Source organism: Emys orbicularis, chromosome 2 (genome assembly GCF_028017835.1).
Source record: "Emys orbicularis isolate rEmyOrb1 chromosome 2, rEmyOrb1.hap1, whole genome shotgun sequence".
NCBI lineage: Eukaryota > Metazoa > Chordata > Testudines > Emydidae > Emys > Emys orbicularis.
Genome location: NC_088684.1, coordinates 203,398,333 through 203,470,421, shown reverse-complemented (window position 1 = coordinate 203,470,421; position 72,089 = coordinate 203,398,333). Strand labels below are relative to the sequence as shown.

General features: G+C 40.4%; 1 gene segment (V, D, J or C); it reads right to left on the bottom strand.

The window, feature by feature from the left end:
* Positions 1-23,537: 23,537 nt before the first annotated feature.
* LOC135873776 (immunoglobulin heavy constant gamma 3-like) lies at positions 23,538-65,336 on the bottom strand. The segment is given in 8 exon segments: positions 23,538-24,247; positions 25,701-25,772; positions 26,872-27,180; positions 47,418-47,515; positions 50,858-50,969; positions 51,643-51,694; positions 64,853-65,166; positions 65,285-65,336. Coding segments are annotated over 8 exon segments (1,143 nt in total).
* Positions 65,337-72,089: the final 6,753 nt, after the last annotated feature.

Genomic DNA, 72,089 nt, shown 5'->3' with positions numbered 1-72,089 from the left:
ATCTTTAGAAATATTCATTAACTTGAAAAAAATCTACTTTACATCTACCAGTAAAAATTGCAGGTTTGCTTTTCGATTGAAAAGTTGATGTATTTGGGATCAGATCCTACGAGGTGCTAACAACCCTGACTTGCACTGAAGCCTACAGGAATTGATGGTTTTCAGCACCTCACATTAAGTGCTCAGTACTTCACAAGATCGAGCTTACAATTGTTCACCTAACCTGTGATAAAAAGCTTTTCAATGATCACAATAAGTATCTTTTTCTTTGCATTACTGTAATTACCACATAACTTACCTGTAACAATGAGCTTGGTACCAGAGCCAAATACTTTGATGTAATAGCCCCTAGAAGTATCACAGTGAGTAAATCCTTTACAAAATACTGTACAGATCTAGTATCATTATATTGATGAACCAGTAGTTGTTGCTTTAAAAAAAAATCTGATTTGCTATTTAAATTGCTTTCTGGCTTTGCAATAAAATAGTAAATAAGGAGAGTGCATGTAAAATAATGTGAAAATGGTGGGGAAGATTTTCAAAGGGGCAAAAGACACTTAGACATCTAACTATCATTCCTGGGCACCTACGTGCCATTGAAATTCTGTCCCTGAAATTAATCTGATTCAATATGGTTTACATAAGATGTTTCTAATAATTTGTGGAAAGAAACAAATTACTTTTTAAATTAGGGTCCACAGGCTGAGGTTATAAAATTAAGCCTGCATGCTGCCATCATTCCATGATGGTTCTCCTAATGATAACGATAGGTTGAGGGTAGAATATAGCTCTTAAATTGGGTATATTCATGAGAATTAGTTTAGCTAACTTTTGCCATTTGGTGTAATCAGAAATATTCCCCAACAGAAAACATTTGTTCTTCAGAAATATGTCTTTGTGTCAGGGACTAGGGAGCCAGCAAGGACCATTTAGAGGTGTCTAGAGAGAAGAATAAACTTAATTAAAGACACAGAATTCTCTCAATCCCCTTAAATCCAAACATGGCTAAACCATTTTAATAATTTGAAATCATCTTTAAAAATAAATTTGAGAGTCATATTATTGGATCAATTATCATAATTTTTTAAAAGTATTACATCTATTATATATACCTTATCTTTATGTAAAAAGGAAGCAAACCTTTCTTTCTCATTACTGTATGGAAACAAGAAGATTTATTGCATTTTGGCCTTGTTTTGGCCTCAAAGTTAAGCACATGCTTAAATACCTTGCTGAATAGGAATGGACACATACTTAAGTGCCTTCCTGAAGTGGAGCCTTTTTTAGAAAAGACAAGCCATTTGAATTATTGTTACTATAAATATACCCTTTAATGCTACCTAAGGGCCAGATCCTCCAAGTGCTGATCATCCTCAATTCTTATTTAAATTAATGAACATTGAAGAAGCTCAACAACTCATATGATGGGCTGCTAAATATATGGTATTGTATAAAAAACCATAAATTCTACATTTCACATTTACTGCTAACAATAAGTGGTTCCACTTCTGAATATTTTTGCATAATCATCTCAGTGTTACACTGCTAAACAAGATGTCCAAACAATTTACATCATTCTCATTGATTGCACAAGTGTAACTGGTTTGTTCTCAATTAGAGAGACTATCATGGGTGAAATCCTGACCCCATTGAAATCAATTGGAGTTTTGCCTTTTACTTCAGTGGAATCAGGATTTTACCTTATATATTTATGATTAGCTTGATTTTGTCCTGGATAACAAACATAGTAAATGCCCGAAGTAAATGTATGCTTTGAAAACATTTGAGAAACTTACTTGAAATCACCAGTTTGGTGCCCGAGCCAAAGTACTTTACTACTCCATACTCACATCATTGAAATCCTCTACAAAAACTAATGAATTATCAAGTTATGAATTTCATCAGACTAAAATTCTGAAGTTCATATTTTAAATACAAAGTCCACAATCTGAACAAGACTTGCTATCGGCCACTTAATGGTGTGAGTACTAAACCATGTTTATGCACTTTGTGAATTCCTGTGCCTTTTTGCTACCAAAAATGTTTTTTGCTCCTTCACATATGTCCGTGCATGGCAAATAGAGTGGAGTGAATTGCTGGTAAGCAAGCAGTTCCATTAATTTTAGTGGATGAGCAGGAATTAATCCTACGATCTCCAATGTGCCTAGATAGGAAGGATGGTCTTGTGGTTAAAGCACCAGAGTGGGACTGAGGAGATTTGTCTTTGTTTCTGGCTCTCCCTATGTGACCTTGGGCAAATCACAACCTCTGTGCTTCACTTTACGTTTTAACGTGTTCTTAATGTATAGTTTAGAAAATGACATTTCGTAGACAATGTATTATAAACACTGTTATGTACTCAACATTAACTAGCACTTATATTATTGATTCAACCATTTCTGTAGCTTTAATCCGATAAAGAACATTACACACAAAAGGGAAAAGGTACTTCCAGTAAAAACACTTACTGAGAACCTAAAGACTGTTGCACCTCAGGCAATGTTCCTTCATTAATCAACGTACACTGATATAGCACTGACAATAACAAACTCACACTTGCTAAATTGAAACCCGTGCTGTGAATTTTACACTTGCTGACATTTGGACTCTTTCAATGGAGTTGCACGAGAGATGAATTTGGCCCAATATTTTAAATGTAAAACTCTCAATTTCCCTCCTTACTGATTCTTAACAGCTATTCAGTAAATATTCCAGACTTTTACACTTGTACTCACTTTACTCATTAGGACCATATACTCCCCTCAGTCAATCCATTGGTGTCCTTGGCAGTTCCACATTCAGATCAAGAGCAATACACGATTCATGTGCAAATTCCGTTTTTTATATTCAATTATTCGGTCCAATTTTTTTGTCCTTTGTTTTTCTTTTGGTAAATAGAATCAATCAAGAATAAAAATACTTACCAGAAACAACTAGTTTGGTTCCTGTGCCAAAGTACTTGATCCAACTTGAAGTATCACATTAACTTTTCGTTTTAATAAGCTGCGGTACTTTACTTATGCTGCTGTGTCCTTGCTCATATAACTAGCCACTCTAACCAGTAGCTGGGAAAATACTTCTAATGGAGTATTTCTGGTTTCTTGACTGTTTGGAGAAATTAACAAATTCACATTTTTGTGCCCTCATAAACTGATACATAAATTCTCTTCCCAGTGATTCTATTTGCATGTCCTTGCAACTTTTCTGTTAGCGAATCCTCATTCCTTAAAATGGAAACTTGGTGACGGCTTCTATTGATTTTAATGTTCTGAATAGACTGTTGGATCAGACGGTTCTCAAACATTTTTATCTTGTGGTCCACATATTAAAAGAGAGATTGTCTCATGGACTACAACCCCTCTCCCATTCCCAATAGCATTGACCAACTCCTCCTTCTCCAATCTGCAATCACATCACATCTCTGTAGCAATTGCTTACATGGAAAAATAATACCTGGAAAGAATTTCATTTTTAGCTGTATTACTGAAATTTAATAGATGGTAATGAGGAGGATCCAGCATTATGTGATCAGCCAGCTCTCTAGCGACAAGCACAAAGAGCTCCATTGGCTGCAGCTGGGAGCCTGTACCCTAGATGTATATTTTGCTGTATGTTGGGATTGTTGTAGTTTGTGTGTTACCAATTTACTGGTATCTTTTTACATGGCTGCTGGGGAGGAGAAAAATATTTTCCTCTGCATACACAGACGTTTTAAAACAGAACAGAGATAACATCTGAGAAAGCCCACCTCATTTCAGACTAGGTGTGGATGAGAATCTAGCAGTTGGAAGGGAACTAAGCAGAGTATTTGATCTCTCTCACAGCCACAGCCACCCCCACCTCACTCATCTGCAGAATAATTCTGGGAAATAACTGACAATGGGTAAGAAAATTTGAAAAGGAACATAGAGAGAGAGGTTCCTCCAAAATGTACAGGTGGTTGTGTCAAAGGGCTTGTCTACTACCCAAGAGTTTATTAGGAATATCTCCCAGCATTGCAATAGTGCTGGTTAATCTTCATTGGTGAGCACTAGGAGAACCTGTGTAGTGAGGGCAATAGCATTCACTGGCATGTTACCACCATGTCTTCTAGACCTGATCTGAGCAGGATTAAGTGACTGTAGTGAATGACGACTCACTGGCACGGCACCTCCTGCTGGTCATCTTGGGAATTAGCTGTTCACCAGCTCCGGAGCACCCTCTGCTGGCCGATGTCTCGCTTGTCTCAGGCCCCGTGTCCCTCCCAGACCCCGGTGCCCTTTACCCTTAGGTTCTGCTCCCAGCAGTAACCCACAGTCTGGGTGTCCCCTCCCAGGGAACCCCCAACCCTCTATCCCCACCTTGCCTCAGAGGCTACTGACAGTCATCCGGTACCCCCCCTCACTGGGGCAAATTGCAGTCTGTAAAGGCCACTCATCATTGGCAAGGGGTTAGGACCTGCTGCCTTTGCCTATTCCCAGGCTGCACCTCTGTAGCCCCGGTACCTGTGTAGCCCTTCACCAGGGCCTGCAGCCTGGGGATTTTCTAAGCTGGAGCTCCCCAGCTCCTCTGGCCTTCCCCCAGCTCCTCTGGCCTTCCCCCAGCCCTGCTCCACTCTAGGTACCCTGCTCAGCTTCCAGGCAGCCTGGTCCTTCTCTCTCTACAGCTAGAGAGAGACTCTCTCAGCACTTGCCGCACAGCCCTTTTATAGGGCCAGCTATGGCCTGATTGGGATGTGGCCCCAGCTGTGGCTGCTTCCCCAATCAGCCTAGCCTTTCAGAGCTGCAGCCCTCTCCAGGGCTGCTTTTAACCCCTGTTCTTCAGGAGTGAGGCAGCTGCCCCACTACAGTGACACCATCATAAAAACACCAGCACTAGCACTGCTGCACTTGGTGTCCTCGGTGGGGCTGTACTGATGTTAGTGCAACAGCAGGAGGTTTCACAAAATAAACCCATTGTCGCCCCTCTACCTAGCAAATATACCAAGTCATCGTCATACATTATATAACACGGTAGTTGTAATATGATTTGGTCCTGCCAGTATGGAGAGAGCAAAACTGAATTTTAGCCATCATGCATAATAACTTGCACTGGTGTTGCACTTTCCATCCAAGAATGTCAATGTACTTTAATGCATTAAGCTTCAAAGTCTATGTGAGGCAGGTATTATTCACAGCAGGAGAAACTGAAACCCAGAGAGGATAAGTGACTTGGTCATGCAAGAAAGGGTGCGGAGATGCAGGGGGAGAGACTTGGGAGAAAGAGGAGGAGCAGGGGGCGGGGTCACAGTCCTGGTGCTGGTCGCCCCCCACTTCTACACAGGTTCCAGCACCCCTGGGAGGGCCCCAAATCGGCCAGGGCTCTGTGCCCGGGTCCCATGGGGCCCATGTGTTAATCCACTACTGAGTAGAGCGGAAGAATGACATCTCATGTTTTGCTTACCACACTACTACTAATACACCCAAGAATGACGTTCACTTTTCTTGCAACAGTGTTCCATTGTTGACTCGTTTTTAACTTGAGATTCACTATGACCCCCAGATCCCTTTCCTTCTTAGGCAGTTATTTCCCATTTTGTACGTGTTCAGTTGATTGTTCCTTCCTAAGTGAAGTACTTTGCATTTGTCTGTATTGAATTTCATCCTATTTACTTCAGACCATTTCTCCAGTTTGTCCAGATCATTTTGAATTTTAATCCTATCCTCCAAAGCACTTGCAACAGCAGGAAGGGAAGCTGTTTAACCCCATCTCGTTTGTAGCAGCTTAGATAACCCTGGCTCATGCCAACTGGGATCACCCTAACGCATCACCACTCAGACACTTCAGTGATGAGCGCTAAATAACAATATAAAATAGGACATGGAAGGCTATAGACTACCAATGGTTTCTGTGATAGGTTGTAAGAACTGGTCAAAATCTCCCCACTTCTAGAATCCAGGAGAGTGAATAAAAGAGAAATAGAATAATCATCCTCTCGCCTCCTCCTGTTGCTGACGTTTTCTATCTTAAATGTGCAACCATAATTATACATTGACATAGGTGTTCACATTTAATAAAATGGGTTTGTTGTAGGTGGATGAAGGGGTAAGAGACAGATACTGGCAGGGCCTGGATTTTAAGGTGCGTGATTGTCACGGAGTCACCGGGCAATGCTCTGGAACTCCTTCATACAAAGCCAGTCAGGACTCTGGGGGAGCATACCTCCTCTCTGTGAGCATACTGTCTCCAGGGCAAGATGCTTATACAGCTTCGACCTTCCTGGGTCTGACCTTGGAGTATTCAGTATCCCCTTCTCACACCGTGTGCTTCCCACAGTGAGTCCGCACCAGCGGGGCTCCTGGGAAAGTCAGAGGGCCCTGCACCCCACCTCCGCAGTCAGACATGACTCTCAGCCAGCCAATAAAACAGAAGGTTTATTAGATGACAGGAACACAGTCCAAAACAGAGTTTGTAGGTACAGAAACCGGACACCTAAGTCAGGTCCATCTTGGGGCTGGGAAGACCAGACCCGGGACTGGAGGTAACGGGTGGTGGATAGGACTAGAGGGAGCGGCATGGGAGGCATATCGGTGTGTATAGGCATGGGGGAGGATATAGCATGTGGGGGAGGATAGGAGCAGAAAGGGATGGGGCAGAAGATGGATGTGGGAGATGATAGGAGCAGAAGGGGAGGGGTGGATATGAGAAGGGGGGAGAGAGACAGGGCTGGGGAGGAGGGAGGAGGCATGGTCTAGTGCTTAGTGCTAGCCTGGGACTTGGGAGACCAGACTTTAATTCTCTCTTCTGCCACAGATTTTCAATGTGGCTTTGGGCAAATTACTTAGTCTCTACAAACCTCAGTACCCCATCTGTAATATGGGCATAATAGTACTTCCTTATCTCACAGTGGTGTTGTGTGGATAAATGCACTAGAGATTGTGAGGCATTCAGACACTACCATGGTAAAAGCCATATAAATATGTTACACGGTTGGTGCAGGGGATGAAACAAATGGGTCTCTGACCACTAGAGAACCCTCCCTTGCAGTTCCTAGAATTGATTTCCTTTAAATAAATAAACTGGACAGAAATCTGCAATGCTGAATTTTACTTAAAATACATTAATCTTTCAATTAAAAAGCCTGTTTTTGTTTTATAAAACAAATAAATGTATTTAGTAGAAATGAAATGACAAATCATTGTAAGTTACAGATTAGGACTCCAACCCTGCAAATATTTATGGGACGAGTTTTCCCATTGACTTCACTGAATGCAGTTGGCCTATCCGCATCCAAAAAGTGTTTTTGCAGGATAAGAGCCTGAGAGACTGATTCTGCACTACTTTGTGATGCAAAATTCCCATTGAAATCAAGGCGTGTAGCCTCAGCCCTTGAAGTTCCACAGTTACAAAATTAAAATAATAAAATAGGAAAAATGGTCACATATAAAACTGTTCGCTCTCAAGCAGAAGAAACCATCTGTGCTAATTAGAGAAATAACCAACAAAATCAAATTGAAATGCATGTCTTAATATTTAGAGCAAGGTGTTTCAAAGAGGGTGACCGGATGTCCCGATTTTATAGGGACAGTCCCGATATTTGGGGATTTTTTCCTTATATAGACGCCTGTTAACCCCCATCCCTGTCTCGATTTTTCACACTTGCTATCTGGTCACCCTAGTTTCATATGAACAGGCTTACAGCAAAGCAAAGTAAATTTCAGACAGAAATGCTGATGTTGGAAGGTGTACGGAGAAGTTTAAGGTTTCTTTCCCTGGCGCTTGATTGAACTTTGCATTCTGTACATGAAGAAAAGAGTACGATGACGTAGTACATGGTGCTTTTCAGGAGAAGGACAATGTATATTAAAGAGGCCGTCCTGTGCATGAAACTGTCTGTAATATCTACACAAAATTCAACAATAACAACAAGTGGTTAATTCTATAGCCGCAAAGAAAAATAAATATAAAACCATGTATGATAGCGTAAGGTATACATGGTATTTGATTGCAGTAATTATACCACCTAATCAGACTATGCATAAATCAATATCTGATTGTGTCCTCTGAACAGGTCTACATTCTGACCATATCTTCCCATCCAGCCGAGCTGAGAGAAACAAAGAGGCACTCTCAGTGCTGGTATCGCTGGGGTCTGCTAAGGAGTAAGCAGAATGATAGTGCTTCTTATAATAGGCTGTTGGCATGATTTTAGGCCAACATTTTCAGACCTGGGTGCCTAAGTTTGTTATCCAAGCAGCTGATCAATCAAATGGTCTGATTTTCAGAAGTACTGAAATTACACTGAAATCAGTTGGATCTTCAAGCTGTCAGCACCTTTACGCACCATTTGAAAATTTTGGCTTTGAATACTTTTTATAATTTAACATGTTAAATGTTAGATTAAGGAACAGTGGCACGTGCAGGTTAAAGAACAATGACCCATGTGGTATGTTAACAAAGCACAACAAATACCACCGAAACATGTATTTCAGCAGGACTTCTACAATGTTTAATCTGAGCTGCCCATGGGCATTAGGTTTTGGACTCTTTTGGTAACCCACAGCAGATGTTAACGTACAGAGACAGGTGCCGACTTTCTTCTTTCTGGGTGGGTGCCCCACCCCACTCCACTCCTTCCTCTAAGGTCCCAACCTCGCTCCGCCTCTTCTCCTCCCCACTCTGCCCCATTCCCTGTGCCGCTGCACCCGCCCCACCTCTTTCCACCTATGCTCTGCCCCCTTCCCCGAGTGCACCCTGCCCTCACTCCACCTCTTCCCCCTGCTCCGGCCCCACCCCCAATGCCTCCCACCTGCCCCCGAGCAGCTGATTGGCTGGGTCCACCAAACAGCTGATCGGCAGGTGGCTGGGGGGGTACTCAGCACCCACTATTTTTTTTCCATGGGTGCTCCAGCCCCGGAGCACCAACAGAGTCGGGGTCTATCCTTACAGCAGTATTCCACATCTAGAAAGAGAAAATATTTTCACTTTTATCTTAACCATATCGAATAGTGCTTAATCCTTAACTGTATTGTATAGAAAATGAGAATTGAGACACAATTACCTGTGGAAAGCGTGGTGCCATTCTCAGCATTCTTGATACAACCTCCTGTGGTTTGAGGCATTACAGTTGTGTCTCAAAAGGTGTCTGATAAAAGCATAACATGTAAAAAGGCTTTAATTGTCAAATGGGATTCTTGTTGAAAATTAAGGCATACTTTTCTTGATAGAATTCAAAGAGAAAGATGGTAAAAGTATTATAACTACACTGACTGAAATATGGAAAGTTAATATTTTAAAAAATATACACCTAGATTCCATTCACAGAATAAATGCTCTGTAGCACATAATTGATGTGCAAAACCAAGTAGAGATAAAACTGGGAAAAATGCATACGCTCAGGCAGTGCAGAGCCCTGTGCCTGTAACACGCTCACTTGAAGTCTTTGGCATTTGCATGGGTGCCGGTGTCTGGACTAGCAGATCTGATTGCAGGGTCTGGGCATTGGCCCTTCTGTGTATGCAAGTTTCTGTTCATGTAAAGCCAGATACATTTTGTCCCACCAAATTACTCAGTTGAATTTGCCCCTTTGCCATATGTATGTATACTCAGCAGATGAAAACCTGGCCGCCTTATTTTGTCTCTAGCCTCAGGGAGCCCGAGACTGTTGGCATTCATGGTAGTGGTAATGTTGTTTAATAGCTGTAGAAGACACAGAAGAAAATAGTCCTGATGAGGAGACAGTCTAAGGCCCATCTCTTAGGTATTTTTGATGTGCATGAGGGGGATGGTCAATAAACCCCTTTTTTCCATTGCATTTGAAAGAGATAAATTTGTATCTCCTGTTATTAATTTATTGTATCTCAGATAAGAACCAAACAGAAATTACTTCTCTGAATCTCTTTTCTCTTTCATTATATTTTTTATTTTGTTTTGTGTAATTCTTCTGGTCTGTTTTAATAAGCTAGATGCTGTGTGTGTTATTACTTTTGTTGTAATATATAGCACTTGTTCAAAACCAAACACTGTAGGCCAGGTCTCTGGCGGGTGTAAATCTACAGAGCTCCATTGACTTCAGTGGAGTTATGCTGATTTACACTAGTTGAGGATCTCAGCCAACATTTTCTTTCATTATAGAAAGATTTTAAACTGGGGGGAGAAGCCAAAACTGAGCTTTTGATGGAGAAGCAAGCTTCAGTGATAGCCCACTTATGGAGAGATGGAAAGTAATATTGGCCTGGAGAGCGCAAACCCTTTTAGGAACAGTAATACATTTTATTGTTTTATTGTAAAGAAACAGTGAACTCTCTAAATATATATAGAACTAGTTTTAATAATATAGTATATACCTGGAGATTCGGTGGAGACAAAACCTTCTTTGCTTTCATGTTGATATTTGCAGCGATAATTTTTGTTGCTATTTTTATCTACGGTCAGCCAGCTGCTCATTGAGTATGATTGTTCATTGTCATTGGGGGCCAAATTTCCTTGTGCACAGCATTTTTTTCTGTATTCTTCTTGTGGTCTTCCCAAGTCACCTTAATAATGTTTGGGTAAAAATACACAATGAGGCACATGTATGATACTTTCCCATCGTGTTCAATAGAAGGAGGCAGGACCTGAATCTTGGTGGAATCAAATTTTGCTTGTATATCTGGATTCATTTTGGAGAGAGAAGTGAATTTGTTAGGAATTAAGTACATTCAGAATTGCATCATACGTATCATGCTTTGCTTTTGAAACAATAAAGAATTCAAAGATTTGAAAGTAGAAGAGAGAGGCAATTTCATTTCTTGCATCCAATTCCTCCAAATTGCACTCAAGTACTCAATCTTAACTTTGAGTTCAGCATGAGAACGATATCTCATTGCCAAATGTATTTTAACTACTTCAAGTCTATAATATATTGTTACTGCCTATTAAACTCTGAAGATGGGAGTAAATTATCCACTTATGAATTACAGCTTTAGGGAGTTGGAATTGCAGAAGTTTACGTGCTTAAATTGAATGCAGGTTTTTGTGGAACAGAAGAATCTGTGAGAGTGCCCACTAACTTAGCTTCCAGACTCCAAACATATTAAACACTTTTTGAATGAATGATGAGTACAGCTTTATGTTCTGGTTCATTTCCAAATATTTGTGACTTTGAATATCTTCCCTTTATTTACCCAAAATTTGTGTATAAAACACACCGTGATAGTGAGGGGAAGGGTACATCTACACTACAATAGAAGACCCACAGCATGACCACGACTGGCCCAAGTCTCCTTATTCTGACTTGCAGGGCTGGGGATGCGCAGCTAAAATTTGCAGTGTAGATGTTTAGGCTTGAGCTGGAGCGCAAGCTCTGAAACCCAATGATGGAGGTGGTCTAAGAGCCCACCAGTCAGAGCCTGAATGTCTACACTGCAGTTTTTAGCTCCACAGCCCGAGTCCCACGAGTCAAGTCAGTTGACTCAGGCTCTGAGACTTGGTGCCACAGGATTTTTATTACAGTGTAGATGTACCTGAAGGGAAGGGTATTAAAGAATCCACAAACCTTTTAATGAGACCTCTCTTTAAATATCACTAGAATATTTTATCAGGAGATAAATTTGCCCTGAACTAACTGCATATACTATTTAAGAACCTTGTTTAGCACTTTTAAAAAGAGAGTTAGAAACGTAATCTTTAAGCCTTTAAAACACTAAGAAATTGAACCATTTTGAAAATATTTTTTTATCAATTATTCACCTTAAAATGATATAAGAAATGTTCTATAGCAGACCCAGACTATACAACTTTGGGGGAACTGTTGCTGAACGTCATTTTGGGATATTACAGTAAATACATTAACATGTATCCCTTAATGACAAATATCAATTACGAAATTAGCAAGGATGATGCATTCTGAAATGACTTTGTCCATGTTTTTGGCAAATGTAATGCAGTGTTATACATAATGCTCAACGCTTCTGAAAATCAAGTCACTTAAATGCCCCAATAAGTATTAAGGAGCCTAACATTAATCAATCATTTCTGAAAATTTTGATTTTGCAGTATTACTAATAATGGAGCTCTCAACAGAACTCAGCTATCAAATCTTTGCTGAGGAATAGAGGGAATGTTGCTGCTTGTGTCCAAATCCAATCTTTTGTCACTTCATCAAATCTTTAAAAATTGCTGCCTGCTATAAATTGGATAAAACACAACCAAAAATATTTTTATTAAAAGTCTGAACTAGAAAGGATAGAAATATTATTTGATCCTTGAGTTTGTGTAAGTGCATGAAATAATAAATACTGAACCAGACCAAAAAAGACTTCCCTACTAAAATCATTATCCGTCTGCTCATTTCATATGGCTGACAGTAAATGATACATTTTTGTAAACAGCATATTGAATTTATAAGTTATCACAAGAAGTGAGCAGGTTCTCATCACTTTTACTGCCACTAATTTCTGTCTCCTGTTGTCATTGAGGGATACAACCAAGAGAATAAAGTTCCCAACCCAGCTAACTGCCAAAAAAGTATTCTCTACAGAACGAGGCAAAATTCTCTTGTTATAAATATGCATCACAAAGAAGAAACGGAAGGTTGTTGATATTCAGTAGTTTTGAAGGTCCCCAAATGGGCACCATGTATCTTGTGCATTCTCTATTTGTTCCAACACTTATATAGAGGTGAAAAATTAGAGACCATTTAACAAAATAGTTGGCCTATACTCCACAAAACATATTGGTTGGAATTTTGAAAGGCAGCAAGAAGGGATTTAGGTGCCCAAATGTCTTTGAAATTCAGGCTCTTTTGAAAATGTCAGTCATTGTCTTTAGTCAACTGAGACACAAACAGATTAATAAATACTGAGACCTTGATTCCACAAAGTATGCTTAATTAAGTGTGCTTAATTTTATGCATTGTGAGTAGTCCCACTGATGTCAAAGCTTGTGAAGGTTACTTTTCTAAAATGATTTCAGCTTATTTTTGTGCTGTCCGGCTATTCTAGAGTTTTCTGGAACTATTTGGAACTGAACCAAACTATAACGCTATAATTAGGGCTCTGTCAAAAAGTGTTTTAAATATCTTGAATTTAGGAGCAAATAAACACAGCTGAGACATAAGACCACCTAACCAAGAAAAATTCATTCATTAAAGAACTTTCCCTCATTTTGGAAATTGTCACCAAAAAGGGAATTGATTTTTCTGTTCTTTCCAATTTAGATCCTCATGCTCCAGCACTAATTAGTTCAACATTTGGGGCTCAATCTTACATTCCATATGCACCATAAGCACCCAGGAATACAGGATTGGGCTTGAACAGTAGGTTTACCAAATGATTTACTCACTCAAGTCTTGCATGTATTCAAAAAATCTTTACATAGCTTCCTGCCCAGTGATGTTGTGCTTTGCAAAAACTAATGATTATTTCAGGCATTTCTCATTAGATGTTTTTAGAAATTGGAGTCACATTTATATGTTGACACTTCTGCAAGCACATGTAGTATTTTGTATTTGCACATGGTTAGATGGGTGTCTAATATAAAATCTGAATTTTGTACATATATATGCAGCATGTGTGTTTGCATAAGTGGATGTGCAGCTGCATGAGCAAAATCAGTTTTAAATTTGTCACCTCATTTTAGGTCTGATCTAAAACCCCTTAAGACCAATTGGATTTTTTCATTTGGCTTCAATGGGCTTTGCCGAAGACACTTTAAGAAGATAAGACCCTTAATTTCCAAGTCAATTATAGTTTCCAGTGTGGAGCTACTTGTTGTTTTGGTCCAACTTAACTTTTCAAAACACCTCGCTTGTCTAATTTATTTAAGTGGAATTTTTAACAAGGAAGGTATGTTGTAAAAGAATATACGTGATATATTCTTATTACTTTAAGTATCACTTCTCTTTTTTAAGACAGCAGTTGACTTTGGGCCCTTTGGCTTCACTCCTTGCTCAAAAGAAATTCCTATTAGTTTCAATGGGAGGTTTTCTAAAGGGAGGATTGCAGGGTTAAGTTATGATTGACTCACTGCTAACTATTTTTGTGTGTGTTTGCAATCTGCATACCACTTATAGGTAAACTATCATACGGAAATAATGCTGATGTTCTATTTGATAACAAAGTCCGTCATGCCGTCAGAATTTATTTAAAAATAAGTAAATGGTATGCTTGTAATTTTAATTTTGCATTATGTACTTGATCCAGCAAAGTGCCGAATGCTCCTGCGAAGTTCTGATTTCCCATTGAAACAACTGACATTGAGGGTGCTCAGCACCTGGTATTATTTACATCCAAATGAGAAAAGGATTGTAATGACATTTCTCTGTTGCTAGTAACTGACTTTTGATTTCATTAACATTAGTGTTGTTAATAAATTATTACACTCAAAATTTTAGCCTGTGTACATTCTTGCACTGAGATAAATTATTGAGCTTAATTTGATAGATTTTGCCATTACGAAACATTTAAAATAGTTTGTCTAAAAACTTACTAGTTACGACAAGTTTTATGCCAGTTCCAAAGATTTTCACAGCTCCCACAGTGTTGAAACTACCCAAGACATTTCTATTCAGAGAGACCAGATCTGAACAAACATAGCATAAATAGGCACAACTGCGAGCCAGTTATTTCAACCAAAGAAATGGTGGAAATTTCAATGTATTTTTCAGGGTGAGCTTACATTGGTATTGTTATTGGTATTTTCACATACTGTAGTTTGGTAGCTTTTCAATTCTGTTTAAAAGAAAATCATTCATCTCAGTGACAGAGAGGATCTGGTTGACGTTTGAGACCTAATGTTGGACTCGTTCTATTTTCTCTTTCCTAGTGGATTGATGGAAATGGCTATTTCAGTTAAATTCTGCTGGATGCTCAGTGGTTTTGTCCCTGTACTGTCAGAGTGGTCGAATGGGTGCATTTTTAAAATACCAACATAAATAAACATATAATTAGAAAAAATACTCATTTTACAGTACACTGTGACCTATCCCCTTTTCTGAAGATGTTTCATGACAGCTTTCCACCCACCAAACACTATTTTTAATGGTTTCCTGAATGGTTTCAAATGTAAAACTGTCTAATACAATTTTGCTTTCCTGTGCAGTATAATCATAAAAGCCCAGTAGGCTTGGGGATTGGTTATATTCCGATTGAAGTCTCAGTGACAAAGGAGAGAGGTATTTTGAGATGCATATTTTAGCAACGTAAATCTAGCTGGCTCTGTTGAACATTATGAAAGAAGGCCCAAATCCTAGTTCGACTTTCTATAGCACATGTTGCATAGAGTCTCTGGCTGATATAGACAGGCTACAAAACATGTTGGGCCAAATTCTCAACACAGCAGAGATAGAGTTGTACTGATGTAACAAGAGAAGAATTTCATTCAGATAGAATATCTTCCTTCATATTGCTTGTGTTTGAGAAAAATCACTCATTTAATTATTGCATAATTTGGAAAATTCCTTGTCTTATGAAAACAGTATTTCAATATGTCAGAGAAGAAACCCGACTCTGATCCTGAGGTACTGAGGAGCTTCAACTCCCATCAAAGTCAATGGCAGATCATAAGCTTTCAGGACTGGGCTCACAATACATGTTACAGGCTCAATCCTATGCTTATTAAAAATATGGGGAATTTTGATGCTGAATCAGGCCCTTTTATTCCTGCACCCGTCCACTCTTATGTGATGGCATTTATGTTTTAGTATGAATTTGAACTGATTTTGTGCAATAGAAAATTACAATACTAATCTAAAATGCTCATGTCAGTAATGACATATACAATATTCAGAAATATTGGCTCTCTTGGTTCCAGTGCACATCCTTCCTCCCAGACTTTTCACCTGCTCCTATGCCCTTAACAAGAGAGAAAAAAGTAGGATGAAATCCGGGCTCCATCCAAGTCAATGTGAAAACTCCCATTGACATCAACAGGACCGGGATTTCACCCCTAACGTCTTACATCCCCTGACTAATACATACTTGTGATATGAGAGGCTAAATCCTGGTCACCGCACCAAGCAGAGTAAAGGGGGTTTCTCTAGGAAGCTATATGATGGACCGGAAGATGAAATCTTTCCCCCAACCTAGCTAGAGCATCATAGCCCAGGAGCTTTTGTAATGTCCATGCAGTTGCCCACTCACTTAGCAGGAGTTTTAACCAGTTGATCTCACGAGTTACAGACCCACTGCCCATTCCATGCCCTCACCACTCCCCTCCCCCTGATCTCCACTGTTCTTTGGTGCTCAGGGTACCCTAGTATTGCCTCTTTGGCTTTCCCTTCTACACAGGATGGAACTATGGATGTTCTCCTGGTCTGGGCTAATGACCCCTAAACAAGAGAACAACCCAGCTTTGACTCAGGATGAGAAAAAAAAAACCCTCTATATCAATAATTGTCAATGTGATCACTCATCTGTTTTACTCTGTATTCTGTACATTATCCTCACATTTAGATAGTAAAGACATTCATTCTTCTACTGTAGATTGCATATCACATTTCCATTGTCTGTTATCCTTGTTGAATAAATTGTGCTCGGCAGTTGCTAAATTTATATTATCACAAGTAACTTTTTCTCTATGCTATTATAGAACTTACTTGAAACCATGAGCTTTGTGCCAGACCCGAAGACTTTGATATAATTGTTCTCACTGTGTTCATGTGCTTTACAAATACTCATGGGCCAGATCTTCAGCTGCTGGAAATCAAAGTACGGTTATACAACATGGGTAAAATCCTGGCCCCAAAGTCATTGCTATTGAGTTCTGAGGAGTTGGGATTTCACCTCATGTTCCGGTGCCACCGGATTCCTTGTTGTTTTTGCCAATATTTGATATTTCTCTTTGAGAATAATTTTGGCTAATTTCTGCCATTTGGTGTAATCAGAAATATTCCCCAACAGAAAACATTTGCTCTTCAGAAATATTTGTTTGTCTCATGGACTAGGCACCCAGGAAGATGATTTAGCAGTATCTGGAGGGAAGAATAAGCTTAATTAAAGTCATACAATTCTCTCAATCCCATGAAATCCAAACATGGCTAAAACATTTTAACAGTTGGAAATCATCTTTAAAAATAAAATTGAGAATCATATTATTGGATCAATTATCGTATTTTATTAAAAGGATTACTCTATCACATATACCTTGTGTTTATGGAAAAAAGCACAACTCTTTATTCCCCATTACTATATGGAATCAACAAGATTTACTGCATTTTGGCCTTGATTTGGCCTTTAATTAAGCGCATGCTTAAATACGTTGATGAATACGAATGGAAACATGCTTAAGTGCCTTCCTGAACTGTAGCTTTTTTTAGGAAAGAAAACACAATTGCATTAAGATATTACTAATAGAAATGTACCTTTTAATGCTACCTAATGGCCAGATCATCCAAGCAGTGATCATCCTTACCTCCTATTTAAATGAATGAGCCTTAAAGAAGCTCAACAACTCCTATCACGGGGTACTAAATGTATGGTATTGTAGAAAAAACATAAGTTCAACATTTCACATTTACTACTAACAATAATTGGTTCCACTTCTGAATATTTTTGCATAATCATCTCACAGTGTGACAATACTAAACAAGCTCTCCAAGCAATTTACATTATTCTCATTGATTACACAAGTGTAACTGGTTCATTCTGAAATAGAGAGACTACTATGGGTGAAATCCTGACCCCAATGAAGTCAATTGGAGTTTTGCCTTTGAGTTCAGTGGAATCAGGATTTCACCCAGTATATTTATGAATAACTTGATTTTGTCCTGGATAACAAGCATAGTAAATACAGAAAGTAAATGTATGCTTTGAAAACATCTTGAGAAACTTACTTGAAACCACCAAGTTGGTGCCCGAGCCAAAGTACTTTACTCCATACTCACATCATTGAAATCCTCTACAAAAACTAATGAATTATCAAGTTATGAATTTCATCAGACTAAAATTCTGAAGTTCATATTTTTCATGCAAAGGTCACAATCTAAACAAGGCTTGCTATCGGCCACTTAATTGTGTGAGTATTAAACTGAAACCATGTTTATGCAGTTTGTGAATTCCTGTGCCTTTTTGCTACCAAAAATGTTTTTTGCTCCTTGGCATACATCTCTGCATGGCAAATTGAGTGGGGTGATTTCCTGGTCACCACCCGATTCCATTAATTTCATTGGATGAGCAGGATTTAGTCCTATAATCTCCAATGTGCCTGGATGGGAAGGACGGTCTTGTGGTTAAAGCACCAGATTGGGACTCAGGAGATTTGCCTTTTTTCCTGGCTCTCCCTCTCTGCCCTTGGGCAAATCACAATCTCTGTGCTTCACTTTACATTTTAACATACTCTTAAAATATAGTTTAGAAAATGACATTTGCTAGACAATGTATTATAAATACTGTTATGTACTCAACATTAACTAGCAGTTATATTATTGATTGAATTGTTTCTGTAGCTTTAATCAGATAAAGAATATTATACACGAAGGGGAAAAGATACTCTCAGTAAAACCACTTACTGAGAACCTGAAGACGGTTGCACCGCAGGCAATTTCCCTTGATTCATCATCATACACTGATATAGTCCTAACCATAACCATTTTTTAAATAATCTCATACCTGTTAAATTGAAACCTGTGCTGTGAATTTTACACTTGCTGGCATTTGGACTCTTTCAATGGAGTTGCACAAGAGATTAACTTGGCCCAATATTTTAAATGTAAATCTCTCCATTTCCCTCCTTCCTGATTCTTAACAATTATTCAGTAAATATTCCAGACTTTTACTCTTGTATTCACTTTACTCATTAGGATTATATACTGCCCTCAGTGAACCCATTGGTGTCCTTGGGAGTTCCATACATCGGTCAAAAGCAATATATGGACTATGTGCAAATTCCTTTTTTAATATTCATTTATTCGGTACAGTTTTTTTTTGTCCCTTGATTCTATTTACCAAAAGAAAAACAATCAAGAATAAAAATACTTACTCAAAACAACAAGTTTGTTTCCTGTGCCAAAGTCCTTGATCCAGCTGGAAGTATCACATTGACTTTTCATTTTATAATAAGCTGTGGTACTTTACTAATGCTGCCGTGTCCTTGCTCAAATAACCAGGCACTCCTACCAGTAGCTGGGAAAATACTCCTAATGAAGTATTCCTGGTCTCTTAACAAATTTCACATTTGTGTGCCAGCGTACAGTTGATACATTAATTCTCTTCCCAGTGACTCTATTTGCTTGTCCTTGCAACTTTTCTGTTAACGAATCCTCACTCCTTAAAATGGAAACTAGGTGATGTTTTCTATTTGATTTTAATGTTGTAAATAGACTGTTGGATCAGGTGGTTCTCAAACATTTTCATCGTGTGATCCATATATGAAAAGAGAGATTATCTCATGGAGTACAAACCCTGTCCCATTCCCAATAGCATTGACCAACTCCTCCTTCTCCCATCCGCAATCACATAACATCCCTATAGCAATTGCTTACATGCAAAAATAATACCTGGAAAGAATTTCATTCTTAGCTGTATTACTGAAATTGAATAGATGGTAATGAGGAGGAACCAGCATTATGTGATCAGCCAGCTCTCTAGCGACATGCACAAAGAGCTCCATAGACTGCAGCGGGGAGCTTGTACCCTAGATATATATTTTGCTGTATGTTGGGATTGTTTTTGTTTGTGGGTTACCAATTTACTGGTATCTTTTTATATAGCTGCTGGGGAGGGGAAAAATATTTTCCTCTGCATACACAGACGTTTTAAAACAGAACAGAGATAACATCTGAGAAAGCCCACCTCATTTCAGACTAGGTGTGGATGAGAATCTAGCAATTGGAATGGAACTAACCAGAGTATTTGATCTCTCTCACAGACACAGACACCCCGACCTCACTCACCTGCAGAATAATTCTGGGAAATTACTGACAGTGGGTAAGAAAAGTTGAAAAGGAACATAGAGAGAGAGGTTCCTCCCAAATGTGCAGGTGGTTGTGTCAAAGGGCTTGTCTACTACCCAGGACTTTATTGGGAATATCTCCCAGCATTGCAATAGTGCTGGTGAACCTTCACTGGTGAGCCCTGGGAGAACTGGTGTAGTGAGGGCAATAGCATTCACTGGCTTGTTACCACTATTTCTTCTAGACCTGCTCTGAGCAGGATTAAGTGACACCATCATAAAAATGCCAGCACTAGCACTGCTGCACTTGGTGTCCTTGGTGGGGCTGTACTGATGTTAGTGCAACAGCGGGAGATTTCACAAAATACATCCATCGTTATCCTTTTACCTAGCAAATATACCAAGTCATAGTCATATATTATATAATATGGTAGTTATAATATGATTTGGTCTTGCCAGTATGGAGAGAGCAAAACTGAATTTTAGCCATAGTCTAATCATGATGCATAATAACTTGCACTGGTGTTGCACTTTCCATCCAAGAATTTCAATGTACTTTAATGCATTAAGCTTCAGTGTCTATGTGAGGCAAGTATTATACACAGCTGGAGAAACTGAAACCCAGAATGGATAAGTGACTTGGTCATGCAAGAAAGGGCGCGGAGTTGCAGGGGGCAGAGACTTGGGAGAAAGAGGAGGAGCAGGGGGCGGGGTCACAGTCCTGGTGTTGTTTGCCCCCCACTTCTACACAGGCTTCAGCACCCCTGTGGGGGCTCCCAAATTGGCCGGGACCCTGGGCATGGGCTCCGTGGGCCCATGCATTAATCCACTACTGAGTAGAGCAGAAGAATTACATGTCATGTCTTGCTTACCACACTACTACTAATACATCCAAGAATGACGTTCACTTTTCTTGCAACAGTGTTCCATTGTTGACTTGTATTTAACTTCAGATTCACTATGACTCTCAGATCCCTTTCCACATTACTCCTTCCTAGGCAGTTATTTCCCTTTTTGTATGTGTGCAATTGATTTTTCCTTCTTAAGTGGAGTACTTTGCATTTGTCTGTATTGAATTTCATCCTATTTACTTCAGATCATTTCTCCAGTTTGTCCAGATCATTTTGAATTTTAATCCTATCCTCCAAAGCACTTGCAACAGCAGGAAGGGAAGCTGTTTAACCCCATCTCTTTTGTAGCAGCTTGGATAACCCTGGCTCATGCCAACTGGGATCACCCTAACGCATCACCATTCAGACACTTCAGTGATGAGCGATAAATAACAATATAAAATAGGACATGTAAGGCTATAGACTACCAATGGTTTCTGTGATAGGTTGTAAGGACTGGTCAAAATCTCCCCACTTCTAGAACCCAGGAGAGTGAATGAAAGAGAAATAGAATAATCATCCTCTCGCCTCCTCGTTTTTCTATTTTAAATGCGCAACCATAATTATACATGATGGGTTTTAAATGGAGCTCACTTCAGTTTGTGGTGCGAGTGTGAGGAGCTGGGAGCAAGAGGCGCAAGGAGCTGAGAGTGAGAGGGTGTGCTGCTGGAGGACTGAGGAGCACAAGTGTTATCAGACACCAGGAGGAAGGTCCTATGGTGAGAATAAGGAAGGTGTTTGGAGGAGGCCATGGGGAAGTAGCCCAGGGAGTTGTAGCTGTCATGCAGCTGTTACAGGAGGCACTATAGACAGCTGAAGTCCACAGGGCCCTGGGCTGGAACCCGGAGTAGAGGGCAGGCCCGGGTTCCCCCCAAACCTCCCAATTGACCTGGACTGTGGGTTCTTCCAGAGGGGAAGGTCTCTGGGCTGTTCCCCAACCCACATGGTGAATCTCTGAGGCAAGAAAATCCGCCAATAAGCGCAGGACCCACCAAGATAGAGGAGGAACTTTGTCACAATTAACATAGATGTTTACATTTAATAAAAATGGGTTTGTTGTAGGTGGATGAAGGGGTAAGAGACAGATACTGGCAGGGCCTGGATTTCAAGGTGCATGATATAGACAAACATTTTAATTATAGATGGCACACTTTAGGTATAGATGACTGTAAGTTAACATTGCCAGAAACTTCCCATTAGAAGACCCTGTTTTCAATTGCTTATACCTTTGCCAAACACAGTCATGGTAAAAACAGATCAAGTCATTCCATGGTCATGGGAACCTTTGGACCCACTGGCTCAAAGTGAAGTCACGAACTGTTAATGTGTGGCAGCTGATCAAAGTGACCTAACTCTCTGATACTGCGTGGCAGCAGAGGACATGTAACGAGCAAAGTTCCTGGCCCGTGAGAGTGGTGACAAGCGTGACATAGCTGTATCCTTAGCCATCACGCTTATTTGCTTTCAATACGTGTGAGGAAGAGGAGGAGGCGGGAGGTGGGGGGACCAGGAAACAAAGAGCCAGGCAGGCAGTGGAGAGAGCAGTGTGAGAAAGGGATGCTGCAGCCACAGGTATGGGGAGGAGCAAGGGCCAACAGCAGCCTGTGTGTGTACACCCCTTGGGGGTTACTGCGGGGAGGGAAAGTGACTATATTACCAAAATTACCCAAAGTCCTGGATTTTGTGGGATTGTCCTTTGACACCCACAATCTTCTGTTTGCCCCAGACCTCCCACCAAGTGGCATTGTGACCTAGCACATGGGGTCATGGCACCACTTAGGTTTGGCTCATCTGCCCCTCCGTAGCCCACTTTAGCCACTTGAAAGGTTGGGACGTATGCACTAGAGCGCTGCGGGGAGGAGGGGAACAGTGTTACTGCCGGGGGAGGGGGAGTGTGGAAGGAGCAGTGTCACCAACCTCCGTGATTTTGAGGGCTACTTTTCACATGTGTTTGCCAAAAGCTCAAGTTTTGAGGCTGACAACACTGTTGCTGCTGCAGGCCACTTTAGCACCAGATGTGAGAGCAAGGACCCGCTCTCTTCTGTGTGATCAATGCCTCTTCACCCCCGCTGCTAGCACCCAGGTGGTGAGGAGGAATAGGAAGCAGCCTGACTGAGAATGCAGAGGGGTGAAGAGTGGGGGAGAGATGGGGCGGGGGCGAAATACAGGGAGAGAGACAGGTGCAGGAGCCAAAGTGTGAGAAGAAGCAAAGTGGGAGGGGGGATGGTTGCCAGAAGTGGGGGGAAGCAGTGAGATACAGGAAGCAGTGTGGGGAGTAGGGAACAGGTGGGACAGCAGAGGAGGAAATGGACTGTCAGTAACGGGTGGTGGATAGGACTAGAGGGAGTGGCAGGGGAAGCATATCGGTGTCTTTAGGCATGGATGTGCAGGAGGATAGGAGCTGAAGGGGAGGGGTGGATATGAGAGAGGGGGACACAGACAGAGTTGGAGCTGAAGGGAGGAGGCCTGGTCTAGTGCTTAGTGCTAGTCTGGGAGTTGGGAGACCCGGGTTTAATTCTCTCTTCTGCCACAGGCTTTCCATGTAGCTTTGGGCATGTCACTTAGTCTCTACAGACCTCAGTTCCCCATCTGTAATATGGGCATAATAATACTTCCTTATCTCACAGCAGTATTGTGTGAATAAATGCATTAGTGATTGTGAGGCATTCAAATACTACCGTGGTAAAAGCCATATAAATATGTTACATGGTTGGGTGCAGGGGATGAAATAAATGGGTCTCTGACCACTAGAGAACCCTCCCTTGCAGTTCCTAGAATTGATTTCCTTTAAATAAATAAACTGGACAGAATTCTGCAATGCTGAATTTTATTTAAAATCCATTAATCTTTCAATTAAAAAAATTGAGTCATATTTCAGAAGCCTGTTTTTATTTTATAAGGCAAATAAGTGTAATTAGTGGAAATGAAATGACAAATCATTTAAAGTTACAGATTAGGACTCCACCCCTGCAAATATTTCTGGGACGAGTTTTCCCATTGACTTCACTGAATGCAGTTGGCCTATCCACATCCAAAAAGTTGTTTGTGTGCACAAGTGTTTTTGCAGGACAAGAGCCTAAGAGACTGATTCTGCACTACTTTGTGATGCAAAATTCCCATTGAAATCAAGGAGTATAGCCTCAGCCCTTGAAGTTCCACAGTTACAAAATTAAAATAATAAAATAGGAAAAATGGTCACATATAAAACTGTTCGCTCTTAAGCAGAAGAAACCATCTGTGCGAATTAGAAAATTAACCAACAAAATCAAATTGAAATGCGTGTCTTAGAGCCAGGTGTTTCATATACATATTCATATATTCAGGCTTATAGCAAAGCAAAGTAAATTTGAGACACAAATGCTGACATTGGAAGGTATAAGGAGAAGTTTAAGGTTTTTTCCCCCGATGTTTGATTGGACTTTGCATCCTGTATATGAAGAAGAGTACGATGACGTAGTACATGGTGCTTTTCAGGAGTAGGACAATGTATATTAAATAGGCGGTCCTGTGCATGAAACGCTCTGTAATATCTACACAAAATACAACAACAACAAGTGGTTAATGTTGCATAACTTCTAGCTGCAAAGAAAAATAAATATAAAACCGTGTGTGATGGCGTAAGGTATACATAGTATTTGATCAGGCCTGGCTCCAGGCACCAGCACAGCAAGCGCGTGCCTGGGGCGGCAAGCCGTGGGGAGCGGCCTGCCGGTCACTGTTAGGGCGGCAGTCAGGCTTCCTTCGGCGGCATGCCTGCGGGAGGTCCGCCGGTCCCACGGTTTCGGTGGCGGGTACGCTGAAGGCACGGGACCGGCGGACCTCCCGCAGGCATGCCGCCAAAAGCCGATTGGCGGCCGTGCTTGGGGTGGCAAAATACATAGAGCTGCCCCTGTATTTGATTGCAGTAATTATACCACCTAATCTGATTATGCATAAATCAATATCTGACTCTGTCTAAACAGCTCAATATTCTGCTCATACCTTCCCATCCAGCAGCACTGAGAGAAACAAAGAGGCACTCTCAGTGCTGGTATCGCTGGTGTCTGCTAAGGAGTAAGCAGAATGCTAGTGCTTCTTATAATAGGCTGTTGCCATGATTTTAGGCCCAAATTTTCAGGCCTGGGTGCCTAAATTTATTCTGAATCTGTGTCCAAGTAGCTGATCAATCAAATGGTCTGATTTTCAGAAGTACTGAAATTACACTGAAATCTGTTGTGTCTTCAAGCTTTCAGCACCTTTACGCACCATTTGAAAATTTTGGCTTTGAATACTTTTTATAATTTAACATGTTAAATGTTAGATTAAGGAACAGTGGCACTTGCAGGTTAAAGAACAATGGACCCATGTGGCATGTTAATAAAGCACAACAAATACCACCAAAACATGTATTTCAGCGGACTTCTAGAATGTTTAATCTGAGCTGCCCATGGGCATTAGGTTTTGGACCCTTTTGGTAACCCACAGCAGATGTTAACGTACAGCAACAGGTGCAGACTTTCTTCTTTCCAGGTGGGTGCTCCACCCCACTCCACTCCTTCCCCTAAGGTCCCACCCTTGCTCTGCCTCTTCTCATCTCTGCTCTGCCCCCTTCCCTGTGGCCCTGCACCCGCCCCACCTCTTCCCACCCACGCTCTGCCCCATCCCCCGAGCTCGTCCTGCCCTCGCTCCACCTCTTTCCCCACTCCTGCTCTGGCCCTTCCCCCCAATGCCTCCTGCCGAGCAGCTGATCGGCTGGACGGACCAAACAGCTGATCGGCAGGTGGTTGGTGGGTACTCAGCATCCACTATTTTTTTCCATGGGTACTCCAGCCCTGGAGCCCCCACAGAGTTGGGGCCTATGCTTACAGCAATGTTCCACATCTACAGTAGTTGTGTTTGGACCTTTTCGAAAGAGAAAATATTTTCAGTTTTGTCTTAACCATATCAAATAGTGCTTAATTCTTAACTGTATTGTATAGAAAATGAGAATTGAGAAACAATTACCTGTGGAAAGTGTGGTGCCATTTTCAGGTTTGTTGATACAACTTCCTGTGGTTTGAGACACTATAGGTTTGTCTGAAAGGATAAAAGCATATCACGTAAAGAGGGCTTTAATTGTCAAATGGGATTCTTGTTGAAAATTAAGTCATACTTTTCCAGATAGACGTTCAAAGAGAAAGATGGTAAAAGTATTATAACTACAGTGACTCAAATATGGAAAGTTAATATATGCTCAGGCAGTGCAGACCTCTGTGTCTGTAACGACCTCACTTGAAGTCTTTGGCATTTGCTTGGGCACCAGTGTCGGAACTAGCAGATCTGATTGCAGGTTCTGGACGTCGGCACTTCTGTGTATGCAAGTTTCTGGTCATTTAGAGCCAGATGCATTTTGTCCCACCAAATTACTCAGTTGAATTTGCCCCTTTGCAATGTGTACATATATTCGGCAGAAAAAACCCGACTGCCTAATTTTGTCTCTAGCCTCAGGGAGCCTGAGATTGTTGGCATTCCGGGTAGTGGTAATGTTATTTAATAGCTGTACAAGAGACAGAAGAAAATAGTCCTGATGAGGAGACAGTCTAAGGCCCATCTCTTAGGTATTTTTGATGTGCAAGAGGGGGAAAGTTAATAAACCCTTCTTTTCCATTGCATTTGAAAGAGATAAATTTGTATCTGCTGTTATTAATTTATTGTATCTCAGATAAGAACCAAACAGAAATTACTTCTCTGAATCTCTTTTCTCTTGCATTATCTTTTTGATTTTGTTTTGTGTAATTCTTCTGGTCTGTTTTAATAAGCTAGATGCTGTGTGTATTATTACTTTTGTTGCAGTATATAGCACTTGTTCAAAACCAAACACTGTAGGCCAGGTCTCTGGCGGGTGTAAATCTACAGAGCTCCGTTGACTTCAGTGGAGTTATGCTGATTTACACTAGCTGAGGAGTTCAGCCAACATTTTCTTTCATCGTAGAAAGATTTTAAACTGGGGGGAGAAGCCAAAACTGAGCTTTTGATGGAGAAGCAAACTTCAGTGATAGCCCACTTATGGAGAGATGGAAAGTAATATTGGCCTGGAGAGCGCAAACCCTTTTAGGAACAGTAATACATTTTATTGTAAAGAAACAGTGAACTCTCTAAATATATATAGAACTAGTTTTAATAATATAGTATATACCTGGAGATTTGATAGAGACAGAATTTGCATTGAGTTCATGTTGATATGTGCACTTATAATTCTTGCTGCTATTTTTATCTATGGTCAGCCAGCTGCTTATTGAGTATGATTGTTGATTGTCACCAGGGGGCCAAATTTCCTCGTGCACTGCATTGTTCTCTGCATTCTTCTTCTCCTCATCTTCCCAAGTCACCTTAATAACATTTGGGTAAAAATCCTCAATGAGGCACATGTATGATACTTTCCCATCTCGTTCAGCAGAAGGAGGCAGGAACTGAGCCTTGGTGGAATCAAGTTTTGCTGGTGTGTCTGGATTCATTTTGGAGAGAGAAGTGAATTTGTTAGGAATTAAGTAAATTCAGAATTACATTATACATAGCATGTTTTGCTTTTGAAACAATAAAGAAAGAATTCACAGATTTGAAAGTGAAGAGAGAGGCAATTTCATTCCTTGCATCCAATTCCTCCAAATTGCACGCAAGCACACAATCTTAACTCTGAGTTCAGCATGAGAACGATATCTCATTGCCAAACGTATTTTAACTACTTTAAGTCTATAATATATTGTTACTGCCTATTAAATACTGAAGATAGGAGTAAATTGACGACTTATGAGTTACAGCTTTAGGGAGTTGAAATTGCAGAAGTTAACATGCTTAAACTGAATGCAGGTTTTTGTGGAACAGAAGAATCTGTGAGAGTGCCCACTAACTTAGCTTCCGGACTCCAAACATATTAAACACTTTTTGAATGAATGCTAAGTACAGCTTTATGTTCTGGTTCATTTCAAAACATTTGTGACTTTGAAAATCTCCCCTTTATTTACCCAAAATTTGTGTATAAAAGACACCATGATAGTGAGAGGAAGGGTACATCTGCACTGCAATAAAAGCCCTGCGGCATGACCACGACTGGCCCAAATCTCCTGACTCTGACTTGCTGGGCTGGGGTTGTGCAGCTAAAACTTGCAGTGTAGATGTTTAGGCTTGAGCTGGAGCGCAAGCTCTGAAACCCAACAACGGAGGTGGTCTAAGAGCCCAGGCTCCAGTCAGAGCCTGAATGTCTACACTGCAGGTTTTAGCACCAAAGCCCGAGACCATGAGCCCAAGTCAATTGAGCCAGGCTCTGAGACTTGGTGCCACAGGATTTTTATTACAGTTTAGATGTACCTGAAGGGAAGGGTATTAAAGATTCCACAAACCTTTTAATATGACTTCTCTTTAAATATCACTAGACTATTTTATCAGGAGATAAACGTGCCCTCAACTAACTGTATATACTATTTAAGAACCTTGGTTAACACCTTTAAAAAGAGAGTTAGAAAAGTAATCGTTAAGCCTTTTCCACACTAAAAAACTGAACCATTTTGAATTTTTTTTATCAGTTATTCACCTGTAGTGGGGTGGTCACCCTGTTCCGGCTCTGAAGGGGTTAAAGCAGCCCTGGAGAGGGCTGCAGCTGGAAAAGGTAGGCTGATGGGGAAAGCAGCCACAGCTGTGGCCAGCATATCAGGGTCCAGCTGGCACTTATAAGAGGGCAGTGGGCCAAAAGCTAGCACACACTCTCTCTCTCTAGCTTCTTGAGAGAGAAGGACCTGGCTGCCTGGGAGTTGAGTAGGGTACCTGAGTTGGAGTAGTGCTGGGGAAGGGCAGAGGGAGTTGAGGAGCTCCAGCCAGCAAAAACCGCAGGCTGCAGGCCTTGCTAAAAGGGCCAAATAGGCACTGGGGCTGCAGAGGGGCAGCCTAGAGATAGGCAAAGGTAGCAGATCCTAACCCCCTTGCCAATGAGTGGTTTACAGACAGCAGTCAGCCCCAGGGAACGGGGGCTAGATGATGACTGGCAGTAGCCACTGAGACAAGGTGGGTTTAGAGGGTTGGGGGTTCCCCTGGGAGGGGAGGCCCAGAGCAAGGGGGTACTGTGGTGGGCAGAACCCCTGGGCAAAGGGCACCGGGGTCTGGGAGGGACACGGGGCCAGCGGCAGGCGAGACACTGGCCGCAGAGGGTGCTCTGGGCTGGAAAGAGCTAATTCCTGAGACAGCCAGGAGGAGGTGCTGCACTGGTGAGTTGTCACTCTGCTACATCACCTTAAAATGATATAAAAACATCCAAGATATGTTCTATTGCAGATTCAGCTGATACAACTTTGGGGAAACTGTTGCTGAACGCCATTTTGGGAAATTACAGTAAATACATTAACCTGTATCCCTCAATGACAAATATCAATTAAGAAATTAGCAAGGATGATGCATCCTAAAATGCGTTGGTCATGTATTTGGTAAATGTAATGCAGTGTTATGCATAATGCTCAACACTTCTGAAAATCAAGTCACTTAAATGCCACAAAAAGTATTTAGGAGCCTAACTTTAGTCAATCACTTCTGAAAATCTTGATTATGAAGCATTTCTAATAATGGAGCTCTCAACAGAACCAGGGCCGGCTCCACGGTTTTTGCCGCCCCAAGCGGCGGGGAAAAAAAAAAAGCCGCGATCGCGATCAGTGGCAGCTCCACGGCGCTACTTTCTTCTTCGGCGGCAATTCCGCTGCAGGTTCTTCCCTCCGAGAGGGACTGAGGGACCCGCCGCCGAATTGCCGCTGAAGAGCCCGACGTGCCGACCCTTCCCCTTGGCCCCCCAAGCACCTGCTTGCTGAGCTGGTGCCTGGAGCAAGTCCTGAACAGAACTCAGCTATCAAATCTTTGCTGAGGAATAGAGGGAATGTTGCTGCTTGTGTCCAAATCCTGGAGTGGATTAGCGAAGTGCCAATTAGTTAACGTCTGCTGTGTCTCCTGAATTATTTTTAAATAATTCTGCCTCTGTATTACTTTTGTCACTCTAGGAATAGAGCTGATAAAAAAAAATTGCAAAAAAACCCAAATTTTTGTCACTTCATAAAATTTTTAAAAATTGTTGCCTGTTATAAATTGGATAAAACACAACCAAAATATTTTTATTAAAAGTCTGAACTAGAAAGGATAAAAATATTATTTGATCCCTGAGTTTGTGTAAGTGCATGAAATAATAAATACTGAACTAGACCAAAGAAGACTTCCCCATTAAAATCACTATCTGTCTGCTCATTTCATATGGCTGACATTAAATAATACATTTTTTTTAAACAGTATATTGAATGTACTAGTTATCACATTAAGTGAGCAGGTTCAAAACACTTTTACTGCTGCTAATTTCTGTCTCCTGTTTGTCACTGTGGGATACAACCAAGAAAATAAGGTTCCCAACCCATCTAACTGCCAAAGAAATATTCTCTACAGAACGAGGCAACGTTCTCATGTTATAAATGTGCATCACAAAGAAGAAACGGAAGGTTGTCGATATTTCAGTAGTTTCGAAGGTTCCCAAATGGGCACCATGTATCATGTGCATTCTCTATTTGTTCCAACACTTAATTTGAGGTGAAAAATTAGAGGCCATTTAACAAAATAGTTGGCCTTTACCCCACAAAATATATTGGTTGGAATTTTTAAAGCCAGCAAGAAGTGATTTAGGTGCCCAAATCCCTTTGAAATTCAGGCTCCTTTGATAATGTCACCCATTGTCTTTAGTCAACTGAGACACAGATAGATTAATAAATACTAAGGCCCTGTTCCCACAAAGTCTTACACATGTGCTTACTTTTATGCATTGTGAGTAGTCCCACTGATGTCAAAGCTTGTGAAGGTTCCTTTTCTAAAATGATTTCAGCTTATTTTTCTGCTGTCCGGCTATTCTAGAGTTTTCTGAAAACCACCCAGGAATACAGGATTGGGCTTGAACAGTAGGTTTACCAAATGATTTATTCACTCAAGTCTTGTATGTATTCAAAACACCTTTACATAGCTTCCTGCCCAGTGATGTTGTGCTTTGCAAAAACTAATGATTATTTCTGGCATTTCTCATTAGATGTTTTTAGAAATTAGTCACATTTACATGTTGACACTTTTGCAAACACATATAGTTTTTTGTATTTACACATGGTTAGATGGGTGTCTATCCAATATAAAATCTGAATTTTGTACATATATGAGCAGCATGTGTGTTTGCATAAGTGAATGTGCAGCTGCATAAGCAAAATCCTAGTCTCACTTTAGGTCTGCTCTAAAAGCCCTTGAGGCCAATGGGATTTTTCTCATTTGGCTTCAATGGGCTTTGCATATGACACTTTAAGAAGCTCAGACCCTTAATTTCCAAGTCAATTATAATTTCCAATGTGGAGCTACTTGTTGTTTTGGTCCAACTTAACTTTTCAAAACACCTCGCTTGTCTAATTTATTTAAATTGAACTTTTAACAAGGAAGGCATGATGTAAAAGAATATACGTGATATATTTTTATTATTTTAAGTAGCACTTCTCTTTTTTAAGATGACAATTGACTTTGGGCCCTTTGGTTTCACTCCTTCCTCAGAAGAAATTCCTATTAGTTTCAATGGGAGGTTTTCTAAAGGGAAGATTGCAGAGTTATGTTGTAATTGACTCACTGCTAACTATTTTTGTGTGTTGCAATCTGCATGCCACTTATAGTTAAACTATCATACGTAAATAATGCTGATGTTCTATTTGAGAACAAAGTTCGTTATGCCATCAGAATTTATTTAAAAATAAGTAAATGGTATGCTTGTAATTTTAATTTTGTATTATGTGCTTAGTCCAGCAAAGTGCCGAATGTGCCTGTGAAGTTCTGAATGCATCTCATTTCCCACTGAAACCACTGGATATTGAGGGTGCTCAGCACCTGGTATTATTTACACCCAAAAGAGAAAAAGATTGTTACGACATTTCTCTGTTGCTAGCCAGTGACTTATGATTTCATTAACATTAGTGTTGCTAATAAATTATTACACCCGTAATAAAATTTTAGTCAGGATACATTTCTTGCATTGAGATAAATTATTGAGCTTAATTTGATAGATTTTTGCCATTATGAAACATTTAAAGTAGTTTGTCTGAAAACTTACAAGTTACGACAAGTTTTGTGCCAGTTCCAAAGATTTTCACAGTTCCCACAGTGTTGCAACTTACTAAAAGATCTGCCCAAGACATTTCTATTCAGAGGGATCAGATCTGAACAAAGATTGCTAAATAGGCACAACTGAGAGCCAGTTAATTCAACCAAAGAAGTCAATGTATTTTTCAGTGTAGGCTTACATTGGTCTTTTCAAATACTATATACTAATTTGGTAGGTTTTAAATTCTGTTTGAAAGAATCATTCATTTCACTGACAGAGAAGATCTGTTTGACAGTTGAGACCTAATGTTATACCAATCTCATAGAGCTGGAAGGGACCCCAACGGGTCATCGAGTCCAGCCCCCTGCCTTCACTAGCAGGACCAAGTACTGATTTTGCCCCAGATCCCTAAGTGGCCCCCTCAGGGATTGACCTCACAACCCAGGCTTTAGCAGGCCAATGCTCAAACCCCTGAACTATCCCTTGTACTATTTTCTCTTCTCTAGTGGATTGATGGAAATGGATATTACAGTTAAATTTCAGTGTTTTTTATCCTGTACTGTCAGAGTGGTCGAATGGCTGCATATTAAAAATATAAATAGAAATAAACATATAATTAGAAAAAAATACTCATTCTACAGTATACTGTGACCTATCCCCTTTTCTCAGGATGTTTCACGACATCTTTCCACCCACCAAACACTATTTTGAATGGTTTCCTGAACTGTTTCAAATGTATAACTGTCTAATACAATTTTGATTTCCTGTGCAGTATAATTAAAAGGAATCGTAAAAGGCCAGTAGGCTTGGGGATTGGTTATATTCTTATTGAAGTCTCAATGACAAAGGAGAGAGATACTTTGAGATGCATATTTTAGCAACCGAAATGTAGCTTGCCCTATGGAACATTATGGAACAAGGACCAAATCCCAGTTAAATCTTTTAAATCTATTTTTCTTTTAAAGTGAATTTAGAATTTGTGAAACGTGCCAAATTAACAGCATTGGAAACTACCGATATTGAAAATACTTCAGCATTCTACAATAGTGGTCCAGTGCTTAGTAATGCCATTGTAAATTGTTATGGGTGATTTTTGACCATTTCAGGATAATCTATTTTATTTAATACTGGATTTCTCACCTGGTCCTAACAGCGTATTTGAAACCTGTTTGCAAAGGTCACCTTTAAAGGATGAGATGGTGAATTAATTAATAGCCCTTAAATTCTTGATATTTCTGCGAAAAGTGCAGAAATATACACAAAAGGGAAAAGATACTTTCAGTTAAAAACACGTACTCAGAACATGAAGATTGTTGCACCTCAGGCAATTTTCCTTCATTAATCAACGTAAACTGATATATCACTGACAATAACAAACTCACACTTGCTAAATTGAAACCCGTGCTGTGAATTTTACACTTGCTGGCATTTGGACTCTTTCAATGGAGTTGCACAAGAGATGAATTTGGCCCAATATTTTAAATGTAAAACTCTCCATTTCCCTCCTTCCTGATTCTTAACAGCTATTCAGTAAATATTCCAGACTTCTACACTTGTACTCACTTTACTCATTAGGACCAAAACTCCCCTCATTCAATCCATTGGTGTCCTTGGCAGTTCCACATTCAGATCGAGAGCAATACATGGCTTATGTGCAAATTCCTTTTTTTATATTCAATTATTCGGTACAATTTTTCTGTCCTTTGTTTTTCTTTTGGTAAATAGAATCAATCAAGAATAAACATACTTACCAGAAACAACTAGTTTGGTTCCTGTGCCAAAGTACTTGATCCAGCTTGAAGTATCACGTTGACTTTTCATTTTACAATAAGCTGTGGTACTTTACTTATGCTGCTGTGTCCTTGCTCAAATAACCAGGCACTCCTATCAGTAGCTGGGAAAATACTTCTAATGAAGTAATCCTAGTTTCTTGACTGCTTGGAGAATTTAACAAATTTCACAATTGTGTGCCAGCATAAAGCTGATACATAAATTCTCTTCCCAGTGACTCTATTTGCATGTCCTTGCAGGTTTTCTGTTAACGAATCCTCACTCCTTAAAATGGAAACTAGATGATGGCTTCTATTTGATTTTAATGTTGTAAATAGACTGTTGGATCAGGTGGTTCTCAAACATTTTCAGATATGTGTTGTCCATATATGAAAAGAGAGATTGTCTCATGGACTACAACCCCTCTTCCATTCCCAATAGCATTGACCACCTCCTCCTTCTCCCATCCGCAATCACATCACATCCCTGTAGCAGTTGCTTACATGGAAAAATGATACCTGCAGAGAATTTCATTCTTAGCTGTATTACTGAAATTTAATAGATGGCAATGAAGAGGAACCAGCATTATGTGATCAGCCAGCTGCAGCTGGGAGTCTGTACCCTAGATATGTATTTTGCTGTATGTTGGGATTGTTTTTGTTTGTGGGTTACCAATTTACTGGTATCTTTTTATATGGCTACTGGGGAGGGGAAAAAACATTTTCCTCTGCATACACAGATGTTTTAAAACAGAACAGAGATAACATCTGAGAAAGCCCACCTCATTTCAGACAAAAGGTGTGGATGATAATCTAGCAGTTGTTAGGGAATTTACCAGAGGATTTGATCTCTCTCACAGACACGGACAGTCACCCCCACCTCACTCACCTGCAGAGTAATTCTGGGAAATAACTGACAGTGGGTACAAAAAATTCAAAAGGAACATACAGAGAGAGGTTCCTCCAAAATGTACAGGTGGTTGTGTCAAAGGGCTTGCTTACTACCCAAGAGTTTATTGGGAATATCTCCCAGCATTGCAATAGTGCTGGTGAATCTTCACTGGTGAGTACTGGGAGAACTGGTGTAGTGAGGGCAATAGCATTCATTGGCTTGTTACCACTATTTCTTCTAGACCTGCTCTGAGCAGGATTAAGTGACACCATCATAAAAACACCATCACTAGCACTGCTGCACTTGGTGTCCTTGGTGGGACTGAACTGATGTTAGTGCAACAGTGGCAGATTTCACAAAATAAATGCATTGTAGCTCCTCTACCAAACAAATATACCAAGTCATAGTCATACATTATATAACATGGTAGTTGCACTGGTGTTGCACTTTCCATCCAAGAATGTCAATGTACTTTAATGCATTAAGCTTCAATGTCTATGTGAGGCAGGTATTATTCACAGCAGGAGAAATTGAAACCCAGAGAGGACAGGTGACTTGGTTATGCAGGGAGTGTGTAAAAGAGAGCCAGGCATTGACTCCAGATCTTCTGAGGCCCAATCCTGTACTTTAACCAGGAGCTGGGCAGTCATAAGAGCCACCAGGGAGCCCAGGCTGCTATGGGGAGCCCTGGACCCTCCACCTCACCCAGGGTCGGTGTGCCCCAGAGTTGCGGGGGTGTAGGAGGCAGAGCCTTGTACTTTTTAATTGATCCTAAGTACAGGTTTACATTCTGGTTCATTTCAAATCCATTCCAGGATCCTCTAGAATAGTCAGAAATGGAGTGTGGAGACAATATTTTAACTTTTTTAAGAGAGCTAAGATATGGTGTTTTGCTTCAAAACCAGCCAAATGGATTTAGCTCAAATTTTCCAAAATTATTTATCTTGAATTTCTCGGTTACACAGTCTTGAGAATAATCAGTTTAAACTCTGATGCTATCCTATACAAAAGTACTTCACTAATGTAAATAATCAATATTTATAGTGTAATCAATAAATATCAAGGAAATCAAAGTGAAGGCAACCTTAACATCCAAACCACTCTCCATTCACTTACCTTACCAGTGAGCATTTGAAAATCTCCCCTTTAGTTAACCAAAACTTGCATATTAAAAAAACTCTATGATAATGTGAGGAAGGGTATGTCTACACTGCAATAAAAGACCCCAGCTGGTCCAGGTCTCCCGACACAGGCTTGCAGGGCTGTGACTGAAATTGCAGTGTAGACATTTGGGCGTGAGCTGGAGTGCGGGCTCTGAAACCCAGCGAGGCGGTGGGTTTCAGAGCCCAGGCTCCAGCCCGAGCCTGAATGCCTACACTGCAGTTTTTAGCTCCGCAGCCCGAGCCCCACAAGCCCAAGCCTATGGACGCAGGGTCTGAGACTAGGTGCCATGGGATTTTTAATGCAGTGTAGCTGAACCCAAAGGGAAGGGAAATAAATGTTCCAGATACCTTTTAATAAGGCTTCTCTTTAAAAATCACCAGTATATTTTATCAGGAGATAAATTTGCCCTGAACTAACTGCATATACTATTTATGAACCTTGGTTAGCACCTTTAAAAAGAGAGTTAGAAAAGCAATCTTTAAGCCTTGTCCACAATGAGAAATTTAACCATTGCTGACAATATTTTTCTTCAATGATTCACCTTAAAATGATATAAGGAATGACCTATGTTCTATTGATGAACCAGTTAATATCACTTCAGGGGGAACTGTTGCTGAACGCCATTTTGAGAAATTACAGTAAATACATTAACATGTATCACTCAATGACAAATATTAATTAAAAAATTAGCAAGGATGATACACCCTGAAATGACTTTGTTCATTTATTTGACAAATGTAATGCAGTGATATGCATAACAGTCAGCACTTCTGAAAATCAAGCCACTTAAATACCCAATTAAGTATTTAGGAGCCTAACTATAGTCAATCACTTCTGAAAAATCTTGATTATGAAGCATTACTAATAATGGAGCTCAACAGAACTCAGCTATCAAATCTTTCCTGAGGAATAGAGGGAATGTTTTGTCCAAATCCTGAAGCAGGTTAGCGAAGTGTCAATTAGTGAATTTCTGCTGTATCTCCTGAATTATTTTTAAATAATTCTTCCTATTAAATAATTCTTATTAATGTTGTCACTCTAGGAATAGAGCTGATCAAAAAAAAATTGCAAAAAAACCCCAATGTTTTGTCACTTCATAAAATATTTTAAAATTGCTGCCTGCTATGAATTGGATAAAACACAACCAAATATATTTTTATTAAAAGTCTGAACTAGAAAGGATAAAAATATTATTTGATCCTTGAGTTTGTATAAGTGAATGAAATAATAAATACTGAACTAGACCAAAAAAGACTTCCATACTAAAATCACCGTCTGTCTGCTTGTTTCATATGGCTGACAGTAAACGATACATTTTCTAAACTATTTGGAACTGAACCAAACTATAACCCTGGAACTTGGGTTGTGTCAAAAAGTATTTAAAATATCTTAAATGTAGAAGCAAATGAAGACAGCTGAGACCTAAGACTGCCTAACCAAGAAAAATTCCTTCATTAAAGAACTTTCTCTCATTTTGGAAATTATCACCAATGTAGGGAATTGATTTTTCTGTTCTTTTCGATTTCGATCCTCATGCTCCGGCACTAATTTGTTCGACATTTGGAGCTCAATCTTACATTCCATATGCACCAAAACCACCCGGGAATACAGGATTGGGCTTCAACAGTAGGTTTACCAAACGATTTACTCACTCGAGTCTTGTATGTATTCAAAAAACCTTTACATAGCTTCCTGCCCAGTGATGTTGTGCCTTGCAAAAACTAATGATTATTTCTGGCATTTCTCATTAGATGTTTTTAGAAATTGGAGTTACATTTACATGTCGACACTTTTGCAAATACATATAGTTTTTTGTATTTGCACATGGTTAGATGGGTGTCTATCCAATATAAAATCTGAATTTTGTACATATATAAGCAGCATGTGTGTTTGCATAAGTGGATGTGCAGATGCATGAGCAAAGTCAGTTTTAAATTTCTGGCCTCACTTTAGGTCTGCTCTAAAATCCCTTGAGGCCAATGGGATTTTTCTCCTTTGGCTTCAGTGGGCTTTGCATAAGACACTTTAAGATCAGACCCTTAATTTACAAGTCAATTATAGTTACCAGTGTGGAGCTACTTGTTGTTTTGGTCCAACTTAACCTTTCAAAACACCTCGCTTGTCTAATTTATTTAAATGGAACTTTTAACAAGGAAGGCGTGTTGTAAGAGAATATACTTGATATATTTTTATTATTTTAAGTGTCACTTCTCTTTAAGACGGCAATTGACTCTGGGCCCTTTGGTTTCACTCCTTGCTCAGAAGAAATTCTTATTAGTTTCAATAGGAGGTTTTCTAAAGTGAGGATTGCACAGTTAAATTGTAATTGACTGACTGCTAATTATTTTTGTGTGTGTTGCAATCTGCATGCCACTTATAGATAAACTCTCATATGTAAATAATGCTGATGTATTATTTGAGAACAAAGTCCATTATGCCGTCAGACTTTATTTAAAAATAAGTAAATGGTATGCTTGTAATTTTAATTTTGCATTACATGCTTGGTTCAGCAAAGTGCTGAATGAGCCTATGAAGTTCAGAATGCATCTCATTTCCCATTGAAACCAACGGACATTGGGGGAGCTCAGCACCTAGTGTTATTTACACCCAAAAGAGAAAAAGATTGTTATGACATTTCTCTGTTGCTGGCCAGTGACTTATGATTTAATTGACATTAGTGTTGTTAATAAATTATTACACTCGTAATAAAATTTTAGTCAGGGTACATTTCTTGCATTGAGATAAATTATTGAGCTTAATTTGATAGATTTTGCCATTATGAAACATTTAAAATAATTTGTCTGAAAACTTACTAGTTACGACAAGTTTTGTGCCAGTTCCAAAGATTTTCGCAGCTCCCACAGTGTTGCAACTTACTACAAAATCTGCCCAAGCCATTTCTATTCAGAGGGATCAGTTCTGAACAAGCATAGCTAAATAGGCACAACTGAGAGCCAGTTAATTCAGCCAAAGAAATGGTGGAAATTTCAATGTATTTTTCAGGGTGACCTTACATTGGTCTTTTCAAATACTGTATATTAATATTAATTTGGTAGCTTTTAAATTCTGTTTAAAAGAAAATAATTCATTTCACTGATAGAGAAGATCTGTTTGACATTTCAGACCTAATGCTGGACTTGTACTATTTTCTCTTACCTAGTGGATTGATGGAAAAGGATATTTCAATTAAAGTTTGCCCGATGCTCCGTGTTTTTGTCCCTTTACTGTCAGAGTGGTCGAATGGGTGCATTTTTAAAATACCAGTATAAATAAACATATAATTAGAAAAATACTCATTTTAAAGTACAGTGTGACCTATCCCCTTTTCTCAAGGTGTTTCATGACATCTTTCCACCCACCAAACACTATTTTGACTGGTTTCCTGAATTTTTTCAATAGTAAAACTGTCTAATACAATTTTGCTTTCCTGTGCAGTATAATTAAAAGGAATCGTAAAAGGCCAGCAGGCTTGGGGATTGGTTATATTATTATTGAAGTCTCAATGACAAAGGAGAGAGATACTTTGAGATGCATATTTTAGCTACCTAAATGTAGCTTGCCCTATGGAACATTATGCAACAAGGGCCAAATTCTAGTTCGACTTTCTATAGCATGTGTTGCATAGAGTCTCGCTGATATAGACAAGGCTACAAAATATGTTAGGCCAAATTCTCGACAAAGGGGGCCACTTAGGGATCTGGGGCAAAATCAGTACTTGGTCCTGCATGTTACAGGATCAGTCCTATACTTATTAAAAATATGGGTAATTTTGATGCTGGATCAGGCCCTTTTATTCCTGCACCCCTCCACTCTTATGTGAAGGCATTTATGTTTTAGTATGAATTTGAATTGATTTTGTGCAATAGAAAATTACCATACTAATCACATATACAATATTCACAAATATTGTCTCTCTTGGTTCCAGTGCACATCCTTTCTCCCAGACCTTTCACCTGCTCCTATGCCCTTAACAAGAGAGAAAAAAGTAGGATGAAATCCAGGCTCCATCCAAACCAATGTCAAAACTCTCATTGACATCAATGGGGCCAGGATTTCACCCCTAACATCTTCCATCTCCTGATTAATACATACTTGCCATACGAGAGGCTAAATCCTAGTTACCGCACTAAAGAGAGTAAAGGAGAGCTACATGATGGACGGGAAGATGAAATCTTTCCCCCAACCTAGCTAGAGCATCATGGTCTGGGAGCTTTAATGATGTCAATACAGTTGCTCACCCACTAAGTAGGAGTTTTAACCAGTTGATCTCCCTAGTCACAGACCCACTGGCCATTCCATGCCCTCACCACTCACCTACCCCCAATCCCCACTGTTCTTTGGTGCACAGGGTACCCTAGTATTGCCTCTTTGGCATGCCCCCCACACAGGATGGAACTATGGATGTTCTCCTGGTCTGGGGTATTGACCCCTACACAAGAGAACAACCCAGCTTTGACTCGGGGTGAGCAAAAAAAATTCTATTTCAATAATTAATAGTCAATGTGATCACTAATTCGTTTTACTTTGAATTCTGTACATTAACCTCACATTTAGATAGTAAAGACATTGATTCTTTTACTGTAGATTGCATATCACGTTTCCATTGTCAGTTATCCTTTTTGAATAAATTGTGCTCTGCAGTTGCTAAATTTATATTATCACAAGTAACTTTTTCTCTATGTTACTATAGAACTTACTTGAAACAACGAGTTTTGTGCCAGAGCCAAAGACTTTGATATCATTGTTCTCACTGTGTTCGTGTGCTTTGCAAAAACTCATGGGCCAGATCTTCAGCTGCTGGAAATCAAAGGAGCTCTATTGAGGGTCTGGCCCATATAGCTTCAATATAGCCCAATATAGCTTCATATTATTTGATGTGCAATTGTGAACAGAAGTTGATAGAATAACTTTAATATACTAAGTATCAGGGGGTAGCCGTGTTAGTCTGTATCTACAAAAACAACAAGGAGTCTGGTGGCACCTTAAAGACTAACAGATTTATTTGGGCATAAGCTTTCGTGGGTAAAAACCTCACTTCTTCAGATGCATCAGATTTTTACCCACGAAAGCTTATGCCCAAATAAATCTGTTAGTCTTTAAGGTGCCACCAGACTCCTTGTTGTTTTTTTAATATACTAGACTTCCGATTTAAATGGCTTTTCCTTACAAAATGGCAAATGTTTGATCCTGTATTCCTCTGACACCCCAAACTCCAATAGATTGCATTGGATGTTTGCAGTACTCTAGAAGCAGATATGCAAAATTGAAAATACTTCAGCATTCTACAATAGTGGTCCAGTGCTTAGTAATGCTATTGTAAGTTGTGATGAGTGATTTTTGACTATTGCTGGAGAATCTATTTTATTTAGTGCTGGATTTCTCACCAGGTCCTAACAGTGTATTTGAAATCTATTTGCAAAGGTCACCTTTAAAGGATGAGATGGTAAATTATTCTTAATATCCCTTAAGTTCTTGGTATTTCTGCTAAAAGTGCCAGCAGCAGTGTCTATCATGATGAAGTTTTTTAAGGTGGACACCTGTCCTTTGAAGATTTTTGCTCACAACTGCACATCACTGTCTGCCATAAATTTGGATTTGGTCTTTTAGGGCCAATGGGTTTGGATCAGATACTTATATATTTTTTCTTTAGTTTGTTATATTTAGTCGGTAATGTCAAAAATCAATAGCTAGAACTGTTTCAAAATGCAGCAAACCAATTTAAACCAATCCTAGACTACTTGAGAATCTTATCATCAATATAATTATCAGTAATAGTAGCTCCTTTTACTTTATAATTAATGATCTACACTGATCACTCTGTTCTTAATGCACATTGTTTTATAAAAAAACAAGTAACTTCCATCATATAATGTGAAATATGATCTTTGGGTCTATCTTTTAATGAGCATGCCAAATATTTTTGCATTCATTTCTGCTATGAAACGTAATGTAAAATGTTGGTGAATTATTTTTCTTATTTTAAAATAAAATAACCAAGTGCTTCTGAAAGTTGCCATATAGATAGCATTGTAGACTAAATCCCTTTCTACACAGGATAGATACAACAGGCAGGGACAGAGGAAGCTTCTTCACACCATGCCACCAAGCCACGTCAATTTTGTCCTGAAAGGACAACCTTTAGAGACGAGAGGGGATAGTTCAGTCTCCACATTCAATTCAATCTTTGGTTTCTGCACAGAGCCTGCCAGTTTTTTTCTAGAATATTGTGTTCAGAAGAATCTAGTTATAACATTTTAATGTAAACTTCTTAATGATGACTAGATGCACTTTAATGGATACAATATGAGAAGCACCATTATTCCTATGTCATGCTCGTTGAAAGCAGTAAGCTTGGTTCTGTTTTCAAATCTTTTTACTCATCTATTCCACTAAGCAAGAATTCTGGTAGGTCATGATCCTGCTCTCACTTACACTGGTGTAAATCTGGAGTAACTCCATTTTAAATGAATGGAGGGAACTCAGTTTCAAAAGAGGAATGATTAGTGTGAGAGCAAAATCAAAACTGCTAACTATATATGACTTTACAAGCAATTTCTGCTTGTTCAATATACTTGTGAATAATGTTGTCCCTGCTAAGAAATACGCTTATACAACATGGGTAAAATTCTGGCCCAAAAGTCATTGCCATTGAGTTCTCTGGAATCAGGATTTCACCTCATGTTCTTAGAACCGAAAAGCTGCGACTCTCATAATTCTGGAGTCAAATTCAGCCCTGGCACAAACCGCCACAATTTCTTTCGATTTTACTTAGAATTGTGCCAGGGTCTGAATTTCTCCATGATTTTAGGGTTATTTTTTTCTTAGGAGGAATTTACTTAGACAATATTTGATATTTCTCTTTGAGAAGATATTTTGTTGCTAAAATATTTCATTGTATTCTACAGTTTTAATACACTAATAAATCAAGTGAGCAATCTTAGGTCTTCATGCTGTAATCAACAATCTGCACATATTACAGACTTGCTTCTCCATTCCTTACACAGTCAAAACAACTGGTAAATCTATGGGAGTTTTGTCTATAGAATATTCACTTAAAGCAACATGCTGACTCTGATCTGATATGCTTAGAATTAATTATGATAGCGTATTCATTTTAGTCGGTAGTATTACAAAAATTTTCCTTTAGTTGAGAGCTATAGGGGTACTGAGGTAAATTTGATTTTGAATTAAGGTTTAAAATAGACTGACCGTTCTTGTTGATTTATATAAATGTGCAGAGAATGATTCTGAAGGGTAAGGACCTGATTTTCCTTTGTCCTGTGTTTCTGCAGTCAGTTATACCAATGCAAACTAGGTGTAACATGCAACTTAATCAAAATGGTAGCATTTCCCATTGACTTTTCGTGAGCGTAAATGGCTTCCAAGAGCAAGGCAAAGAAGTCTCAGACCCCAAGTATATATTGTTAAACACTGTTAAGAACACTTGCAAGTGTCAGTTTGCGGCAATGCCAAGGTACTTCACACAAGACGACAATCTCTAGGGCCAAATTCTTTCACTTACACTGATATAGCAACAGGAATTCAGCTATGAAGTTGCTGACTACTTCAGCGATTGCGCCTTTTGTTTTAATTGAGAAGCATAACGTTACTTATTTCACAGTTTAGTTTTATGCATGTTTATGAATTTTAGTGAAAGAATTTGAGTAATATCAAAGCTAACATAAATTTTTGTCTCTGGACCAAGGACCAGCCTGCTTATGGTGGCACGTCCTCTGAAAAATGTCATTAAACAGCTGATCTTTAGAAATATTCATTAACTTGAAAAAAATCTACTTTACATCTAACAGTAAAAATTACAGGTTTGCTCTGGGACTGAAAAGTTGGTGTTTTCAGGGTCAGATTCTATGAGGGGCTGACAGCCCTTAACTGCCACCCAAGTCTACAGGAATTGTCAGTTTTCAGCACCTCACAGTAAGTGCTAAGTACTTCACAAGATCAAGCTTACAATTGTTGACCTTACCTGTGATAAAAAGATTTTCAATGATCACAATAGGTGTCTTTATCTTTGCATTACTGTAATTACCACATAACTTACCTGTTACAATGAGCTTGGTACCAGAGCCAAATACTTTGAAGCTATAGCCCCTAGAAGTATCACAGTGAGCAAATCCTTTACAAAATACTGTACAGATCTAGTATCATTATATTGATGAACCAGTAGTTGTTGCTTTAAAAAAAATCTGATTTGCTATTTAAATTGCTTTCTGGCTTTGCAATAAAATAGTAAAAAGGGAGAATGCATGTAAAATAATGTGAAAATGGTGGGGGAAATTTTCAGAGGGGTAAAAGACACTTAGACTTCTATCTATCATTCCTGGGCACCTACGTGTCATTGAAAATCTGTCCCTGAAATTAATCTGATTCAATATGGTTTACATAAGATGTTTCTAATAACTTGTGGAAAGGAACAAATTACGTTTTAAATTAGGGTCCACAGGCTGAGGTTATAAAATTAAGCCTGCATGCTGCCATCATTCCATGATAGTGCTCCAAATGATAACAATAGATTGAGGGTAGAATATAGCTCTTAAATTGGGTATATTTATGAGAATTATTTTGGCTAACTTCTGCCATTTGGTGTAATCAGAAATATTCCCCAACAGAAAACATTTGCTCTTCAGAAATATTTGTCTCAGGGACTAAGCACCCAGCAAGGACCATTAGCTGTATCTAGAGGGAAGAATAAGCTTAATTAAAGACACAGAATTCTCTCAATCCCCTTAAATCCAAACATGGCTAAACCATTTTAATAATTTGAAATCATCTTTAAAAATAAATTTGAGAGTCATATTATTGGATCAATTATCATAGTTTTTTTAAAAGGATTACATCTATTATATATACCTAATGTTTATGTAAAAATAAGCAAACCTTTCTTTCTCATTACTGTATGGAAACAAGAAGATTTACTGCATTTTGGCCTTGTTTTGGCCTTAAAGTTAAGCACATGCTTAAATACCTTGCTGAATAGGAATGGACTCATGCTTAAGTGCTTTCCTGAAGTGGAGCCTTTTTAAGAAAAGAAAACACATTAGCATTATTGTTACTATAAATTTACCCTTTAATGCTACCTAAGGGCCAGATCCTCTAAGTGCTGATCATCCGCAATTTTTATTTAAATTAATGAGCATTGAAGAAGCTCAACAACTCATATGATGGGCTGCTAAATATACGGTATTGTATAAAAAAACATAAGTTCTACATTTTACATTTATTGCTAACAATAAGTGGTTCCACTTCTGAATATTTTGCGTAATCGTCTCAGTGTTACACTGCTAAACAAGATCTCCAAACAATTTACATCATTCTCATTGATTGCACAAGTGTAACTGTTTTTTTCTGAATTAGAGAGACTAGGATGGGTGAAAACTTGACCCCATTGAAATCAGTTGAATTTTGCCTTTTACTTCAGTGGAATCAGGATTTTACCTTATATATTTATGATTAGCTTGATTTTGTCCTGGATAACAAGTATAGTAAATGCCCAGAGTAAATGTATGCTTTGAAAACATTTTGAGAAACTTACTTGAAACCACTAGTTTGGTGCCCGAGCCAAAGTACTTTACTACTCCATACTCACATCATTGAAATCCTCTACAAAAACTAATGAATTATCAAGTTATGAATTTCATCAGACTAAAATTCTGAAGTTCATATTTTAAATACAAAGTCCACAATCTGAACAAGACTTGCTATCGGCCACTTAATGGTGTGAGTACTAAACCATGTTTATGCACTTTGTGAATTCCTGTGCCTTTTTGCTACCAAAAATGTTTTTTGCTCCTTCAAATACATCAGTGCATGGCAAATTGAGTGGAGTGAATTACTCCAGTTCCAGCAGTTCCATTAATTTTAGTGGATGAGCAGGATTTAGTCCTCTGATTTCCAATGTGCCTAGATAGGAAGGATGGTCTTGTGGTTAAAGCACGAGAGTGGGACTCAGGGAGATTTGCCTTTTTTCTGGCTCTCCCTCTCTGCCCTTTGTCAAATCAGAACCTCTGTGCTTCACTTTACATTTTAACCTGCTCTTAATGTATAGTTTAGAAAATGACATTTACTAGACAATGTATTGTAAATACTCTTATATACTCAACATTAACTAGCACTTATATTATTGATTGGACTGTTTCTGTAGCTTTAATCCGATAAAGAACATTATACACAAAAGAGAAAAGATACTTTCAGTAAAAAACACATACTCAGAACCTGAAGACTGTAGCACCTCATGCATTTTTACTTCATTACTCAACGTACACTGATATAGCACTAACAATAACAAACTCACACTTGCTAAATTGAAACCTGTGCTGTGAATTTTACACTTGCTGGCATTTGGACTCTTTCAATGGAGTTGCACAAGAGATGAATTTGGCCCAATATTTTAAATGTAAAGCTCTCAATTTCCCTCTTTCCTGATTCTTAACAGCCAGTCAGTAAATATTCCAGACTTTTACACTTGTACTCACTTTACTCATTAGGACCAAAACTCCCCTCATTCAATCCATTCGTGTCCTTGGCAGTTCCACATTCAGTTCAAGAGCAATACACTGCTTATGTGCAAATTCCTTTTTTTATATTCAATTATTCGGTACAATTTTTCTGTCCTTTGTTTTTCTTTTGGTAAATAGAATCAGTCAAGAATAAACATACTTACCGGAAACAACTAGCTTGGTTCCTGTGCCAAAGTACTTGATCCAGCTTGAAGTATCACGTTGACTTTTCGTTTTACAATAAGCTGTGGTACTTTACTTATGCTGCTGTGTCCTTGCTCAAATAACCAGGTACTCTAACCAGTAGCTGGGAAAATACTTCTAATGAAGTATTCCTGATTTCTTGACTGCATGGAGAATTTAACAAATTTCACATTTCTGTGCCACCATAAAGCTGATACATAAATTTTCTTCCCAGTGATTCTATTTGCATGGCCTTGCAACTTTTCTGTTAACGAATGCTCACTCCTTAAAATGGAAACTAGATGACGGCTTCTATTTGATTTTAATATTGGAAATAGACTGTTGGATCAGGCGGTTCTCAAACATTTTCATCATGAGGTGCACATATTAAAAGAGAGATTGTCTCATAGACTACAACCCCTTTCCCATTCCCAATAGCATTGACCACCTCCTCCTCCCATTCGCAATCACATAACATCCCTGTAGCAATTGTTTACATGGAAAAATGATACCTGGAAAGAATTTCATTCTTAGCTGTATTACTGAAATTTAATAGATGGTAATGAGGAGGAACCAGCATTATGTGATCAGCCAGCTCTCTGGCGACATGCACAAAGAGCTCCATTGGCTGCAGCTGGGACCCTGTACCCTAGATACTTATTCTGCTGTATGTTGGGATTGTTGTAGTTTGTGTGTTACCAATTTACTGGTATCTTTTTCATGGCTGCTGGGGAGGGGAAAAATATTTTCCTCTGCATACACAGATGTTTTAAAACAGAACAGAGATAACATCTGAGAAAGCCCACCTCATTTCAGACTAAAGGTGTGGATGACAATCTAGCTATTGGAAGGGAATTAACCAGAGTATTTGATCTCTCTCACAGACGCAGACACCCCCACCCCGCTTCACTCATCTGCAGAATAATTCTGGGAAATAACTGACAGTGGGTAAGAAAAGACATAAAGTGCTCAGTACTTCACAAGATCGAGCTTACAATTGTTGACCTTACCTGTGATTAAAAAGCTTTTCTATGATCACAATAAGCCTCTTTATCTTTGCATTACTGTAATTACCACATAACTTACCTGTTACAATGAGCTTGGTACCGGAGCCAAATACTTTGATGAGAACACCACCACTAGTAGTAGTAAGTATCACAGTGAGCAAATCCTTTGCAAAAAATCTACACAGAGCGGGTATCTTGTTGTTGATGAACAAGTAGTTGTTGCTTTAAAATAAATCTGATTGGCTATATAAATTACTTTCAGACATTACAATAAAATAGTAAATAAGGAGAGTACACGTAAAATAATGTGAAAACTGTGGGGGAGATTTTCAAAGGCACAAAAGGCATTGTGGTGTCTAACTATCATTGAGTTTCAATGGGCATTTGGCACAGAAATGCCATTGATTAAAATCTCCCAATCATATAATGTGGGTTAGATTAAGGGTGTTGAATATTTTGTGGAAAGGAACAAATTATTTTTAAATTGTGATGCACAGGCTGAGGTTATAAAATTAAGCCTGTACACTGCCGTCATTCCATAATGGATCTCCCAATGATAATAGATTGAGGGTAGAATATAGCCTTTAAAATGGGTATATTCATGGGGAAAATTCTGGCTAATTCCTGCCATTTGGTGTAATCTGGAATATTATCAACAGAAAACATTTGCTCTTCAGCAATATTTGTACTACACAGAGATTAGGCACCCAGCAAGGATGATTTAGCAGGATCTAGAGGGAAGAATATGCTTAAAGACACAGAATACTCTGTACCTCCTTAAATCCAAACATGACTAAAACATTTGAACAATTGAAAATATCTTTAAAAATATCTGTCTATCTCTATCGCATACCTGGTCTTTATGTAAAAAATAAGCAAACCTCTTTATTCCCCATTACTGGATGGAATCAAGAAAATGTTACTGCATTTTTGCCTTAAAGTTAAACACATACTCAAATTCGTTGCTGAATAGGAATAGAAACATGCTTAAGTGCCTTACTGAACTGGAGTCTTTATTAGGAAAGAAAACACAATTGCATAAATTTATTGTTACTATAAATGCACTCCTTAATGCTATCTAAGGGCCACATTCTGCAAGTGCTGAGCATCCTCAACTCCCATTTAAATTAATGCGCATTGAAGTAGCTCAACACCTCATAGGACTGGGTGCTAAATATACTATATTGTATAAAGAACATAAATTCTAAATTTCACATTTACTGCTAACAATAGGCTTAGTTCCACTTCTGAATAGTTTTGCATAATCATCTCACAGTCTTACAATGCTAAACAAGATCTCCAAACTCTTTACATTGTTCTCAGTGAAGTGTTACTGGTTCTTTCTGATTTAGAGAGACTACTATGGGTGAAATCCTGACCCCAATGAAGTCAATTGGAGTTTTGCCTTTGACTTCAGCGGAATCAGGATTTCACCCAGTATATTTATGAATAGTTTGATTTTGTCCCGGATAACAAGCATAGTAAATGGCCAGAGTAAATGTATGCTTTGAAAACATTTAGAGAAACTTACTTGAAACCACCAGTTTGGTGCCGGAGCCAAAGTACTTTATTCCATACTCACATCATTGAAATCCTCTACAAAAACTAATGAATCATCAAGGTATGAATTTCACTGAATTCAAATTCTGAAGTTCTTATTTTAAATACAAAGTCCACAATATAAACAAGACTTGCTATAGGCCAGAATGTTATGTGAGTATTAAACTGAGTTTATGCACTTTGTGAATTCCTGTGCCTTTTTCTACCAAAAATGTTTTCTGCTCCTTCACATACATCAGTGCATGGCAAATTGATTGGGGTGAATTTCTGGTCACCACGCACTTCTATTAATTTCAGTGGATGAGCAGGATTTAGTCCAATGGTCTCCAATGTGCCTGGATAGGAAGGATGTTCTTGTGGTTAAAGCACTGGAGTGGAACTGAGGAGATTTGGCTCCCTGTGTGATCTTGGGCAAGTCACAACCTCTGTGCTTCACTTTACATTTTAACATGCTCTTAATGTATTGTTTAGAAAATATAAGACATTTCTTGGCAATGTATTATAAATATTTTTATATGTACTCAACATTGTTAACTCACTCTTATATTATTGATTGGACTGTTTCTGTGGCTTAAATACTATAAAAGAATATTATACATAACAGGGAAAAATTACGTTCATAAAACCAAGTATTGAGAGCCTGAACACTGTTTCATCTCAGACAATTTTCCTTCATTAGTCATCAAACACTGATATAGCCCTAACAATAACAAACTTTTAAATAATCTCACACCTGCTAAACTGAAACCTGTGTTGTGAATTTTACACTTGCTGGCATTTGGACTCTTTCAGTGGAGTTGCACGAGAGATGAACTTGGCCCAATATTTTAAATGTAAAGCTCTCCATTTCCCTCCTTCCTGATTCTTAACACCTATTCAGTAAATATTCCAGACTTTTACACTTGTACTCACTTTACTCATTAGGACCCAATACTCCCCTCAGTCAATCCAGTGGTGTCCTTGGGAGTTCCAATTCAGTTCAAGAGCAATACACGGCTTATATGCAAATTCCTTGTCTTATATTCATTTATTCAGTACAATTTTTTTTGTCCTTTGATTCTATTCACCAAAAGAAAAACAATCAAGAATAAAAATACTTACCGGAAACTACTAGTTTGGTTCCTGTGCCAAAGTACTTGATCCCGCTTGAAGTATCACGTTGACTTTTCGTTTTACAATAAGCTGTGGTACTTTACTTATGCTGCTGTGTCCTTGCTCAAATAACCAGGCACTCTAACCAGTAGCTGGGAAAAAACTTCTAATGAAGTATTCCTAGTTTCTTGACTGCTTGGAGAATTTAAGTAATTTCACATTTTTGTGACATCATAAAGCTGATACATAAATTCTCTTCACAGTGATTCTATTTGCATGTTCTAGCAAATGAATCCTCATTCCTTAAATGAATCCTCACTCCTTAAAATGGAAATTAGATGACAGCTTCTATTTGATAATGGTTTAAATAAAGCCTTGGATCAGGCGGTTCTCAAACATTTTCATTGTATGGTCCATATATTAAAAAAGAGATTGTGTCATACAGTATCCCATTCACAATAACATTGACCAACTCCTCTAATCACATCACATTCCTGTGGCAACTGTAGCAATTGCTTACATGGAAGAATAATACCTGGAAAGAATTTCATTCTTAGCTGTGTTACTGAAATTTCATAGATGGTAATGAGGAGGAACCAGCATTATGTGATCTGCCAGCTCTTTACAGACCAGCACAAAGAGCTCCATGAACTGCTGCTGGGAATCTATGTCCTAGATACATATTTTGCTACCCAACTGTATGTTGTTTAGATTCTGTATTACTAATTTACTGCTATCTTTTTTATATGGCTTCTGGGGAGGGGGAAAATATTTTTCTCTGCATACACAGTCGCTTTAAAACTGATCAGAGATAACATCTGAGGAAACCCACCTGGAAGATGATTTAGCAAGTGTAAGGAAACTAACGAGAATATTTGTTCTCTCTCTCTCTCTCTCTCTCTCTCTCTGTGTCTCTGTCTCACAGACACCCACACCCGGAATCCCATTCCCCTGAAGAATAATTCTGGGAAATCACTGACTGTGTATGAAAAATTGAAAAGGAACATATAAAGAGAGGCTCCTCAAAAATGTACAGGTGGTTGTGTTAAAGGGGTTGTCTACCCAAGACTTTTTTGGGATATCTCCCAGCATTGCAATAGTGCTGGTGAATCTCCAGAGGTGAGCACTGGGAGAACTGGTGTAGAGAGAAAAATGGTGTTATCTGGCATTTTATCACCATGTCTTCTAGACGCTCTGAGCAGGGTTAAGTTACACCATCATAAAAATGCCAGCACTAGCAGCGCTGCTGTGCTCTCATTTGTGGGGTTGTACTGATATTAGCACAACAGGGTGTTAAGTCCATTGTTGCTCCAGCATTTTATTTAATGCTGGATTTCTTACCTGGTCCTAACAGTGTATTTGAAATCTGTTTGCAAATGTCACCTTTAAAGGATGAGATGGTAAATTATTCTTAATACCCCTTAAATTCTTGGTATTTCTGCTAAAAGTGCCAGCGACAGTGCCTATCATGATGACTTTTTTTAAGGCGGACACCTGTCCTTTGAAGATTCTTCAATTACAACTGCACATCACTTTCTGCCATAAATTTGGATTATGTCCTTTAGGGCCAATGGGGTTTGTGATAAAAAGCTTTTCTATGATCACAATAAGCATCTTTATCTTTGCATTACTGTAATTACCACATAACTTACCTGTTACAAAGAGCTTGGTGCCTGAGCCAAATACTTTGAAGTAATAGTCCCTAGAAGTATCACAGTGAGCAAATCCTTTGCAAAATACTGTACAGATCTAGTATCATTATATTGATGAACCAGTAGTTGTTGCTTAAAAAAATCTGATTTGCTATTTAAATTTCTTTGTGGCCTTGCAATGAAATAGTAAATAAGGAGAGTGCATGTAAAATAATGTGAGAATGGTGGGGAAGATTTTCAAAGTGGCAAAAGACACTTAGACATCTAACTATCATTCCTGGGCACCTACGCTGTTCAGAAATATTTGTTTGTCTCACGGACTAGGCACCCAGCAAGGACCATTTAGCTGTTTCTAGAGGGATGAATAAGCTTAATTAAAGACACAGAATTCTCTCAATCTCCTTAAATCCAAACATGGCTAAAACATTTTAATAATTGGAAATCATCTTTAAAAATAAAATGGAGAATCATATTATTGGATCAATTATCATAGTTTATTAAAAGGATTACCTCAATTATATATACCTTATCTTTATGTAAAAAATAAGCAAACCTTTCTTTCTCATTACTGTATGGAAACAAGAAGATTTAATGCATTTTGGTCTTGCTTTGGCCTTAAAGTTAAGCACATACTTAAATACCTTGCTGAATAGGAATGGACAGATGCTTAAGTGCCTTGCTGAAGTGGAGCCTTTTTTAGATAAGAAAAGACATTTACATTATTTGTTACCATAAATATACCCTTTAATGCTACCTAAGGGCCAGATCCTCCAAGTGCTGATCATCCTCAATTCTTATTTAAATTAATGAGCATTGAAGAAGCTCAACAACTCATATGACCCGGTGCTAAATGTACGGTATTGTATAAAAAACCATAAGTTCTACATTTCACATTTACTGCTAACAATAAGTGGTTCCATTTTTTGCATAATCATCTCAGTGTTACACTGTTAAACAAGATCTCCAAACAATTTACATCATTTTCATTGATTACACAAGTGTAACTGGTTCTTTCTGAATTAGAGAGACTAGGATGGGTGAAATCCTGACCCCATTGAAGTAAATTGGAGTTTTGCCTTTTACTTCAGTGGAATCAGGATTTTACCATATATATTTATGATTAGCTTGCTTTTTGTCCTGGATAACAAGGACAGCAAATACCCAGAGTAAATGTATGCTTTGAAAACATCTTGAGAAACTTACTTGAAACCACCAGTTTGGTGTCTGAGCCAAAGCACTTCACTATTCCATACTCACATCAATGAAATCCTCTACAAAGACTAATAAATTATCAAGTTATGAATTTTATCAGAATAAAATTCTGAAGTTCATATTTTAAATACAAAGTTCACAATCTGAACAAGACTTGCTATCGGCCACTTAATTTTGTGAGTATTAAACTGAGTTTATGCACTTTGTGAATTCCTGTTCCTTTTTGCCACCAAAAATGTTTTTTGCTCCTTCACATACATCGGTGCATGGCAAATTGAGTGGAGTGAATTGCTGGTAAGCAAGCAATTCCATTAATTTTAGTGGATGAGCAAGATTTAGTCCTACATTCTCAAATGTGGATGGGAAGGATGGTCTTGTGGTGTAAGCACCGGAGTGGGACTTGGGAGATTTGTCTTTGTTTCTGGCTTTCCACGTGTGACCTTGGGCAAATCACAACCTCTGTGCTTCACTTTACGTTTTAACGTGCTCTTAATGTATAGTTTAGAAAATGACATTTCCTACACAATGTATTATGAATACTGTTATGTACTCAACATTAACTAGCACTTATATTATTGATTGGACTGTTTCTGTAGCTTTAATCCGATAAAGAACAAAAGGGAAAAGATACTCTAAGTAAAAACACTTACTGAGAACCTGAAGACTGTTGCACCTCAGGCAATTTTCCTTCATTAATCAACGTACACTGATATAGCACTAACAATAACAAACTCACACTTGCTAAATTGAAACCTGTGCTGTGAATTTTACACTTGCTGGCATTTGGACTCTTTCAATGGAGTTGCACAAGAGATGAATTTGGCCCAATATTTTAAATGTAAAGCTCTCAATTTCCCTCTTTCCTGATTCTTAACAGCCAGTCAGTAAATATTCCAGCCTTTTACACTTGTACTCACTTTACTCATTAGGACCAAAACTCCCCTCATTCAATCGATTGGTGTCCTTGGCAGTTCCACATTCAGATCAAGAGCAATACACGGCTTATGTGCAAATTCCTTTTTTTTATTCAATTCGGTACAATTTTTTTGTCCTTTGTTTTTCTCTTAGTAAATAGAATCAAGAATAAAAATACTTACCGGAAACTACTAGCTTGATTCCTGTGCCAAAGTACTTGATCAAGCTTGAAGTATCACGTTGACTTTTCATTTTACAATAAGCTGTGGTACTTTACTTATGCTGCTGTGTCCTTGCTCAAATAACCAGGCACTCTAACCAGTAGCTGGGGAAATACTTCTAATGAAGTATTTCTGGTTTCTTGACTGCTTGGATAATTTATCAAATTTCACATTTTTGTGCCCTCATAAAGCGATACATAAATTCTCTTCACTGCAATTCTGATTAGGGGGAGGGAAAGCTCAGTGGTATGAGCATTGGCTTGCTAAACTAAGGGTTATAAGTTCAATCCTTGAGGGGGCCATTTAGAGATCTGGGGCAAAAATCAGTACTTGGTCCTGTTAGTAAAGGCAGGGGGCTGGACTCAATGACCTTTCAGGGTCCCTTCCAGCTCTATGAGAGAGATATATATTTGCATGTCCTTGCAAATGAATCCTCATTCCTTAAAATGGAAATTAGATGACAGCTGCTATTTGATAATGGTTTAAATAGAGCCTTGGATCAGGCAGTTCTCAAACATTTTCATTGTGTGGTCCATATATTAAAAAAGAGACTGTGTCATAGACTACAGTATCCCATTTACAATAACATTGACCACCTCCTCACTCAGTAATCACATCACGTTCCTATGGTAACTGTAGCGATTGCTTACATGGAAAAATAATTCCTGGAAAGTATTTTATTCTTAGCTGTATTACTGAAATTTAATAGATGGTAATGAGGAGGAACCAGCATTATGTGATCAGCCAGCTCTCTACAGATCAGCACAAAGAGCTCCATGAACTGCTGCTGGGAATCTATATCCTAGATACATATTTTGCTACCCAACTGTATGTTGTTTAGATTCTGTATTACCAAATTACTGCTATCTTTTTATATGGCTGCTGGGGAGGGGGAAAAATATTTTTCTCTGTATACACAGTTGCTTTAAAACAGAACAGAAATAACATCTGAGGAAACCCACCTGGAAGATGATTTAGCAAGTGTAAGGAAACTAATGAGGATATTTGTTCTCTCTCTCTCTCTGTGTCACAGACATCCACACCCAGAACCCCATTCCCCTGAAGAATAATTCTGGGAAATCACTGACTGTGTATGAAAAATTGAAAAGGAACATATAAAGAGAGGCTCCTCAAAAATGTACAGGTGGTTGTGTTAAAGGGGTTGTCTACCCAAGACTTTTTTGGGATTTCTCCCAGCATTGCAATAGTGCTGGTGAATCTTCATAGGTGAGCACTGGGAGAACTGGTATAGTGAGAACAATGGTGCTCACTGGCATTTTATCACCAAGTCCCCTAGACCTGTTCTGAGCAGGGTTAAGTGACACCATCATAAAAATGCCAGCGCTAGCAGTGCTGCTGTGCTCTTATTGGCGGGGTTATACTGATATTAGCACAACAGTGGGAGGTTTCACAAAATAAGTCCATTGTTGCCCCTCTTCTAAGCAAATTAGGGTGACCAGATGTCCCGATTTTATAGGGACAGTCCTAATTTTTGGGTCTTTTTCTTGTATAGGTTCCTATTACCCCCCACCCCTTGTCCCGATTTTTCACATTTACTGTCTGGTCACCCTAAAGCAAATATACCAACTCACAATTGTACATTATAGTTGTTATAATATGATTGGTCTTGCCGATATGGAGAAAGCAAAACAGAGTTTAGCCATGTTGTATTCATCACACATAATAACTTGCACTCTTGCAGCACTTTCCATCCAAGAATTTCAATGTACTTTAATATCTTAAGCTTCAATGCCTGTGTGAGGTAGGTATTATTCACAGCAGGAGAAACTGAAACCCAGGGAGGTTGAGTGACTTGGTCACACAAGAAATGTGTGAAAGAGAGCCAGGCTTCAAATCCAGATCTCCTGAGGCCTTATCCTGTACTTTAACTATAAGACCATCTTTCTTCACCCACAATGCAGACACGCACCTTCCTAAGACTGAAAGAGCAACTGAGATCAGAAAGAATGGATGATCCAGTCTCTCAAGAAGAATTTGTTCTCTAAGAAGAATTAAGTTCCCCAAATCTGATGAAGACTCTCTAGACTATGTTGCTGATCTCAATAAGTGACAAAATATTATATGATCATGTAAGTAAAGACTCTATCATAATATCAGGAAGAGGCAAACATATATTTCATATAACCAGCATGTTGGCTTCTGCAACCTAGTTTTACTTTCATGTCCCTTCCTATTTTGGGGTGAATATTGTTTTCAAGGCTGAATCCCCACTCTGTCACTCCGAGTGCAGAAAGTGGGGGCCCACGAGGATTATAAAAATTAATACTTGCCACTCCAGGCTTGTATTAAATACCCAAGGTTACAGCTTTTCTCTGACTCTGGCTTGCTAAATACTGCCACCACCCAATTGCAAAACAAACAAACAAAAAACTTGGACCCAGAAAGGAGCACTTGGGAATTCCTCCCTGTGAGGTACTCTCAAGCCCTTTCACCCCCTCTCCAGGGAAGAGCTGAGAAAGAAAACAAAGGAAATTAGCAGTGGCCACCAGTTAAGCAAACAGCATATGCACAAACCTCTTAGAACACAAAATTCCAAATCCTTCTTTAAAAACGTAAATTTTATTAAAACAAAAAGAAAGAAAATGTTGCTAGATTTTAAAAGAGTGATTCCAAAAATTAAGCACCCAAAATAGCTTTCTTGGGGGTTCAGCTTAAGGAAACAAAGGTTACAAGGAAACAAAAGCATCTGGGGTTAGCACAGAGGAGATCCACAAGCAAAAATGAAAAATAAAGCTGATTGTGTTTAACTAAACATTTCCTATCCAAATAATTTTTTCTAGATATGGAAGATGAATTTTCATACCTAGTTCAAGCCTTACACCGCATTGCTGCTCCATGTCTGCAGCCCAGAGAACAACAGACAAAGGGAAAGTTTCTTTCCCATATTTAAAATTTCTAGCATTCCCATTGGCTCTTTTGGTCAGGTGCCCACTCCTTTTCTTTCACCTGTGGGCTTCTTAACCCTTTACAGGTAAAACAAGCAGAAAACACACACCAAGAGGGATTTTACAGCTAATTGGCTGTCTGGGTGTTCATAAATGGGGGCTACCCCGCCCCCCTTCATTTATCACAATTGTCAAGTCTGGGGGCAGGTCTACACTACTTCTTAAGTCGATCGGGGTGTGAAAAAGCCACCCTCCTGAGCGACGCAAGTTACAGCAACCTATGGCAGCAGGAGGCGCTCTACCACTGACATCGCTTTTGCCTCTTGTAGAGGTGGAGTAATTATACCAATAGAAGAGCTCTCTCCCGTCGGCATAGAGCGTCTTCACAAATATGACATTGTCATAACTATAAAGGGAAGGGTAACAGCCCTCCTGTGTACAGTACTATAAAATCCCTCCTGGCCAGAGACTCCAAAATCCTTTTACCTGTAAAGGGTTAAGAAGCTCGGGTAACCTGGCTGACACCTGACCCAAAGGACCAATAAGGGGACAAAATACTTTCAAATCTTGGGGGGGGGGGGAAGGCTTTTGTTTGTGCTCTTTGTTTTGGGGGTTGTTCGCTCTTGGGACTGAGAGGGACCAGACATCAATCCAGGTTCTCCACATCTTTCTGAACAAGTCTCTCATATTTCAAACTTGTAAGTAAACAGCCAGGCAAGGCGTGTTAGTTTTACTTTGTTTTCTCAACTTGTAAATGTACCTTTTACTAGAGTGTTTATCTCTGTTTGCTGTACTTTGAACCTGAGGCTAGAGGGGGGTCCTCTGAGCTCTTTAAGTTTGATTACCCTGTAAAGTTATTTTCCATCCTGATTTTACAGAGATAATTTTTACCTTTTTCTTTAATTAAAAGCCTTCTTTTTAAGAACCTGATTGATCTTTCCTGTTTTTTAGATCCAAGGGGGTTGGATCTGTATTCACCAGGAGTTGGTGGAAGGAAGGAGGGGGGATGGTTAATTTCTCCTTGTTTTAAGATCCAAGGGGTTTGGATCTGTATTCACCAGGGAATTGGTGAAGGTCTCTCAAGGCTACCCAGGGAAGGGAATTAGCTTTGGGATGGTGGCAGTGGACCAGATCTAAGCTGGTAGTTAAGCTTAGAAGTTTTCATGCAGGCCCCCACATTTGTACCCTAAAGTTCAAAGTGGGGAAGCAGCCTTGACATGGTGGCAGAGCGGTGGGAATCATTTTAAACCCAAAAGCCAGTAAGATTTTTTTTTTCCTTCTAGCTGCTTGGAAAGCAGAGCTGAAGGTAGATGCATATCTTATCTCTCCTTGCCTGAAGGCAGAGGTGTTAAGTTTTTTTAACAAGGGTCTTTGTTAAGAGAAGGGTTCAATCAATGAGCAAACAACTGGTAAAAGGAATTTACAAGCTGAATTGTTTTTTTTCTTTCTACCTCCTCGGAAATAGCTAGTTAGAAAGTCTCTGTTACCTCAGCAGCAGCCTGAGCTGAGTGCATCCCCGTTTCAGTCAACTGCAGAGGGGTGTGACCCAGCACAAGAAAACAGGAAAATGACTACCAAAGAAGAAAAAGCCAAAGAGGAGGCCCACAAGAGAGCTATGGAGCTGAAAGAAAAAGAGATGGAGCTGAGAGAAAGAGAAGAGAAAGCCAAAGAGGAGGCCCACAAGAGAGCTATGGAGCAGAGAGAAAAAGAAGAAAAAGCCAAAGAGGAGGCCCACAAGAGAGCTATGGAGCTGAAAGAAAAAGTGATGGAGCTGAGAGAAAAAGAGATGAAGCATGAACTGGAATTAGCACGGGCTAGGCCGGATACAACAGCCAATCCTAACAACCCCTCTCCAGGTACCACTTCCCATCCCAGAAAATTCCCCACCTACAAGGCAGGCGATGATACTGAGGCCTTCTTAGAAAATTTTGAAAGGGCCTGCCTTGGATACAGCATCATTACAGACCAGTACATGGTAGAGCTGAGGCCGCAGCTCAGTGGACCCTTATCAGAGGTGGCGGCTGAAATGCCTAAGGAACACATGAACAGTTATGAACTTTTTAAAAACAAGGCCAGACTCAGAATGGGGCTAACACCCGAGCATGCCCGTCGGCGGTTCAGAGCACTAAGGTGGAAACCAGACGTGTCATTTACCCGGCATGCCTACCACATTGACAAAAATTGTGATGCCTGGGTATCAGGAGCAAATGTTAAATCTCTGGAAGATCTGGTTTCCCTAGTAAAAATGGAGCAGTTTTTAGAGGGTGTTCCTGAGGAAATAGAAAGGTACATCCTAGATAGGAAGCCCAAAACTGTAACCGAGGCGGGGGAGATTGGAGCCAAATGGGTGGAGGTGGCAGAAAAGAAAAAAACTAGTAGCAGTTGGAGCGAATATCAGAAGGGGCAAGCCAAAACAAAACCTTACCACCGGGGACAACCCAAGGCCCCACCCACATCCCAAGGGAAACCCCAGACGCCTTCTCACCCCACCACACCAGTCTCCACCAACCAACATCACCCCGGTGATACCTTAGCAGGGCGATGTTTTAAATGTAATGAACTGGGACATATAAAGGCTCACTGCCCCAAGAACCCCAACCGATTACAGTTCATTACACCACAATCACACCAAAGATCCCTGGATCCAGATGCCTCTCTCATACCCTCGGAGCGAAGGGAAACCTTGAGAGTGGACGGAAAGAAGGTTATCGCTTGGAGGGACACTGGGGCACAAGTGTCAACTATCCACCAATCCCTAGTGGACCCCAAATTCATCAACCTGGAGGCTCCAGTGACAATTCAACCCTTCGTGTCACAGTCTGTAACCATGCCTACAGCCAAGTTGCATGTCCAGTACAACGGCTGGTCAGGAATGTGGACTTTTGCAGTCTATGACAATTATCCCATCCCCATGCTGCTGGGGGAAGACTTGGCCAACCATGTGAAGCTAGCCAAGAGGGTGGGAATAGTCACCCGCAGCCAGGCTAAGCAAGCTTTCACCCCCATCCCTGTTCCTGAGCCGTCCACCAGGGCCCCATCTGTGTTACCAGAGACCCAAACAAAGGTGGTGGAACCGGATCCCCTGCCAACGACTGCAACAGCCGTAGTGGATCCAATCCCAGAGACCCAGCCAAAGAAAGTCCCAGAACCGGAACTGGCAACGCAACCAGCACCAGAACCGTTGCCAGCACTGAGTCCAGCGCTTGCAAATCCGTCTACAACTCCAATGCCAGAGGGCACCAGCGAGCCTGAACTGGCGGAAGCAGCAGATAACCCTACCCAAGAGGCTCAGCCAGAGCCTGAAATACCACATAGTGCACCAGCGGACAGCGGTTCACAGTCAATGGAAACAGCCCCAGCACCTGCATCGCTTCCAGAGGGACCAAGCCCCAGTCCACAGTCCAAGGAGGAACTGATGTCTCCAGCATCAAGGGAACAGTTCCAGGCCGAGCAGGAAGCAGATGACAGCCTTCAGAAAGCTTGGGCGGCGGCACGGAGCACCTCACTGCCTCTCAGCTCTTCTAACCGATCCCGGTTTGTTGTAGAACAAGGACTTTTATACAAGGAGACACTTTCTGGTGGGCACCAGGAAGACTGGCATCCTCAAAGACAGTTGTTAGTTCCCACTAAGTATCGGGTAAAGCTCTTGAGCTTAGCCCATGATCATCCCAGTGGCCATTCTGGGGTGAACAGAACCAAAGACCGGTTGGGGAAGTCCTTCCACTGGGAGGGAATGGGCAAGGACGTTGCTAATTATGTCCGGTCTTGTGAGGTGTGCCAACGAGTGGGAAAGCCCCAAGACCAGGTTAAAGCCCCTCTCCAGCCACTACCAATAATTGAGGTCCCATTTCAGCGAGTAGCTGTGGATATTCTGGGTCCTTTCCCAAAGAAGACACCCAGAGGAAAGCAGTACATACTGACTTTCATGGATTTTGCTACCCGATGGCCGGAAGCAGTACCCTTAAGCAACACCAGGGCTAAAAGTGTGTGCCAGGCATTAGCAGACATTTTTGCCAGGGTAGGGTGGCCCTCCGACATCCTTACAGATTTGGGAACTAATTTCCTGGCAGGGACCATGAAAACCCTGTGGGAAGCTCATGGGGTGAATCACTTGGTTGCCACCCCTTATCACCATCAAACCAATGGCCTGGTGGAGAGGTTTAATGGAACTTTGGGGGCCATGATACGTAAATTCGTAAATGAACACTCCAATGATTGGGACCTAGTGTTGCAGCAGTTGCTTTTTGCCTACAGGGCTGTACCACATCCCAGTTTAGGGTTTTCACCATTTGAACTTGTGTATGGCCACGAGGTTAAGGGGCCATTACAGTTGGTGAAGCAGCAATGGGAGGGGTTTACGCCTTCTCCAGGAACTAACATTCTAGACTTTGTAAGCAACCTACAAAGCACCCTCCGACACTCTTTAGCCCTTGCTAAAGAAAACCTAAAGGATGCTCAGGAAGAGCAAAAGGCCTGGTATGATAAACATTCCAGAGAACGGTCCTTCAAAGTAGGAGACCAAGTCATGGTCTTAAAGGCGCTCCAGGCCCATAAAATGGAAGCGTCGTGGGAAGGACCATTCACGGTCCAGGAGCGCCTAGGAGCTGTTAACTATCTCATAGCCTCCCCCACCTCCAACATAAAGCCTAAGGTATACCATGTTAATTCTCTTAAGCCCTTTTGTTCCAGAGAATTAAATGTTTGCCAGTTTACAGCCCAGGAAACAGATGACGTGGAGTGGCCTGAAGGTGTCTACTACGAAGGAAAAAGTGATGGTGGCATGGAAGAGGTGAACCTCTCCGTGACCCTTGGATGTCTGCAGCGACAGCAGATCAAGGAGCTGTGCACAAGCTTTGCACCAATTTTCTCAGCCACTCCAGGACGGACCGAACGGGCATACCACTCCATTGACACAGGTAATGCTCACCCAATTAGAACCCCACCCTACCGGGAGTCACCTCATGCCCAAACTGCTATACAAAGGGAGATCCAGGACATGCTACAGATGGGTATAATCCGCCCCTCTAACAGTGCATGGGCATCTCCAGTGGTTCTAGTTCCCAAACCGGATGGGGAAATACGCTTTTGCGTGGACTACCGTAAGCTAAATGCTGTAACTCGTCCTGACAACTATCCAATGCCACACACAGATGAGCTATTGGAGAAATTGGGACATGCCCAATTCATCTCTACTTTAGACTTAACCAAAGGGTACTGGCAAGTACCACTAGATGAACCCGCTAAGGAAAGGTCCGCCTTCGTCACCCAGGCAGGGGTGTATGAATTCAATGTACTCCCTTTCGGGTTGCGAAATGCACCCGCCACCTTCCAAAGACTTGTAGATGGTCTCCTAGTGGGATTGGGAGAATCTGCAGTTGTCTACCTCGATGATGTGGCCATTTTTTCTGATTCATGGACAGAACACCTGGAGCACCTGGAAAAAGTCTTCGAGCGCATCCGGCAGGCAGGACTAACTGTTAAGGCTAAAAAGTATCAAATAGGCCAAAACAGAGTGACGTACCTGGGGCACCAGGTGGGTCAAGGAACTATAAATCCCCTACAGGCCAAAGTGGATGCTATCCAAAGGTGGCCGGTTCCAAAGTCAAAGAAACAGGTCCAATCCTTCTTAGGCTTGGCCGAATATTATAGGCGATTTGTACCACACTACAGCCAAATCGCCGCCCCGCTGACAGACCTAACCAGAAAGAAACAGCCAAATGCAGTTCAGTGGACTGATGAGTGTCAAAAGGCCTTTCACCAGCTTAAGGCGACGCTCATGTCTGACCCTGTGCTAAGGGCCCCAGACTTTGACAAACCGTTCCTAGTAACCACAGATGCGTCCGAGCGGGGCGTGGGAGCAGTTTTAATGCAGGAAGGACCTGGTCAAGAATTCCATCCTGTCGTGTTTATCAGCAAGAAACTGTCTGAGAGGGAAAGCCACTGGTCAATCAGCAAAAAGGAATGCTACGCCATTGTGTACGCGCTGGAAAAGCTACACCCATATGTTTGGGGATGGCGTTTACAACTACAAACAGACCATGCTGCGCTACAGTGGCTTCATACCGCCAAGGGAAATAACAAAAAACTTCTTCGGTGGAGTTTAGCTCTCCAAGATTTTGATTTTGAAATACAACACATTTCGGGAGCTTCTAACAAAGTGGCTGATGCACTCTCCTGGGAAAGTTTTCCAGAATCAGCTGGTTAAAAATTGTTCTTGGAATGTGGAACATATTGTTAGTTTTTATATAATCAGTAGTATGTCTAAAGGTGTATGTGTCTTATTAACTCTGTTTTCTCCTAGAGCTCCAGGAAGAAATCACAGCCAGTGTGGAACCGGCTGTCCAACACTATCTGTGATTTGGGGGGCGTGTCATAACTATAAAGGGAAGGGTAACAGCTCTCCTGTGTACAGTACTATAAAATCCCTCCTAGCCAGAGACTCCAAAATCCTTTTACCTGTAAAGGGTTAAGAAGCTCGGGTAACCTGGCTGACACCTGACCCAAAGGACCAATAAGGGGACAAGATACTTTCAAATCTTGGGGGGAGGGGGAAGGCTTTTGTTTGTGCTCTTTGTTTTGGGGGTTGTTCGCTCTTGGGACTGAGAGGGACCAGACATCAATCCAGGTTCTCCACATCTTTCTGAACAAGTCTCTCATATTTCAAACTTGTAAGTAAACAGCCAGGCAAGGCGTGTTAGTTTTACTTTGTTTTCTCAACTTGTAAATGTACCTTTTACTAGAGTGTTTATCTCTGTTTGCTGTACTTTGAACCTGAGGCTAGAGGGGGGTCCTCTGAGCTCTTTAAGTTTGATTACCCTGTAAAGTTATTTTCCATCCTGATTTTACAGAGATAATTTTTACCTTTTTCTTTAATTAAAAGCCTTCTTTTTAAGAACCTGATTGATCTTTCCTGTTTTTTAGATCCAAGGGGGTTGGATCTGTATTCACCAGGAGTTGGTGGAAGGAAGGAGGGGGGATGGTTAATTTCTCCTTGTTTTAAGATCCAAGGGGTTTGGATCTGTATTCACCAGGGAATTGGTGAAGGTCTCTCAAGGCTACCCAGGGAAGGGAATTAGCTTTGGGATGGTGGCAGCGGACTAGATCTAAGCTGGTAGTTAAGCTTAGAAGTTTTCATGCAGGCCCCCACATTTGTACCCTAAAGTTCAAAGTGGGGAAGCAGCCTTGACAGCCATTCTACCACCCAATACTCATTTGCACAAACAGTTATACGTATGCAACATTTTGCTGCCATAGGTGCCTGTCTGCTCTTCAGAGATGGTCGACTTAAAGTTAAGCATGTGTCTAAGTGCCTGAAAAATCCCCTCCAAAATTTGTTTTGGCTGAACTCAAAATAAAACCTATTTTGATTTTTCTCACCAACGTGAAAAACTGAAATATTTTCATTTCAGATTGAATTAAACATTTTGTTCTCGCCAAAGCATTTTCTGTTTGTTTGTGTTTCATTATGTTTTATATTTGTGATGGTTGTACCTTTTTGGTGTTCTTTTAAATAAATATGACTAAATTTCAAAACAAAATGTTTCAAAATGAAAAGTCAAAATGTTTCATTTTGAAAATGTTGAAATGAAATTTCAACTTTAAAAAAAACATTTTTTTTCAGCTAAACTAGTTGTAAATTCAACTCAAATTTGAAAATAGTTTCCGTCAAACTGAAATTGCATTTTTTGGGGAGAATAAACTATATGTCAAAACAACTTGGACCTGCTCTAAAAGGTGTTGTGGCGATTTGTAACAAAATGTAGTTCAAAACTGCAGTTCTGTGATGCTGTTCTTCCTGTCAGATTGCAGAAACCAGTCAGGAGTTTCTGCTGTTCGTTCCAAGTTGAGAGGAAGGATAAGGGATGTGTCTGGTTACATACACTTGAAAGACTGTGGCTCAGAATGCGGAGTGGGTTTTTGTATGGGTTGTCTATGGCTTTCTAGTACTGTGCGATCCCAGGCGGCACAATAATAGGCACCAGCATCCTTTAGGGTTAGTTGATGTACTCTGAGATTAGAGGTGGATGTAGAAGCGAAATTCTGAGCTTCAAACTTTTTATTATCAAAGCCTTCATCCATAATAGCTGATCCTGATTGAATATACAGAATCCTTTCTGGAGCTGCCCCAGGGCTCTGTCGATACCAGTGTATATAATTATTGTTAAAATTAAAACCTGAACCAGAAACTGTACACTGCATAGATGCACTTTTAGTTACCGCTCTGGTGACAGACAATGGAGTTTGTATCAGAGTTATTTGCGTATATCCACCTAGAAAGAAAAAAGGAGAAATGATACTATAAACCTGAAGCCGAAGGAATTTGGAACGTGTCTTGTTGCTGAAGGAATGGGTACACGTGGAAAAGGACAGAATGGTAAAATTACTTACAGGACCATGTTGAAGTCACAATAAGAAACTGCAGCAGTAACATTCTCACTGGTTGGGTTGAATTTGAAATAGAGCCTCAGACAGAAAGACAGGGAGCGAGGTGCAGCTGGGGAGAGGAAATGGGTTGTTTAAGCAGTATCCAATGATAGGTCTCCTGCCTGCAGATGTGTGGGGTAAGTTTTCAGAAGAGACAAACTATGTATATTGTCAGGAGGTCAGAAGCTAAAATCCCAGGAGAGGGGAGGGGGCTGAAGTCTCATCTGTTTTCATAAACAAATTGGAGGGGTAAAAATATTTGCAAATCAAGGATTGTGTCCTCCAGATAATGCAGCCACATATACTAAAGCAGAAGTGAACGCAAGTGCAGTGAAACTTGTGTAGTTGTGTGCATAGAATCCCATGTGATTTCCATCTGTCAGGTGCTTTATTTTTGGTTTGTTTTACAGGCACAGCAACCAGGGGCACGCACAGGAATTTAAATTTGACCGCTTTTGGATGGCCTCATTAGAGCAGTGGCTGGGGGTTAGGGACTGGAGCAGGAGCCAGGGCTGGGGCTGGAGCAGTGCATGGCCAGAGCTGGGGCAGCGAACAGTGGTTAGTCACCAGGGCTGGAGTAGTGGCCAGGGCTGGGGCCAGAGCTAGAGCAGAAATGCATATTTTTTTAGAAGAATACTGCAGTGGTGTGCCCCTGCTTGCCCCCACTTGTGCATGCCCCTGGTTACAGGCATATTAGGAGACTATGTAATTTGGTTATTAGCACGCTTCATTGCTGCTAGTGGTGCCTGTATCTGTGCTCAGTTGCTCACGTGGGCCAGCACCGATGTCCATGGTGGCTGTGCAGGAGCACTCTCCCTCCCATTACAAATTTGATTCTGCCGTCTTCTCTCAATTGTACACATAGTCACTGGGATGCAAACCGGTCAGTGTCAGTGCAACTGTGTGCTATTGCTGCCCTCTACTGAGACAGAACACATGCTCGTGTACATTAATAACTGACCTTATCCTGTTATGTAATTTTGCTTCAAACGTGTAGGTAAAATGTTGCCACAAGGTTTCATTTTAAAGATATAATATAAGCACATACCTATGAGATATTAAATATCATACGTGATGGAGTGTATACCACACACTGGCAAAGAAAGAGTTAACCTGAGCCATTGCCAGACAGCAATTAGTGTATCCAGTTGTATCGGGGGGGGGGGGGGGGGTCAGGCCTAACTTAGAATTATGCTTGGCTGGGTAGGACTGGGTGGGTGAATTAAGGATGAATGTTGGCTGGGAGGAACAGGCTGTTTGTACTTGCTTGCTACAGGGTTCCTGGATTGAAACCCACAGTAGAGGGCAAGCCTGCCTGCTTGCCCATGTGCCCCTACTGGCTGCCGAGAAAGGGTGGCATAAAATCCCCCTGAGATAAGGGGTATAAGAGTTACTGAGCCCCAGGTTGGGCTGAAGATCTATCATAAGGTCATTGGACTGTTGTTTTGTGTGACTCTGTAACCCTGGAAGGGGTGGGAGTGAATGTGACCTGGTTGGGGGCTGAGGCACAAGGAGTAGACCACAGCAGGGCTGAAGTGGCTGTTGGCAGGGGGCACCAGAGGAAACTTTGCCGGCCATGTGGGGGCATTTTGATGGTGAGTTACCCTTTGAGAGCATATTTAATTATTATTAATGTTAAGACATATGTATATGTCGCACTTTGGAGAATGTGTAAATTATTGTAATACAGTGGCCAGAGATCATCTGAAGAGTTCCTGTACTCTTTTCAGCCTTTGTAGCTGAAAAACCAATATGAACTTCTTTCCCTACCCCACAAAGAGGTGTTGGGAAGGGGTTCTGGAGACTGCGTATAGAACCAATCAGGGTTGGTAGTGGAGGGAACTGTGGGGATAGGTTTGGAGCTGGTAAGGGAACCCATTACTCCTAGGTAGGGTGGCTAATGTATACTGAATTACTTTAATCTCTCAGTATTCTCCTAACCAACTCAAACCCACCCTCAAATCCTTACACCCTTTTATAAAACTGCAAATGCACAATAGCTTTTCCCCAAGAAACTAATTTATCTACTGATAAGTTACAAAAAAAGTGCGCAGAGACTGGGTACCAGTTTCTGTATTTAAACGTTTTGGAAAGTGTCATCTCTGGATCCACTTGACATTTAATTCTTCTTGATTGCCCTTGCACTAATTTTTGACTGGTGCTACTGGGCCACCAGACTGTGGTATGAGAGTCAGGATTTTCCTTCTCTGTATTCCTCCAAATGATCTTGTGTGTATGTATGTGCAAAGAACAAGGATGATACCAGAAATGCTCAGCTATGTGGCATAAACCCAGTCCTGTTTATGCCACAAGGAAAACTCTTCTTCAGCCCAAGTAGAGGGGGCTATGCTGTTTGGAGGGGGGGCTGTGCTTCTTGGCAGTAGAAGGATCTGAAGTGTATCCCTGCTGGTGCCAGGGAGTCCAAGGCCACAGTGAGTAGCATAGTGCCAATTTCAGTGGTCATGGATTTCTTTCTTTTCATGAAATGATGGAATGGAACTTCCACTCGGCTCTGCCTGGGTCACTTTCCAAATGTCAATTAGCCTCATCTGTCTACACTAGACTTTTTTCCCTAAAATTTCTCTCAGTTGCTACCCCTGGGTCAGTTCCACTGGTGGAAGCAAGTATGGGAACGCTGTTGTAGAAAGGTGCCTGTGGCTGCCAGCAGATTTACGTCTTTCAGGGTGTGTCGTCTCTCTAGATTTACCTTGGCTCTTACTCTGGTTTTAGCCAAAACCCCTCTCTCCTCCTCTCACAAAACCCTTATGCCCAGGCTTATGTGTGTTTTGAACCTGGGCTTGCTTGTCTGGCTGGGAGTGTAGATTTCAGCCCGGGTTTTGCCATAAGGTAGGACCAAAGCTGCCTATTTTGCAGTGGGGCTGCAGCTGAATCCCAGATTGTGGAGCTCAGGTTTTGATAGTCCTCTAATGCCATCCCACAATTCCCTGTGGCTGTATTTTCTGGCCTTCTATCTACAGTACTAACTTCCCATTTGCCTGTACTGGCTTATATACCCAGTCAGCATTTAACCCTTCATTTCATCCAGCCTGCTCCACCTCTGCCCTGCTCAGCTCAGTTGAACAGCTTGAGAAGATGCTGTCCCAGCATGGCCTAGCTGGTCAAAGTGTCAGGGTTCTTGTTGCTCTCTGGTGTGAGCACGGCAAAGAACATGGTTTTGGGAGGTGCACCTGAAACCAGCATCTGTGCGAGAGCATCTCTAAGAGGCTGGCAGAGGAGGGGATCCAGCAGATGGCTCTCCAATGTTGGGAGGGAATCAAAACCCTTCAGGGTGCCTGTCACAAGGCAAAGGATGCCGAGGAAAAGTCCAGCAGTGGCCCATCTACCTGCCCTTACTCCAAGGAGATTAATTGGGTGTTCACCACCACCCTGAGTATGGCTCTCTCCCTTCTTGCATGACAGGCTTTTTGAGCTGGGACAGTCTGAGTTCTAGACTGGTGCAGAGGGGATGATGCTTGCACCAAAGGTTTCTCTGGTGGCAGAGGGAGCAGAGGAGCAGGAACAGAGCCGGGACATGCATTAGTCCCTGGAACAGACTCTGTGGCCAGCTGGGCTGGGGAATGTCCTAGGTCCACGTTCTGAGGATCTGTTTGGGCCCAGGGAATGCGCTGGAGAGGAAGCACAACAGTGGAGTCAGAGCTGCAGCTGGGAAATTGTCACTGCTGCCACTTTTGTTGTTACTCTGGGGGAAAATTGCAGCATAAGTGGGAGAGATTTCTGGGTTAAAACAAATAGAACTATCGTTATGGAGGATATTTATGTGCTATAGAGTGGCCTTAGCTTCAGTTGTGGGTGGAAGCCATGCCAGTTCCCTGCTCCCCCTTCCTCCAACCTCCCCACCCTCCCCACCATGTGTGATCCAAGTGGGGGTTGGGGGTGGGAATCTAAATGTGCAACTATTGATTTGTTCTAGCAACTGTTGCATTGATGGTGGAAGGGCATCTGATCTGAGACTACAGGCTTAGCAAACTTAAGTACATATTTCCACATATTATTTCTGTAGATGTCACACTGTAGTACAGTTATTCCAATACTAGTATTACAGCGCTATTGCAGGGAGACTGCATTATATTCCCAGTGGCTGTACCGTGTGAAAATGTCTCCTGGTGACAATGGCATCTTGGTGTTGTGCATGCCTGGCACAATGTCTGTGGGGGTGGGGGCAGAGGTGCGGGGGTGGGGGGGTGGAGGCAGTTCCATTGTCAGCAACTTTCTGCACCCTAGTTCAGAATCCTGATAATGTTTGTCTGAATTTCCCCCCCCCACTCCTGGTTAGTGATTTTTCTCCTCTATAAAAAATTCTTAAGCATCAAGATAATCAGGGATATTTCTGGGCAGAGCAAACTTCCAGCAATCACCCCCGGGGGTGCTGGAACAGTTTGTATATAGTCAGGGTGCTGAGAGCCGTTGAACCAAACTGTAAAGCCTGCATATAATGGAAACCACTTCAAGCCGGGGGTGCAGCAGAATCCCTAGTTCCAGCTCCTATGACCACTCCAGTAGCTTATTAGCCCTCTCCATTCATTGATTTGCTGTTCAGTCAGCAGGGGGCAAAATGTCGTTGTCTTCATAAATGGCCTTTGGTCACATGTCTGGAAAACTTGCTTTCTCTTCCAATCAGGGATCTTCAGCAGACTAACATCCTGCAAAGGTTGTCCATGCCTGTAATAGTGTTTAAACCAATATTGCTAACAGCCCCCTGGTCTGCGTGTCCCGACCCGTGTATCGAGCCCAAAAAATGGTAGCAAAATCATATGGAACATTCAAGGAGGGACTTGATAAGAATGACTTTCTAAAGATTATTAACCAGAAATGAAGGAGGAACTGGATATCTGACTTCTACTATAACTATCTGGAGGATGTGGTCAATGACCTGCTATGGTGTACCTATAAAAGTTAGCTTTTATTATACCCTTTTAAATCTATACCTGCCATACTTAAAAACATCCGTTGTATGTGATGGTCTTATATCTAGCTCAGAGTAAATGAGTATCTACTCATGCTTTCAGATGATTAAGATTAAGAAGGCAACTATGTGTATGGTGTTTTGTTTTGTTTTGTACACTTTTGAAAGTATGTGGCTCAGAATACAAAGTGAGGTTTTTGTACAGCCTGTCTATGGCTTTCTAACATTGTGCGATCCCAATAGGCACAGTAATAGGTAGCCATGTCATTGTAGGTTAGTTTGTCTACTCTTAGGGTACAGGTGGACTTTTCAGTTGTCTTCTCAACCCTAAACTTTTTCTCGTCAATACTTGATTGATCGCTTTGTGTCTTAAAGTAGAGTATCCACTCCGGAGCTTCTCCAGGTCTGTGTCGATACCAGTGTATAACAGCACTCCCGAAGTTCTGAATGCCCGAAGCTTCACAGTCTATACGTGCAGTTTTATCTTTTGCCCTGGTAACGGACAACTGAGCTTGTCTCAGGTGTATTTGTGCACATCCGTCTAGAAAGAGAGCAAGAAAAGAAAACCAGAAATTAAAATGAATCTGGAGCATGGTGAGTTGTGACTCAGTAATGTGTAGAAAAAGGGTAAAAAAGAAACTTACAAGACAAAACCGAAGCCAGAATAACAACCTGAAGTAGGAACATTTTACAGGTTTTGCTTGATCCTGCATCTATGAGAAATGTGACTGTTGTGTTGGGGTGGACAAAGAGATACATTTGGGGACAGGAAGTGACTCATTTAGTTAACACGGGATGAGGTTTTGCTGGCTGCATATGCTAATTTAAGATAAGGTAGAGTTATGGCTGAATCTCATCCAATGTTACTTTTATCAAAGAGCATTATCTGGCATGAAGGGAATTCTTCCACTCTCTTTAGACCAGTGTAGATTGCATCATGGAAGTCTGGGTAATGAAGGATTGGTCTTTTAATTATTTATATTACAGTGGTTTCCGGAGGCCTCTGTGTGGATGGTGTTCCCATTGTGTGAGGTACTATACATAGCAATATAGGGAGTGACTGTCCCAAAGATCTTCAGTCTACAAGAGTATTTGCACCAACTGAGAATTTTTGGTACTTCACGTTTAAATATACCATATCCCCTGCCCTCCTCAACCAGAGTCATTATTTGCCAGCAGATTTCTTGTTGGAGTCGCAGCAGGAGTAGGTCTTGAGAGGGATTTGAAGGAGACGAGGCTATGGTTTAGGGATTTGTGTGTGTGGAGGGGGTGGGGCAGTCTCCACACAAGTGGTGGAAGAAAGCACCAAGATGTTTGTGGGCAGGGATGCAAACTTTGCTTGTTTGTTTGTACAGTGCCCTGTGCAGTGTGGACCAGATCTGGGACTGAGATTCCTAGCTATGACTGTAACTAATACAAAGATGAAGGGATAGTCAGAGCCATGTTGATGGCACAGTGAAGACTAATTTTCTTGGGGGTTATTTTCTTTACCTATTGAACATGGGAGGTGCTGCCCTGAGAGGTGCTGTTGCCAGTAGAGCACTCAGAACCCTTCTAAAGATATTAAGCACTTCCCAGGATCCTGCTCTCGCTGAGTTCCCCAGATATGAAGTAGTGGAATATCGCTTCCTACTTCAGTGTGAGACTAACCCTCTGTTCTATAAATAGTGATGTACAGTGGATATTATATCTGTGTGCTAATGCCCTCTACTGATATAGGATGGATCTGCAATTGTATATTTGCAGTCAATCTTGTCCTACTTCTGAAAAAGGGCCCACTCTACAATGATGTTTTTGTCGAATTAATTTACGAGTAACCTCATTTTTTAACACTTCTTTGTTTCC